This window comes from Carettochelys insculpta, chromosome 32 (assembly GCF_033958435.1).
Source record: "Carettochelys insculpta isolate YL-2023 chromosome 32, ASM3395843v1, whole genome shotgun sequence".
Classification (NCBI taxonomy): Eukaryota; Metazoa; Chordata; order Testudines; family Carettochelyidae; genus Carettochelys; species Carettochelys insculpta.
The window spans coordinates 1,650,383-1,721,573 of NC_134168.1; the positions used below are offsets into that span (position 1 = coordinate 1,650,383).

The following is a 71,191-nucleotide window of genomic DNA, read 5'->3' on the forward strand; positions in this document are numbered from 1 at the left end:
AAATTCACCAGGAAGAAATACATGGGGGTGTGGAGGGAGGGGTTCAGCTTTATCAGGAGGATAACGAGCAGGTTCCCAGTCAGGGTGATCAGGTAGGCGAGAAGAAGCACCAGAAACAGGAGGATTTGCAGCTTGTTAAGGTAGGAAAACCCCACCAAGATGAACACATTGGAGGTGGTCTGGTTCTCTCCAGAGTAGCGCTCAGAGCTGGTCATCTGTAGGGTGGAGAAAGAAACACTGGAGGTGTATCTGGGGAATAACCAAGTACATAGATGTCAATTAAGCAGAGCTGAAATAAACATGAGTGGTAATGCATACACAGGTGGAACATCTCAAGAGCTGACCTGTGCTGGACGAGAAAATTTGCTGGACCACAGGAAGTCAGTATTGTCTGGCAGCGTTACCAACACTCCCACTGCTTACTGGCCTCTTAGAAGACACTTAGCGGTAAATTAAAGCTAAATACCAGCACAGAACACTGAGAGCCAGGACTGGTGGCTGGAAGCAAACTTTATGGGACCGCTGGAAACTTGGCCACACCCATGATAAGGGGTCGTCTAGCTAACTAAAACCATGCAGGATTATGGAGGCTGCCAGAAAACAAAGTGCTGGATTAGAGAGGTTCAACCTGTGGCATTCTTCATATCCTGGGCATCTTTGATCTGTGGGTCGCAAAGCAATGCCATCAAATAATACCGAGCCCCTAAGGGCAGTGGTAATGAAAGTAGGAGCAGAAGCAGTTCTGCCATGGGTCTGAACCCCCAGAAATGGCATTGAAGTCCCCAGATGCCTGAAACAGCCATAGTCACCGTGTTGTTCCACTAGACATGCAAAGCTCACAAGCACATGCACATTCTCACGGAGGGGAGAGCTCATCCCCTCCGAGGGGGGCAAACAACACACACTCGTGCGCATGCACATCCAAAGGGAACGAAAGAGAAGCCAGCAAGCGGAGGAAACGCTGGCAGCTCATGATGCAAAGTGCACGGCATGGACCAATTTCAGACCAAAAGGAACGGTTTTTCTCTAAGTCCAGGGACCAGGAGAAGTCATGAGACATGTTTCTGCGGGACTTATAAACTACTTGCAGGCATTGGTAGAGAGGTCTGTGAAATGTTTCCACAGCACAACCACGGCAGTAAATGCAGAGCTGGCTGGGAAACGGAATTTCCATCTCTTGCAAAACACCAATATTCTGAAACCTCTTTCACTCACAACTGATGCTAAGAGTTGAAAGAGGAAAAACCCCTAATTTTGATTCAGAAGAGTCAATATGCTATCAAATGGAAAACTGAAAAGCTAATATCGACATTTCCCCATGGAAAACACTGATCTTTACAAAACCATTTTTTCAGAGGGGATTTAGATTTCTATCTTTCTTTATTGTCCAACATTTGAACCGTCACTAAACAAATGGAGAAATTTGCTCACCATCGTGAATACGGTCTGTAGAGCTTTTTGTCACTGTGCAGCCATGCTAGTCCATAGCTTCGCAAAAAGAAGACAAAAAAAACCCATGTCCTGTAGCACGGTAAAGGCTAACAACTTTATTAAGCAATGAGCTTTCATGGTTAAAATTGATGAAGTGGGTCTTACACACAAAAGCTGATTACCTAATAAATCCAATTTTTAGTCTTTAAGGTGCTACAGTAATGCTGTCTTTCTTGAGATAGATAGATATGGTGTAGATAGATGAGTAGATAGATATGGTATAGATAGATAGATAGATAGATAGATAGATGTGGTGCATGGGGATAGATAGATAGATAGATAGATAGATAGATAGATAGACAGATAGATAGACCCTGTGCTCAGACTCACACGAAGGTTCTCTGCCAATGAAGGAGAAACTCGAATGAAGAAACCAGTGACATAGTCTTGCTGGAGCAGATGAACGCAAAGTAGCATCACCTTCAGCAAGAGAACGACTGGGGCTAAAGTCCTCTATCAAAGCACACCATGCATAAGAAAAGACATCTTGCCTGCTTGCCGAAGGGACTAAATGTGCCGAAGGAAACGCAGGGCTTTTTATCTCACTCACTGGCTCCTGGTACCAGGTCCTGGAAGGAAACATCTAGTAATAACTCCTCTAGGGATGACCGACCTGGCCTGAAACGGCAACGAAACAAAATGCTCCAGGTCGCTCAGTTCAGAGGAGGTGGTACCACCCTCATCACACTGGGTGTTTTCTAAATACTCCACGTGGGATTTACTAACTGGGGCTCATTGTCACACTCGTTTGTCAAGCAGGAGGAATGATTGGTCACAGACAAAGCACAGCACAGACTCAGGAACAGTGCCCCAGGCTCACGACTCCTTGACGCTCAACCTCTGGGCCCCACTCTTGTCTAAGAGTTACCGTGAGAACCCAGGAGCTCTGATTCACTCCCTACCAGAGCTGGGAACAGACCCCAGGAGTTCTCAGCACATGACTCCATTACCCTTCCTGTAGGGCTCCTTTCTCTCTTTGAGGACCAGACCCACAGAGAACAGCCCGACCGAGCTAGGGTCAGGGCAGGGGCTGAACCGACAGCATGATAGTCTAGCTCTAGTCTTAGGCAACCATCTGTCCTGTTTTGGCCAGGACTGTCGTGTATTTACAGCAACTTTCCGGAATTTTTTTTGTCCCGTATTTTCAGCTCCAGTGCGCCCCCTGCTGGGGAGGCGCAGTCAGTGCAGCTGCGGCCGCCTCCTGTTGCGGCTGGCGGGAGAAGCCCGGGCAAGGCGCCGACAGCGGGTGGCACTCTGAGGCAGGGCTCAGAGGCAGACGGGCACGCAGCCAGTCGGAGGAGAGGCAGCCTGTGTGTGATGGAGGGTTAGGGTGTGTGGGAGGGGGAGAGGTAGATACGCTGGAGGGCAGGGACAGGGTCCGGACTGGCTGAGACAAATTGGAAGACTGGGCTGCAAGAAATCTGATGAGGTTCGAAAAGGAGAAGTGCAGAGTCCTGCACTTGGGGTGGAAGAATCCCAAGCGTTGTTACCGTCTGGGGTCCGACTCACTCGCTAGTAGTTTTGCAGAAAAGGACCTGGGAGTTGTACTGGATGAGGAGCTGGACAAGAGTCAACAGGGTGCTGTTGTAGCCAATAAGGCTAACGGCACATTTGGTTGCATCAAGATGAGCGTTGCCAGTAGATCCAGAGAAGTGATTGTTCCTCTTTATTCGGCTTTGGTGAGGCTGCATCTGGAGTACTCTGTCCAGTTCTGGGCCCCCATTTATAGGAAGGATGTGGATACACTGGAGAGGGTCCAGCGGAGGGCGACCAAAATAATTAGGGGGCTGGAGCATATGACCTCTGAAGAAAGGTTGAGGGAATTGGGACTGTTTAGTCTGCAGAAGAGAAGAGTGAGGGGGGACTTGATAACAGCCTTCAACTTACTGAAGGGAGGCTGCAAAGAGGCTGGAGAGAGGCTGTTCACAGTGATCACAGATGGCAGAACACGGAACAATGGTCTCAAGTTGTGGTTGGGAAGGTCCAGGTTGAACATTAGGAAAAACTTTTTCATTGGGAGGGTGGTGAAGCATTGGAATGGTCTACCCAGGGTAGTAGTGGAGTCTCCATCCCTAGAGGTGTTTAAGTCTCACCTTGACAAAGCCCTGGCGGGGCTGATCTGATGGGTTTGGTCCTGCTCAGAGCAGGGGGCTGGACTCGATGGCTTTGTAGGTCTCTTCCGGCTCTATTGTTCTGTGATTCTATGACCCACCCCATGTGCATGTCTCCATGGAGGAGGGGAGTCTTCCAGCCCATTCAGGCTGTGTGGCTGAAGCCCCGATCTCTGGCCTCCCCACCTTCCACCCTTGAAGCTGGAAGCTGCAGAGCTGAGGGCCCAAGTTGCTGACCCCACAGGGCTGAGGACAGACACTGAGAGCTGAAGCCCTGATCCCTGGTGTACCCATCCCCACAGGCTGAAGACCTGCTCCCCAGTACACCATTCCTCCCCACCCGCAGGCTGGACCCCCAATCCCCAGCGTGCTGAAGAGCAGATCCCTGCTGTTCCCCGCTGTCCAGGAGCTGGTATTCATGCAGGTATGCGGGTCTCAAGCCACCAGGCATCAACGGACATCAACGAGAAGGGATATTTTTTCTCTGGTCCTGCAGGCCATGACCTGTTCCTGTGGCTGTACTCTGGGACCCTCTTCTCCAGCTCCACCTTCAACACTGGGGATATGGACATGCTCATCTGTCTGGTGGGGGATGAGGCCTATCCTCAGCTGCCATGGTTCATGAAAACCTACATCAGCAACCTTGATCCCCCACGGGAGGTATTCAATGCCAGGCTGGCCAGGGCACACATGATGGTTGAGGATGCCTTTGGCCACCTGAAGGGGTATTTCAGATGCTTCCTCAACTACCTGGACCTCTGGGAGAGCCGCATCCCACATGTGGTGGCTCTGTGCTGCGCGCTGCACAATGTGTGTGAGAGAAGTGGAGGAGGGCCCTGCCCTGCCCACCCCCTTGCACCGGCCCCTCTTCTGCAGCCCTGGGCAGCTACCTGGCTTTGCACCCTCTCCCAGGCGCTCTTCGATTTCCATTCCCCTGTCTGTGCAGGTGAACAGACAGATTGTAGGGTAATTAATGAAGGGAAAATGCCTTGTTAGGTTGTGTTATGAGAACTAATGTTAACTCTTGAAGTAACTGTCTTCATTTTAATGGAATTTGGTGTTGGTTTAGCATAAATGGATGTAAATTTTGGGGCTCAGGAACACACAAAATTTATCCCATTGAAATTAATGGTAATTACATTTACGACTTACAGGAATTTGCCGTAACAGGAGTTTCTCTGGAACGGATTCCCCTCATAAGGCGGGGGAAGACTGTAATGGAGTCTTGGTGTCAGGACTCCTGGGTTATGCTCCCAACTGTGGGACAAAAGTGGGGTGTAATGGTTATAGCAGGTGGGACTGGGAGTCAGAGCTCCTGGTTTCACGTTGTGGATTTGAGGCAAGAGTGGGACCCAGAGCCTGAACATCTGGGAACTGGAGTCATGAGCCTTGAGGGGTGTGCCTGCGTCTGTCACAGAGTTCTTGTGTGGTGTTGCCTTGGGGAAAAAACATTCCTCCTGCTCAGAAAAATACATCACTAATTTCATGGAGAAGACACACAATATGTTGATGTTGAAGGTACAGTGTCCTGTGTGATGACTGGCAAAGTGACTTTTGTTTTGTTGCCATTTCAAGCAGCGTTCCAATTAATGTCTACCATGGACTCAGGTGGGATAGACCAGAAATTTCCCTTAGAGAATTGGTTCCAGAAGCCAGTGAATGAAATAAAAACCCCTCTGCTTTCTCCTCCACAGATAGCACCTGCAGCCAGGAGATGGCTTTGTTCTTCCTACACAAGGTGGGTAAAAAATCCATGGCTTAAACCCCTCAGCTGCTCTCCCGTTCAAGTCCAGGGATGTTGTGTCACTGAATTTTATATACATGGATAAAGAACCTTATTTGGTGCTTGAGCACTTGCATTGTGTGTTTCTTCACATCTATCTATCTTTCTATGCCCACACACCATACCTACCTATCTATCTATCTATCTATCCCCATACACCACATCTTTCTATCTTTCTATCTATCTATCCCCATACACCACATCTTTCTATCTATCTATCTATCTATCTATCTATCCCCATACACCACATCTTTCTATCTATCTACCTATCTATCTATCTATCTATCCCCATACACCACATCTTTCTATCTATCTATCTATCTATCTATCTATCTATCCCCATACACCACATCTTTCTATCTATCTATCTATCTATCTATCTATCTGTCAATCTATCTACTCCCATACACGGTATCTACCTATCTATCTATCTGTCTGTCTATCCCCCTGCACCTTATCTCTCTATCTCTCTATCTATCTGTCTGTCCGTTCTGGCAGTCTGTCAATTAGTGTATCAATTAACCTGTGGCTCTCTGATGCTCCCAGTCTGAATTCCACCAATTTCGCCACCACAGGCCGGGTGCGGTGCCCGACTCCAGGGCTTTAGTGTATAATATTTGATATATTAGGTGAGGCTCTTGCCCCATAATTCCATGCTGCCCACCAGAGTGAGAGATGTGGCCCCAGACAGGTCCATCGCTGTGCCACGGTGCTATTCATTCTTTGTCGTGTTGTCCCTGTGTGAGAGTTGTTGCGTCGTGTTCCCCCATTCTCTCGTCTTCACTCTGCTCAGTCCTCCAACCCTCCTCGTCACCAACTGAATCTGGGTGGAAATGTTGTTTCTCAAGGCTTCTCCTGTAACCGGACCTGAGGCATTCTACGGCTGGGCTCAGTCTGATCCTTTTTGGTAAGAGAATCCACTCCCAAGTGCCCAAGAGTTAAGCAGTGGAGTATTGCAGGTGACTTTACCTCAGCTCTCTTGCTTCATAATATGGGCTCCCTTAATTGAGTCACATCCTCCTGTTTATAAATGGAGTGTCTAAATACCCCGCAGAGCTGTGAAATGTCACTCAGCTGCCACAGACAAGAAAATGCATAGACCTCAGTCCCAGCGGTGAGTCAACCTCTCCTTCTATTTAGGGCCAGTCCAACTGTCAGCCAAGAAATACAGGAATAAAGCAAAATTCCTTTTGGAAAAAAAAAAATACAGATCCCTCCCTATTGATGTTCTTGTGAGAAAAAAATTTATAGGCAATATAACACTTTCAGAAAGAGATTCCTAACTCCCTTGCGGTTATTAATCTAACTTCCGTAAGTGATTGGCTGGAAATTCCCGAAGGATAAAGGAATGAGAGGCACAGCAAATGTTAACATAAATCTGCAAAGGACTTTTTGAAAATGAAGGATGAGCAGCAAAGAAAATGAACTGCATTAGCGTAGGTATGGGAATTAAGGAACCAGGACGCTGACAAGAGGTCCCATTTGGAAAGGGCCAATCCCCTTTAAGATCTTGTGCCAGGGTTGCTACATTTTTTAAAAAAAATCGGTAAATTATGCAATATTTTCTGTGTCTCCGCTCCCACCATTACTGCCGGTTAGACCCTTGCTCACCCATTTGCCAGCAGCGAAGGGGAATCCTGTGGCTGACGATGGTGGTGGGTGTGTGAGGCCCACGTCAACAGCAACAGAAGGTGGAGCCGGCTCTTTCCGCTGCTGAGCCATGAGTGCGGTCCCTGCTTCATGCCAAACCTTGATCAGCTGACCCCCACCTGCCCACTCCCCACCCTGCTTCCATTTCCAGCCAGCCCTAGCTGCTTGTCCTGGTGGCCTGTTACATGTCACCTCTGCGGTCTGCCCATTGGTCCTTCAACACATTTCTCCTCTCCCTGCTGTGCCAGTCCCCACCCCACCCAAAAGTGTATCTGCCCTTTCACATCCATTCCAGCACCAGCCTGAAAACCAGCCCCTGGCTGGATCATTCAGCTCACCTGCAGCCTGTCTGATAGGCTTCTTCCTTTCCCCCACTGCCTCTGACTGGGCTGGCACCCAGGGAAAAGCTCGAGCCCTCTGGCCCAGGACACTGGCCAGGAGGAGCCAATCCCTACTTCTGCCAAAGCTACACACAGTGCGGGAAGGGACCTTCAGAGGTCATTTAGTCCAGTTCCCTGCCCTCTGGTCAGGAGCTACCACAAACCCTGACAGATTTTATTTTTCATCTATTTGCCCCAGGTCCCTAAATGGACCCCAGAAGGATAGAACTCCCAACTCTGGGTTTAGAAGGCCAATACGCAAACCACGGAGCTATCCTTCCCGCAAAAAGAACAGCCCTTGCCCCAGGACCCTAAATGGTCCCCATGAAGATTAAGCTCACTACCCTGTGCTTAAAAGACTATCATTGAACCCCCCTAAGCCACCCCTGCTTTCATGGAGTCTGACCCTGCACTGCGGACAGTCCTAGGCAAGGTTCTTCAAGTGTCAACATCGATGCTGCACTTTTCGGTGTGTGCCTTCAGCATGTCCTTCTATTGCTTCCTCCAGCCCCCAAAACTCCTCCGGCCTTTCTCCAACTCGGACAACAGAATCTGCCCTGGCAGGTTCTGATCAGACATCTGAACCATGCGACCAGTCCCATGAAGTTATTGGTGCATGATAACAGGCTCAAGAACACCAGCGTCAGGAAAGAGTCGAACAACACCATCATCCTCCCAAGAGAAGTTTCGTGTTCTCCTGAAGCAGTGATGATGATATGGTTCAAGTGCTTTCAGATGATGCTTGTGTGTTCTCCAGGTTTCACATGCGTGCAGTAGCATTGGAATAACCACTGTGTGGTATGCAAGGAGCTTTATCTTGGCATCAGCATTCTGGTTTTTGAAAACTCATCTCAGACAGGCGACAGGAGAGCTTCCACAACTCGGACGAGGCTGGAGTTCTGCGTCAATGTCAACCTTAGAGGAAGATGACTTCCAAGGCTTGGGAAACGCTCCACAATTTGAAGCAGTTCTCCATTAATTTCAATAGATGGTGCACAAGAATGTCCCTTAAAGTGAGGATTGGTGGAGCGTCTTGGTCTTTTTGATGTTCAGTATGAGGCCGAGATTCTTGTCCGCTTTTTGGTGAAGGTGCTTGAGATGGTCTGAATGGATCTGGGAGAATGAGCAGCAACCATGCAGTCATCCACATATTGGAGATCCTGCATGGTGCCCCTGGGGGTCTTGCTTTTAATTCTCAGTCTCATGAGACTGAAAAGCTTCCCCTTCATTCACCAGACAATCCTCACACCATCTGGAAGATTGCTACCAATGAGGTGAAGGGTCATGGCCGTGAAGATGCAGAAAAGTGATGGGGCAATGACGCAGCCTTGCTTGACTCCCCCGTTTAACCTCAAATGAGTCCCTTTGGAATCCATTATCACTCAATACTTTGGTAAATATGGTCGGTTTTCTCATATGGTTGCTTATGTTTAATAAATTGCAATTCAAAACCTCCATTCCTGGCTCAGTATTTTCATAACTGAATCCATGTATGATATCAAATGACCCAGGTCATCAGCAAAGAGGATTGAACTTCATGCATTAGATAAATGGACGGTAAGATGGATAGAAAGCTGGCTAGAAGGTCGGGCACAGCAGGTAGTGGTCAACGGCTCGATGTCGGGATGGCGGTCGGTTTCTAGTGGAGTGCCCCAAGGTTCCGTTCTGGGTCCTGTTCTGTTCGACATATTTATCAGTGACCTGGATGAGGGGTTGGATTGCGTCCTCAGCAAGTTTGCGGATGACACTAAGCTAGGGGGAGAGGTAGATGCGCTGGAGGGTAGGGACAGGGTCCAGAGTGACTTAGACAAATTGGAAGACTGGGCTGCAAGAAATCTGATGAGGTTCAATAAGGGCAAGTGCGGAGTCCTGCACTTGGGCCAGAAGAATCCCAAGTATTGTTACAGGCTGGGGTCCGACTGGCTCAGTAGCAGTTTTGCAGAAAAGGATCTGGGAGTTGTACTTGACGAGAAGCTGGACATGAGCCAACAGGGTGCCGTTGTAGCCAAGAAAGCTAATGGCATATTAGGTTGCATCAAGAGGAGCGCTGCCAGTAGATGCAGAGGAGTGATTGTTCCTTTTTATTCAGCTTTGGTGAGGCCGCATCTGGAGTACTGTGTCCAGTTCTGGGCCCCCAATTATAGGAAGCATGTGGACACACTGGAGAGGGTCCAGCGGAGGGCAACCAAAACAATTAGGGGGCTGGAGCATATGACCTATGAAAAAAGATTGAGGGAATTTGGGTTGTTTAGTCTGCAGAAGAGAAGAGTGAGGGGGGACTTGATAACAGCCTGCAACTTACTGAAGGGAGGCTGCAAAGAGGCTGGAGGGAGGCTGTTCACAGTGGTCACGGATGGCAGAACACGGAACAATGGTCTCAAGTTGCGGTTGGGAAGGTCCAGGGTGAACATTAGGAAAAACTTTTTCACTTGGAGGATGATGAAGCCTTGGAATGGTCTCCCCAGGGAAGTAGTGGAGTCTCCATCCCTGGAGGTGTTTAAATCTCTGCTTGAGAAAGCCCTGGCAGGGCTGATCTGATGGGTTTGGTCCTGCCTAGGGCAGGGGGCTGGACTGGATGGCTTTTTTAGGTCTCTTCCAGCTCTATTGTTCTATGATTCTATGTATTAAGAGAAAAAACCATGACACTTCACTGCATGTTCGAAGAGCCAAGCTGCTTGTAAAGCAGACTGAACCCTTCCTCTTGGGGGTCTCCGTGCTTCTGCATTACATATCGATAAAACCCCTTTCCTTAGGTCTCCCTGCAATTAACTCCTAGGAAGCTGCAATACATGAAGACACTGTGATGCCCTGGCTGGCAGCAAGTCCTGGATTTTATTATTTTGCTTTGTTATAGGGGCTGATTAGTTTAAAATTATATTGTTGGCAAGATCAGTGACATGTCATGAAGGAAGAGGTTCAGAATTTCCAGGTCTGAAGAAGTGGGTCTGTCCCAGTATGAAATAACCTAATGAATAAGCTAATCAATTAGTTTGTTAGTCTTTAAAGTGCTACAGGACTGCTTGTTTTGGTTTGTGAAGACACAGAGTAACAAGGTTCGCTGTCGGTGATGGAATATGTGAGAGAGAGGTAAACAAAATAAGTATTTCCTTTCTTTGAGAACCTTAGCAATAGAGAACCCCTGGGGACAAAACACCAGGAATTCAGAAAGCAGCAAGAAAACTGTAGGCCTGAGGTTATAAGCTCTGGAGCATGGGCAAGGTGCAGGCTATGGAAAATACCGTGGACGATGCATTGGCTAAAAACTGTGGGTGGGGACTTGGAACTGAGACTAGCTTTCTACGTATATCGGCTCAGAGCTGGAGAACCGCTCAACCAGAAAATGGCCAATGTGACGGAAGGGCCAGCTGAGGAGATCTGGGGATGCGATGACCATCGTGGAAGAAGGAATCAGTTACAGGTGCCTCGGAATGTGCCCGACAGCACCCCGCCTCCCGCCGTCCCTCCTTCTGGCTCACATTGGGTTTGGGCCCAAGGCTGTGGCCCAGTCCCAGACCCCCATAGCTTCTGCGCCCTCAAGCTCACCCCGAGTCTGGACCCTGTTCTGTAGCATGGCCCTGGCCCCAACGGTGCCATTGCCCCACCAGAGCTGGGGCCTGGGGGTACCCGTCCAAGAGGCAGGCCATCAGCCTCCCACTGTGGGGCCAGGGCCAGGGTTGGACCCATTTGCTCATCCTAGGGCTGGGCCCAGCACCGCAACCCAACCACAGGCCCACCACCCCAAATCTGGGGCTGGGTCCCTGACTTTCTCTGGGGCTGGGCCTTGCCCCCTTTCCCTGGGTCTGGGGCCAGGCTCAGCCCGCACAGAATCCCCTCACGCTTGCCCCCTGGAGCTCGAGCCAGCCCCAATGGACATGGGCACCCACGGTGAGCTGCAGCTCCAGCCATCCCCCGCAGGACTGGGGCCAGGGTGCCTGCTCACTCCCAGGCTGGGCCCCACACTGCCGCCCTGCCACGGCCCCCACAGCAACACCCACTAGAGGGCTTGGGCCAGAACCATGGATAGCGGTGCTGATGGCACCCTCTGGCTCACCCCGGGGCCAGAACCCGCGCCTTAGCCTGCGCCTCTGCCCCCACCAAGGAGCACAGCCTTGCTCTGTGAAAAGGCGCCTCCCCTCCAGGAGCTAAAGATGGACCTGCAGAAGCCATCCTGGCCCAGCCCTCCTCCCTTGGGATGCTGGGGCCAGGAAATGGCCCGGACCCCCGCTGAGGAGATGCTCTGTCACCCTTATCCCTGGATGGACCCCCCGACACAAACCAAACCCGAGCCCTCCACTCACAACTCACCACCCCTGGCCTGAGGCCCCCCTCACCAAAACCTGCTGTGACATCTCCACTCCCGTCACCCACCAGAATCTGGAGACAAAGGACACAAATCACGCATTTGCAGGAGCAGAACCCTCCCCTCCTGTGCTCCTGAAGTGACGTTGCATCCCGAACTCCATGCCTGCATCAGGCTAAGAAGGTGTGCCCAAGACTAGGGACTTGACCCAGTCGGTAGCATGAGATCCGTCCCGGCCTCCAAGGCTGGACACAGGCAAATCCACAGGGGCACATTTTTATAACTAGACGCAAACAAGTTATGCATCACCCGGAGGTATCTGGTTGCCGCCCTCAGATATTACCTATGTGCCTGTCTTTATCGTACACCCAGGCTGTTAGTAACTATCTGTCATGCTACCCGTTCAGCCCCTGCCCTGATGCTGGGTTGCTCGGTCTGTTCTCTGTGGGGAGTATCTATCTATCTATCTCCATACACCGTATCTATCTATCTACCTATCTATTCCCATACACCATTTCTATCTATCCCTATACACCGTATCTATCTATCTGTCTATCTATTCCCATACACTGTATCTATCTATCTATCCATCCCCATACACTGTATCTATCTATCTATCCATCTATCCCCATACACCATATCTATCTATCTAACTATCCCTGTACACCGTACCTATCTATCTATCTATCTACCTACCTGTCCCCATACACCGTATCTATCTATCTAACTATCCCTATACACCGTACCTATCTGTCTATCTATCCCCATACACCATATCTATCTATCTATCCATCCCCATACACAGTATCTATCTATCTATCCATCTATCCCCATACACCGTATCTATCTATCTAACTATCCCTATACACCGTACCTATCTGTCTATCTATCTATCCCCATACACCATATCTATCTATCTAACTATCCCTGTACACCGTACCTATCTATCTATCTATCCATCCCCATGCACCGTGTCTCTCTATCTATCGATCTCCCTATCTATCTGAACTGGCAGTCTGTCTATTAGTGTATGAATTAATCTGCAGCTCTCTGATCCCTCCCTCTGAATTCTGCTAATTGAGCAGCTATGGCCTGGCTCCTGAGCTTGGCTTGGGGGATGTTGCGTTAAATATCTTCGGTGAGGTTCTGGTCCCATCATTCGGTAGTGCCCACCGCAGTGACAGGTGCGCCCCGACAGGCCCTTCACCCTGCCATGATGCCAGTCGTTATTTGTGGTGGGGGTGTTTTGCTGGAGTTGCTGCTCCCCAGTTCTCTTGTCTTCACTCAGCTCTGTTCCCCAACCCTCTTCTTCGCCCACTGAATCTGAGCAGAAATGCTGTTTCTTAAGGGTTGCCCTGAAATTCAACCACAAGCAATCTTCAGCTTGGCTCAGTCTGGTGTTTTTTGGTAAGACAATGTACTCTCATGACCCCTTCATGGCTCATTCTTTGCACCTCGTGCTCATGAGTTAAGCGAGGCGGTCTTTCAGCTGACTTTACCTCAGCTCTCTTGCAGCATAACACAACGGTGTCTTAATCATTTCGCGTTCTCCTGCTTATAAACGCAGGAACACCATGGTCCAATTTACTGCGCAATGGCCAGAGGGAAGAATGTGATCTTGAGTTTGCTTGTGCTGGTCCTTTTCATTAGGGGCCCTTTTGTACTTATAATTCTGTCCTACAGCCGCGTTCTCGGCACCTTCCTCAACTTGCTGTCAGCAGAGGAAAGGCGTAAATCCTTCTCCACCTGCTCCTCCCACCTCACAGTGGTGACTTTACTCTACGGAACGGCCCTTTTGAGTTACGTGAAACCCACATCCAACTCTGCACCAGACAGCGACCGACTGATTTCCCTCATGTGCACAGCTGTGACACCTGTGTTAAACCCCAACATGGACACTCTGAGGAACAAGGAGGTGAAGGGAGCCTTTAGAAATACCGTAGGAAAAGTAACCTTTTCACACAACCAGAGACATTTGAGAATGAAACTGGAGTTAATTAAAATGCAGCTGAAGAAGAAACCACTAAATTTGATGGGAAACATTGATTACCAAAAAAGTCTAAATAGAAGAGAAATTTCCATCACTCTGTTATTAGATTCTCCCTAATAGTAGCTCAGTTAAATAATTTTAGAGGACTTCATGGGTGCAAAATTTATGTATGAATCTGTTTCCTCAGCAATGAATCGTTGTTATCCACGTCCATGACAGTAGACGACGTATAACAACAAATGTATAATCAAGGTTTATAATCAGCTTTGCAACCGGGGTGCGTGCTAACAGGAGGGAGTTTGGAGAGGCTCTCCTGGAGGAGGAGAAGGAAGGAGCAAACTAAAGCACCTTGGGGTAAGTGGCTGCTTATATTTGGAGGTTTTGGGCTTGTGTGTTTGTTTGGAGTTTGGAGTTTGTTTGTTTGGAGTGCTGAGCTGAGTGTTTGTTTGTTTGTTTGAAAGGCCGTGTACTCAGGCAGGCAGGCAGTTGGAAGCTGATTAGGTTTGAATTGAAACACCGTGTGCTGATTGGCTGAGCTGTAGGCAGAGGGAGGAGCTATCAGGGAGGCCCAGCACTTAAACCCTGCTAGTAAGCAACCAGGGAGCTTTGCAACCGGGGTGCGTGCTAACAGGAGGGAGTTTGGAGAGGCTCTCCTGGAGGAGGAGAAGGAAGGAGCAAACTAAAGCACCTTGGGGTAAGTGGCTGCTTATATTTGGAGGTTTTGGGCTTGTGTGTTTGTTTGGAGTTTGGAGTTTGTTTGTTTGGAGTGCTGAGCTGAGTGTTTGTTTGTTTGTTTGAAAGGCCGTGTGCTCAGGCAGGCAGGCAGTTGGAAGCTGATTAGGTTTGAATTGAAACACCGTGTGCTGATTGGCTGAGCTGTAGGCAGAGGGAGGAGCTATCAGGGAGGCCCAGCACTTAAACCCTGCTAGTAAGCAACCAGGGAGCTTTGCAACCGGGGTGTGTGCTAACAGGAGGGAGTTTGGAGAGGCTCTCCTGGAGGAGGAGAAGGAAGGAGCAAACTAAAGCACCTTGGGGTAAGTGGCTGCTTATATTTGGAGGTTTTGGGCTTGTGTGTTTGTTTGGAGTTTGGAGTTTGTTTGTTTGGAGTGCTGAGCTGAGTGTTTGTTTGTTTGTTTGAAAGGCCGTGTACTCAGGCAGGCAGGCAGTTGGAAGCTGATTAGGTTTGAATTGAAACACCGTGTGCTGATTGGCTGAGCTGTAGGCAGAGGGAGGAGCTATCAGGGAGGCCGAGCACTTAAAACCTGCTAGTAAGCGACCAGGGAGCTTTGCGACCGGGTGCTGGCAACCAGGGTGCGTGCTAACAGGAGGGAGTTTGGAGAGGGGAGTTTAGAGGGGGAGCTTGGAGGGAGCCAGTGACTTACTTCTGTTGCCCTTAAACTAAATCCTTTATAACAACCTCTATCTGAAACATTTAATTAACCCTCATATATAACTAGAGTAGGAAATGGAGGCAGAAGCCCAGCAGCAGAGTGGGGGCTATCCTGTTTATTGTGTCGAGTGCAGTATGTATGACTACCTACCCTGTGGGCGGGTGGCGTATGTGTGCGCTCGATGCAAGGAGCTCCTGGCCCTCAGAGACCGAGTGCGTGCTTTGGAGGCCAGGGTGGCTGAACTGGAGGAGCTAAGGAAGGCGGAGGTGTTTGTGGATGAGACTTTCCGGGACATAGTAGGGCTGTCCCACCTCCAATCTGACAGTCCTGAGGCTGTTACGGAGGATGAAAGGCTCAGGGAAGGAGAGCAGTCAAGGGGAGCAGAGGGAAACCATCCCATAGTTGGGACCCTCCTTCCAGAGGGTGATGTTGTATCCTCTCGTGCCGAGGATACTTCTCCGGGGGAGGGAGCGCCAGCTGTTAGGAAGAAGCAGGTTTTAGTAGTGGGGGATTCGATCATTAGAAATATAGATAGTTGGGTTTGTGATGACCGGGAGAACCGTATGGTGACTTGCCTGCCTGGTGCGAAGGTTGCGGATCTCTCGAGGCATCTAGACAGACTTATGGGCAGTGCTGGGGAGGAGCCGGTCGTCGTGGTACATGTTGGTACCAATGACATAGGGAAGGGTAGAAGAGATGTTCTGGAGGCCAAATTTAGGTTACTAGGAAAGAGACTGAAATCCAGAACATCTTTGGTGGCATTCTCTGAAATGCTTCCAGTTCCACGCGCAGGGCCAGATAGACAGGCAGAACTTCAGAGTCTCAATGCGTGGATGAGACGATGGTGTAGGGAAGAGGGGTTTAGATTTATTAGGAACTGGGGACACTTTTGGGGTAGGGGGAGCCTATACAGGAAGGATGGGCTCCACCTAAATCAAGGTGGATCCAGACTGCTGGCATTAAACATTAAAAAGGACATAGAGCAGTTTTTAAACTAAGAGGTGGGGGAAAGCCGATTGGTGCGGGGGAGCACCTGGATCGGACGGAGACTTCTCTTACACGAGGCTCCATAGACAGGGATTCCCTAGAAGTTAGTCAGATAGGGAACGTGGGAAATAATATATGGGCAAGATCAGATGTGAAACAATCGTGCATAAAAAAATCCACCACGTCTGTGAAAGGCGGACATATAAATAGTGGTAGTTTTCTAACATGCTTTTACACTAATGCTAGGAGTCTGTCTAATAAGATGGGTGAACTGGAGTACCTCATATCAAAGGAGGAAGTTGACATAATAGGCATCTCAGAAACATGGTGGAATGAGGACAATCAGTGGGACACTATCATACCGGGATATAAATTATATCGGAAAGACAGAACAGGTCGTGCGGGTGGCGGAGTGGTACTATATGTGAAGGATAATATAGAATCAAATGAAGTAAAAATCCTAAAGGAATCAAAATGTTCCATAGAATCATTATGGATAACAATTCATTCCTCTAATATGAATATGGCATTAGGAATATATTACCGACCACCTAACCAGGACAGTGATAGTGATGCTGAAATGTTAAGGGAGATTAGAGAGGCTATCAAAATAAAAAACACAGTAATAATAGGAGATTTCAATTATCCCCATATTGATTGGGTGCATGTCACCTCAGGACGGGATTCAGAGATTAAATTTCTTGATGCCTTAAATGACTGCTTCTTGGAGCAGCTAGTACAGGAACCTACAAGGGGAGAGTCGATTCTCGATCTAGTCTTGACTGGAACGCAGGATCTGGTCCAAGAGGTAACTGTTACTGGACCGCTTGGAAATAGTGACCACAATATAATAACTTTTAATATTCCTGTGTTGGGAAGAACACCGCAGCGGTCAAACACTCTGGCATTTAATTTCAAAAAGGGGAATTACACTAAAATGAGGAAGCTAGTTAAACAGAAACTAAAAGGTAGAGTAATTAAACTAAAATCCCTGGAAGCTGCATGGAAACTGTTTAAAGACACCATACTAGAGGCCCAACTTAAATGTATACCCCAAATAAAAAAACACAGTAAGAGACCTAACAAAGAACCACCATGGCTAAACAGCCATGTTAAAAAGGCAGTGAGAGAGAAAAGGGCAGCTTTTAAAAAGTGGAAGTCAAATCCTAGTGAGGAAAATAGAAAGGAACATAAACACTCCCAAATTAACTGTCATAATGTAGTAAGAAAAGCCAAAAAAGAGTTTGAGGAACAGCTAGCCAAAAATTCAAAAAACGATAGTAAAATGTTTTTTAAATACATTAGAAGCAGGAAGCCCGCTAAAAAAGCAGTGGGGCCCTTGGATGATAAAGATATAAAAGGAGCGATCAAGGAAGACAGTGCCATTGCGGAGCGATTAAATGATTTCTTTGCTTCAGTCTTCACGGCTGAAGATGATACAGAGGTTCCTAAATCTGAGCCAGCCTTTTTAGGCGACAAATCTGAGGAACTCACTCAGATTGAAGTGACATTAGAGGAGGTTTTGGAATTAATTGATAAGCTGAATAGTAACAAGTCTCCAGGACCAGATGGCATTCACCCAAGGGTTCTGAAAGAACTCAAATGTGAAATTGCGGAGTTATTAACAGTGGTTTGTAACCTATCCTTTAAATCCACTTTGGTACCAAATGACTGGAAGACGGCCAATATAACACCAATATTTAAAAAAGGCTCTAGAGGAGATCCTGGCAATTATAGACCGATAAGTTTAACATCAGTACCAGGTAAATTAGTAGAAACACTAGTAAAGAGTAAAATTGCAAGGCACATAGAAGAGCACGAATTGTTGGGCAAAAGTCAGCATGGTTTCTGCAGAGGGAAGTCGTGTCTGTCTAATCTATTAGAATTCTTTGAAGGGGTTAATAAACATGCGGACAAGGGGCACCCAGTGGACATAATATACCTAGATTTCCAGAAAGCCTTTGACACGGTCCCACACCAAAGGCTTTTATGTAAATTAGGTGGTCATGGGATAGGAGGAAAGGTCCTTTCATGGATCGGGAATTGGTTAAAAGACAGAAAACAAAGGGTTGGAATAAATGGTAAATTTTCACAATGGAGGGGGGTAACTAGTGGTGTTCCCCAGGGCTCAGTCCTGGGACCGATCCTGTTCAACTTGTTCATCAATGATCTAGAAAATGAGGTAAGCAGTGAGGTGGCAAAGTTTGCAGATGACACCAAGTTGTTCAGGACAGTCAAAAGCAAAAGGGATTGTGAAGAACTACAAAAAGATCTCAGCAAACTGAGTGATTGGGCAGCAAAATGGCAAATGAAATTTAATGTGGGTAAGTGTAAGGTAATGCATGTTGGAAAAAATAACCCAAATTACACGTACTACATGATGGGGTCAAATTTAGCTACGACAGATCAGGAAAGGGATCTTGGAGTTATAGTGGATAGTTCTCTGAAGACATCCACGCAGTGTGCAGCGGCAGTTAGTAAGGCAAATAGGATGTTAGGAATTATTAAAAAAGGGATCGATAATAAGACAAAAGATATCATACTTCCCCTATATAAAACTATGGTACGCCCACATCTCGAGTACTGCGTGCAGATGTGGTCTCCTCACCTCAAAAAAGATATATTGGCATTAGAAAAGGTTCAGAAAAGGGCGACTAAGATGATTAGGGGCTTGGAAAGGGTCCCATATGGGGAGAGGCTAGAGAGACTGGGACTTTTCAGTTTGGAAAAGAGGCGATTGAGGGGCGATATGATAGAGGTATATAAAATCATGAATGGTGTGGAGAAAGTGAATATAGAAAAATTATTTACCTTTTCCCATAATACAAGAACTAGGGGACACCAAATGAAATTGATGGGTAGTAGGTTCAAAACTAATAAAAGGAAATTTTTCTTCACACAGCGCACAGTCAACCTGTGGAACTCCTTGCCCGAGGAGGCTGTGAAGGCCAGGACTCTATTAGGGTTTAAAAAAGAGCTTGATAAATTTTTGCAGGTCAGGTCCATAAATGGCTATTAGCCAGGGATAAAGTATGGTGCCCTAGCCTTCATAACAAGGGCAGGAGATGGATGGCAGGAGATAAATCACTTGTCTTCTGTTCTCCTCTCTGGGGCACTTGGCATTGGCCACCGTCGGCAGATGGGATGCTGGGCTTGATGGACCTTTGGTCTGACCCAGTATGGCCATTCTTATGTTCTTATGTTCTTATGTTCTTATGTTCAAGGTTCTCTCTGTCTTCATCTTTTGAAATTCCTAAGGAAAAACATGCCTCAAAATGGGAAACATTTCATAAAGGGCAAATTACCCCGTTTTCACCTGGATTTTCAGACTGGAAAGATTTCAAGCTTCTCCACAGCAAAATCCATTTGCTCTTCTCCTTTCCTGCTGCGCCAGAGGGTGCAGCGTTTTCGGTCCTGGGAGGATTTGGCTGGGACTTTTTTCTTTTGTTTTGGTTGTCTGGTGCATTTCTCAAGGCCTCCCTGTCACCTAATGCTAAATAGAATTTCTCAGCACCAATGAACAGCTTCTGCTAGATCTTTCAATGCCTCACCAGACCGGGTCACATAACCTCTTTGGGAGACGGCTCTTCACTTCCTTAACCCTTCGAATTAGTTCAGAGGTCTCTGCTGGCAGATTGCATTAGAACGTCCGGGTGCATGGCAGAGTTTCATTGATTACAAGGCACTTAGGAACTGTTTGGATTGTCTAGACTGACGTTCTGCGTAAGTAAGGCCAGAGAAGGTCATGTGGATAGTCCGGAGTCACATAGCCCCTATGTTTATTTTATATTAGATACATAAACGATAGCTGTGATAAAAGTTCCGATATTTATAAGAGGTGCAATTGATGTCTAACACCCCACCCAAAGCCCATGTCCATGGCATGAATATCTCTAACTAGATGATAAAAATAGCTCATTCCAGTCCCTTTTGGTTAAGTACAGTTTGGTTTTCCCGTGTGGCTGCTTAAGTATAATAAATTGTGATTCAAAGCCTCCAACCCTAGCTCAGGGTTTTCATGACTATATCTATGTGTGATAGCGAATGAACCTGGCACATTAAGAGCGAAACCCACGAGTCTCTACTCTACATTCAAGGACCCAAGCTGCTCCTAGAACAGTCTGAATTCTTCCCCTTCCCCCTCACTGGAGCTGCAGATGCCAGCACGGCCTGGCACGGCACGGCCCAGCTCTCTTCCCCGGAGATGCAGGCACCAGGAACCACGACATGGACCCCCCACCCCCACAGAGATGCCAGGACCAAGCAGCACAGACCTGAACCCCCCACGGATCAGCTCCACCTTCTCCCGTGTAACCACTCCGGAACCCCCCTGAGACCTCCAACCTTGTCCTACGCCCCCTACCCTGCCATCCCCATCCTCTGGCTGGGCTTCCTCCCCCTACACACAGTGAACCCTCTGCCACGAGCCCTCCACCCCTTCCCCTCACTCCGCTGCCCCCCCACTCCTGGTCTGAGATCCCCTCACCAAAACCCCGCTGTGACGTCCCCAAGCCCGTCCTCTACCGCACCCTCCCCCATACACACACAGAGCCCCATGCCCACGTTTCAAGCAAACAAGCAGGAGGAACTCAGCGGATTCCTTTCCAGTGTTTATTACTGCAAACTTCTTTTCTCCGTCATTTCCCACAACCCCCTTCATTTACATAAGCCATCAACATTGACCAAACACAGGGGAAAAAAAAACACCCTACTTGACTTCCATGCACCAGCAATGCCAGGAACATTTGCTAGGAATAACTAGAAACGGGTTATAAATAGCTTCTCACCTAGTTATTGTCGGTGCAAGAATCCTGCCCAGGCCACGTAAACCTTAAGCCTGGGACGTGCTGTTCTTCTCCCTTTCAGCTACAGCCCTTTTATTTCCACATGTTTTCAAGTATCTCTTTGGGGTAGAGCGGCAGAAGTGAAGGCAGCTAAAGAAGGTCATTGCTTTCCTCCCTCCCCACATGTGGGATTTCCAGGTTAGGTAGGCCTCTATCCCCATACCCTGTGGAACAGGCCAGCTTTCCAGGATGGGGTAGCATTATGGACCATCCTCAGGAAGTCCAAGCCACGTCACAGTCCATTGTACTCGCTAACGGGCCATCAGCCCTGCCTGGTTTTCCCATCACTGAGCTGGTAGTCCCTGAAGACTCAGCAGTGTGAAGGTATGTCCACACAGCACAGTCATTCCAGAATATTTTATTCTGGAGCTATTATCCCAAAATAAGCTGTTCCTGAATGATGTATCTACTCTAGAGGGAAGCCCCGGAATACACAAAACTTACTCCAAATTAGACTCCATTATGTGTAGACACACTATGTGGGAGTAGGGCCCCTGAAAGCAGTGCAAATACTATATGTATATGTTGAATTATTTGGGGGCAGCCCCTGTCCTACACAGTCTCTGTTCTGAAATATGTATTTTGACGTAGGTGCTGTTCCTCATACAGTGAGGTTTACCGATCTCAAAATAAGGCTGCCACTATTTCAAAATTACTTCAAAACAGCGGTTGTGTTGTGTGGAGGCTCACAAAATTATTTTGAAATAACAGCCTTTATTCTGAAATAACTTCACTGCGTAGGCCTACCCTGAGTGACGCAGGGCAAGAAAAATGGACTGCACAAACCCAGGTCAATATTCTGAACTTCAGGTATGAAAATGATCCATGTGTATGAATGGGATAATCATAGCACGTCACCGCCTTCCCCATAACACCTCACACGAGCCACCTTGCCAACTGCATGCCTGAGTCATGACATATTCATGCCCTAAACATATTTTCATAAAGCCCATGGAACCACCCCGTCAAAATCACAACTTGAGAAATTTGAGTTTGCGTAGTAATTCTCCGATAGCGCTCTTCACCTCCTTGTTTTGCAGGCTGTAGATGATGGGGTTCAGCATGGGGGTCAAGATACTGTACTGGACAGAGAACATTTCTTCCAACACGCCTGAAGAGGAGACAGACCTGGGTTTTGCGTACTGGCTAAAAGCAGCCAGGTACAACAGACCAACCACAGTCAGGTGGGAGCTGCAGGTGGAGAAGGCTTTACGCCTGCCTGCCGTAGACCATATCTTCAGGATGGTGGAGCTGATGAGAATATAGGAGACCAGAGTGAGGAGGAAGGAGGTCGCTCCAAGTATGACAGCGGAAATCAGCAGAACCATTTCATTGGTGAAGGTGTCCATGCAGGACAGCTGTAATATTTGAGGGAGCTCACAGCTGAAATGGTGGACTTGATTGGGCCCACAGAAGTGCAACTTAAGGGTGAAAACTGTGTTGAGCAGGGCATAGAAGAATCCAATGGCCCAAGCCCCACTCACCAGCTGAACACAGACCCCTTTGCTCATGATCTGCACGTAACGCAATGGCTCACAGATGGCCACGTAGCGGTCGTATGCCATGGCTGAGACAATGAAAACCTCCGTGCCTGCTGTGAGGATGAAGAAGAACATCTGGGCAATGCAGCCATGGACCGAGATAGTGCTGTGCTCTGCTAGGAAGTTTACCAGCATTTTGGGCACTGTGATGGAGCAATAGCAGATATCAGTGAAGGATAAATAGAAGAGAAAGAAATATACGGGGTTGTGAAGGTGAGAATCAGCTTTTATCACTAGCATTATCGTCATGTTTCCAACCAGAGTCGTTACATAAATAATTAAAAATACCAGGAAGAGGAACAGCTGCATCTGTGGGTCACTGGAAAACCCCAGGAGAATAAATTCAGTGATTGTGGTTTGGTTTTTCATTGGTGTTTATCCAGAACCTGGAAAAAGGGAAAAACAGAACAGATAACGTTAAAGTCACGTTGAAATGGCATGTGAATGTTGTAGGGTGAATGCAATGAAAGTCCTTGTCCAGTCTGCAAAAATGATGTTTTAATAAACTAAATTTTGAGGTGGGGAGAGAGAGAGAGGGAGAGAAAGAGAGAGAGAAGAAGAAGGGAATCCGTAAGTTTTAAATACAGGTTGAACGACTCTCATCTAGTACCCTCAGGACCTGAATTTGCTGGACCATAGGAAGTCAATATTGTCGAGCACATTACCAACTCTTCCCCTGCTTACTGGGCTTTTAAAAGACACGCAGGGGTGTGATGGGATTCAAGGGTCCCCAAGCTCTGCACCCCGGCCGCAGGCAGGAGTGGTTCTCACTCGGCAGGAGAACAGCGGGTTTATGAGCCGTCAGGACACAGCGTCGTACAGAGGAGTCAGTGCAGCCGGCAGAGACAGCCAGTCCCATCCATGTTGGGGAGAGGAGGCCCCCAGGGGCCCCCGGAGCTGGGAATTTGCCCCCTTCTTTGTCTCTCTCTCCCCCAGCCCAGACTCACTGCTTCCCACTCCCAGTTCCAATTCAAACCCCTCGGGCTCCACATCCCCCTTTGTCTGCAGCCCAGAGGTGTCACCTGGTCACCTCGGTTACCCTCAGCAGCAGCCCCCCACCCTCTGTGAGACACACACCTATCCCCCACTCCATCACAAGGGGCAAATTACAGCTAAATAACAGCACAGAACACTGAGAGCCAGGGCTGATGACTGTAAACAACATTTATGGGACTGCAGGAAACTTGGCCATCATGCTGGATTGCAGATGTTGCTGGACTAGAGAGCTCCGGGTCAGAGAGGTTGATCGACTAGGCTGGACGTCCAAAAGGACTTGGGTACCAAATGATCATTTTATACATCTAAATCCCAGAATCAGGCCCCCTGATATTTACAGGTCTGTGTGACAGACTGAAGTTGGGCTCCTTGGTCTCTTCCCTTGAAGCAGTTCCGCTCCGGCCGAAGAACGAAAGAGGAAATGAAGCTGGCACAGTGGGTCTTCTCCCTCTGGGACGAGACTCGGAAGTCATTCACTCTGCGCCAGCAGGGATCTGGCCCATTGATGCCAACAGAACAATGGACGATTTACACCGGCAGAGGACATGGTCAATGATCTCTTTGCTTATCCTTGACTGCCTGCTCTTGGAGGCGATCCCTGGCGAAAATGATATTTAATATTTGTCTTGTCCAGTTTTGGGCCCCCCAGTATAAAAAGGAGGTGGATTTGCTGGAGCAGGTTCAGCGAAGGGCAGCAAAAATGATTCAGGGGCTGGAGCACAAGACCTATGAGGAGAGACTGAGGGATTTGGGCTTGTTTAGTTTACAGAAGAGAAGACTGAGGGGTGATTTAATAGCAGCCTTCAACTTCCCGAAGAAGAGCTCTAAAGAGGAGGGTGAGAAACTGTTCTCAGTGGTGTCAGATGGCAGAACAAAGAGCAATGGTCAGAAGTTGAAGACGGAAAGGTGCAGGTTACATATTAGGAAAAACTACTTCCCCAGGAGAGTGGTGAAGCACTGGGATGTGTTGCCTAGAGAGGTGGTGGATTCTCCATCTCTCGAGGTTTTTAAGTCCCGGCTGGACAAGGTCCTGGCTGGGATGACTTAGTGGGGGTTGATCCTGCTTGAAGAAGGGGCTGGACTAGATGACCTCTTGAGGCCCTTTCCGGCCCTGGGAGTCTGTGATTCTGTGTCTTTAAGAATTCACCCTTACAGAAGTTGCTAGGATATTTTAAGAATTAATGTGCCCAGAAACATACCCTATTCAGAGTGACATTAGAGGCGGATAGAAAACTGGGGAGAGTTTTGTTCCTAAGTCACTTAAGCGCCTGTGAAAATCTGACTCTGGGACTTTGAGTCACTCTTTTGTGCATCTGAATGTCTGGTGGAACCTACACCAGAGGTTCTGTCCTGCAGGGTTACCAGGGCTGGACTTTCAAAAGAGAGAGCTTCTCTGAGGAGCATGCCTGTACTTATCTACCAAGTCCCTTTGAATGAATGTGCTATACGCAGTGTAACAGTCATACAGCGGGAGCTGGTAGATACTGGTACAGATACACTCCCTCGCAGGGGTGTCCTCTGTTTTGAAAGTTCAGACATGGTAACCCTACTGTCCTATCTTCATGAAACCCAGTGGCTCTTCAGCCCGCTTTATCAAGAGAAATGAGAACGACGCTATTGTTCTCTCCAATGTCCAATCTTTCTTTGTCCCCTTATGAACCTGGAGAGAAACTGAATATTTTCTTATCCACTCATGAGGCAAATATCTAGGCAAAGAGAAGGACCTTGTACAACAGCCTGAGTGTTAAGAAAGGCAGCTTCTGTTCCAAAGGAGGGTAGCCAAGAAGAGAGAGGGGACCAGCCAAGCCTCTCATTTATCTCTACTAGTCCAGTGCGGTTTAAAATATTCATAAATGATGCAGGAAAAAGAAATGAACAGAAGTGGCAAAGCTGAGCGATGGTACAACATTACTCAGGGTAATTCCTTTTAAAGCAAACGACAAAGAGTTAGTAGGGGGATCTCCAAAACCTGACTGATGGGGCAGGAAAATGAAGCTGAATGTGGAAACATGCAAAGAAAACCACATCGAACAACTTGCACACAAAACAATGGACTATATACAAGCTGCTAACACCCGAGAAAAAGACCTTGGAGGCACTGTTCTCTGAGAACATCCGCTTACCATACAGCAGCCATCAAGAGAGCTCACAGAGCATCGGGCACCTTTAGGGAAGGGATAGATAAGTCGACAGACATGTCACAATGCCTCTGTATAAATCCACAATATACCCACATCTCAAATACTATGTTCAGCTCTTGTCACACCATCTAAAATAAATCAATCTCTCTGTCTCGCTCGCTCTCTATTAGAATTTGGAAAAGTCCAGAAAAGGTCTTGAGGTCTCTTCCAGCCTTCATGAGTCCATGAAGGACAACAAAAATGATTATGGGTTGAGAATGGCTTCCTTATGGGGAGAAATTGAGAAGACGGCACTGTTCAGAGGCAAAGTGTTTCTTCAGGCAACACATAGATCCATCTGCAGGTCTCAAACCCCAGGGATGCCGTCGACGGCAAAAGGAGAACTGGGTTAAAAAAGGAATGGGAAGAGTTAATGGAGGATCGGCAGCCATTCGTCCAGATGGGCGGGGACACAGCTCCATTCCCTAAACCTCTGACTGCAGGATGGTGGAAGTGGCTGGTCTGGGATGGATCACTGAGCGAATTGCTCTGTTCTGCTCACTCCTTCTAAAGCAGCTGACATGGCCAAGGGCGGAAGATGGGATTCTGGGCTAGATGGATCTGACCCTGTATGGCCGGTCTGATGTTCTGAATGAAGTCAAGAGTCTTCTTCAAAAAACGACTTGCCTCATTCTCCCCATGCCTGTAAAACACACGCACGCACGCGCACGCACACACACACACTCCAAAGAAATTATGGTTAATATGCATCAAATGAACCCACTTGTCTCAGTGCCACCTTAGGCTGAGGTCCCATCTTCAGCCCTTAGGGTGCAGCTGACTGTCCCAGCCCTGCAGTTCTACCTGTCTCTGTCCAACAGTGTTAGAGAGGAAAGACGGGAGAGGTAGTTGTGATGTACGGCTCCAGAAATCCAGAATAACAACTCTGTAGTTCTGCCTCCAGTTCTGGGTCCCCCAGTATGGAAAGGGTGCGGATGCATTGGAAAGGGTCCAGCCGAGGGCAATGAAAATGATTAAGGGCTTACAGCACATGTCCTATGAGGAGAGGCTGAGGGATTCGGGCTGATTTAGTTTGCAGAAGAGAAGGGTGAGGGGTGATTTGACAGCAGCCTTCAACTTCCTGAAGGGGAGCTCTAAAGAGGCTGGAGAGAGGCTGTTCTCAGGGGTGACAGATGGCAGAACAAGGAGCAATGGTCTGAAGTTGCAGAAGGAAAAGTGTCAGTTGTATATTAGGAAAAACTACTTCACCAGGAGAGTGGTGGAGCACTGGGATCTGTTAATGAAAGAGGTGGTGGAATCTCCATCTCTGGAGGTCTTCGTGTCATGGGATGAGAAAGTCCTGGCTGGGATGATTTAGTTGGAGCTGGTCCTGCTTTAGGCAGGGGACTGGACTTGATGACTTCCTGAGGTCCCACCTAGCCCTGGGATTCTATGAGCTCTTTTCACTCGCCAATAGATGCTGACCCAATAAGAGAGTGCACCTCTCACATCTTGTCTCTGCACGCATGCATGGCTGCTTACAGGCAGGAGAAAATGGGGCACCCAGGAAGACCCATCCTTAGACACCAGGAGACGGACTCTGGCCCTGGGCAATGGAAGGGATAAAATCAGATTGAAAGGGAAGGAAAAATATCAGGCAACTCACCTTCCTTTTAAACGTGGCTCATGAAGCAGAAAGATCATTCTGACCTGTGTGTTCCTCTGTCTCTTCTTACTCTGCTCACCTACCTACTTATCAATTTGCCTGGTTAATCTCTAACCACTGTGCCATGCAGCCTCTCCAGGCATCAATCCCTCTTTGCTCTGGAAAGAGAGGTGGGTTGGGGTAGACAGTGTGGCTGGGTACCCCGGCGGCTTGCCAGGGTCCCACACCTCTCCCTTCCGTCGGACGGTTTAGACTGCACCCGTCTCTGCCCGTCTGGGCCAGCTGACCAGTCCTGTCCCCCTGTGCCTCGCTCAGGGCTTCTGTCTCACTTGGGGAGGGGAGCCCAGGCAATCTCCGGTTCAGCTACTCCCTCTCCCCGCCTGCCACCTCGCTGCTTCTTGGGTTGTTCCTTCTCCTTGTCTGTCTTCTCACCGCCTCCCGCACTTCCCTGCCTCCTCCACCTCCTCTCTGCTTCTCTCCCCCGCCCTTGGCCGCGACGGCTTTTTAAGCTCTGCCAGCCCTCCCGTAGTGAGGTCAGTGGACACCCTGCTGCCGCACCCAATTGCCTCCACCCGGGAGCATAACTACCTCTTTCTGTTCTCCCCCTAGCCCAGGCTGCGTCCTGAGCTGCCTTTCACCCTTCCACCTGGGTTCTGCTGGTCTGACCCTGTTACGGCACAAGAGACAGATACGGTGCATGAGGATAGACAGATAAATTTTAAAGCCGTTAGATATCGTATGTCTGATCTCCTGCATCACACAGGCTGGACAATTCCACTTATCAAAGCCCAGTCCTAGTAGTTGAACCAGATCTTACCTCTTAGGAAAATCAGACTCTGTCCTCACTACACAGCCCATCTCCTGTGAGAGATCTGCTTCCCACGGGGTGCTGGGCACCACCTGTATGGTGGCATGCGCCTGCGGGTCTCAGGAGCTGTGACTACGTAGGGATAAGACTTTGAACGGCAGATTGCTTCCTAACTCCCCCAGGCTCCTTGGAAAGTCCCAAGCTTAGATTCTGCTGCACTCACAGAGCCAGGAGACATGGGATGTGTAACAGATCACTGGGATGTGTCACTGAAAGAGGTGGTGGAATCTCCATTCCTAGAGGTCTTCATGTCCTGGCTTGAGAAAGTCCTGGCTGGGATGATTTAGTTGAAGCTGGTCCCGCTTTAGGCAGGGGACTGGACTCGATGACCTCCTATCTATCTATCTATCTATCCCCACACACCGTACCTATCTATCTACCTATCTATCTATCCCCACACACCGTATCTGTCTATCTGTCTATCTATCCCCACACACTGTATCTATCTATCTGTCTATCTATCTATCCCCACACACCATACATATCTCTCTATCTATCTCTCTATCTATCTATCCCCACACACCGTACCTATCTATGTATCTATCTCTCTATCTATCTATGCCCATACACCGTATCTATCTACCCTCATACGCCTTACCTATCTCTCTCTCTCTCTCTCTCTCTCTCTCGCTCTCTCTCTCTATCCCCATACACCGTATCTCTCTCTCTCTCTCTCTATCTATCCCCACACACCGTATCTCTCTCTCTCTCTCTCTCTCTATCTATCTATCTAACCGTCTATCTCTCTACCTATCTATCCCCACACGCCCTAACTCACCCCCAAAAGCCATCCAGAGAATCTGGGATAACTTATTAGAACTCCAGGATCTCCCGCACCAGACCCCAGTTCCCTCTGAGAGCTGGAAGGGAACCCAGGAGCCCCAGAGCCTCTCCCTCCAACCCCAGGCCCTCGCCTTGCTCCCAAGGCTGGACACAGAACTCCGAGCTACAGACCCGTGCTCCCTTCACAGCTGCAGAGCATGAGAGCACCCTTCTGAATGGCCACACCGGGTGAGACCAAAGGTCCATCTAGGCCAGTGTCCTATCTGCCGACAGCAGCCAATGCCAAACTCCCCGAGGGAGTGTACGAAACGGGGAATCATCAGGTAATCCATCCCCCATCACTCATTCCCAGGACCTACGACTTCCTTCCTGTATTTTCAAAAGATGCTGTTTATTGGGTGTCCCAGCTTTTGTGGTGCCCCTCGGGACCGTGGGGGTGCACAGGAGAGCACACACACCCCACCATCTGCCCCCCATACACTCACTATTAGATCTGAGTATGGTGGTGGTCTGTCCCCTCCCCTTGAGCTGTGCAAGCTTCCTCGGGCCATGCTGCTCAAAGGGAAAGGGACACCAGCCCCACCTCCCCAGAAGCAATGGGGCAGTTCTAGAGGAAGAGACAGATGGGGGCAGAGGATGTGGGGGGCAGAGAAGGGCAGGGCAGAAGTGGGGAGGAGGGGGGCCATGTGGCTGGTGCCCACCCTGGGACTTCCTTCACCAGTCACCAGTGCCCAAGACAACTTAAAGGGTCTGTTCTCTCATGAACATCTTGGGCTGTGACTGTAGTAACTAAATTACAATCCACTGATGCTGTTGTTGTTGTTGTTGAAGAAGAAGAAGAAGAAGAAGAAGAAGAAGAAGAAGATGGTGCCACATGTTTGACTTATCTTTCTCTGAACCACTCGTATCCAGGATAGCGCCCCAGACCTCATTGTGGGCATGCTCTAAGGTTCCATCAAGAAGTACCTTGAAAAGGGTTAATGATTGAAGTGTTCATAGTTGCTTCACCAATTGGCATTCAGGCCGACCACTCCAGATAGGTGGCTTGTCAACCTGATCTATAGCCATCTCCTCAACTTCCTGTGGATGTGCTTATGAGCCCCAGGAATATGTAAATCTTTAATATGCTTAAAACTGCTTTGACACACTGACCCACACACAAATACAAGCCAAAGAATTTCTTCTGGAAATTGGACTGAATCATGTTTTTTACAAAGAGATCTAACCCTACCCTACACTCTCCAAGTTAAAGAGGAATCCACATCTCCCTGGTACACCATGCCAAAATGTGATGACCTTCGCTGCTAAGAAACTGCTAGGGTTGTCGGATTCCTCATTTTCTTGCACTCTTTTGAACAATCCCAGCATAAAAAAGTCAAAAGCTTTCCGGAAGATTGGAGGGTGGAGAGTTACAAAACAAACTTCCTGTTTATTCTGGTGTTATGAAGGGGCTGTAAGGCAACGTACAATAACAGACCTCACTGTTTCACACGCATAACAAATTTCTCGTGACAATTGCATTGAACAAGAAGGGACATGTATTTCCATACTGGAAAACAAAGGAATGTTTTCTTGCATCTGAGCACTACAAAATCTTCCTGTAATGTAAATATTAATTCCAAATAAGGACAAAGTACACGGACTGGAGAGTAGATCCTTCAACCCTTTCTGGGCACTCATTACATGAGCCTGGGATGCCACTTAAATTGAGGGTTACACTTAATTCTGTGAGATATATTATGGGCATTTTTTTGGTGGCAAGAGGATACAGTTCTAGCACTTCTAAGTGTAACACCAACAGACCCAGGTTGCTGGCACTGAGGATAGAACCTCTGAGCATAGGGTTTAAAGCCCTGCACTCTACCATGTGAGCTGGAGGCCAGCTAGCTCTCAGCCAAGGTTGTAGAACAGAGACTTCACTCCCCCTAGGTGAGGTCTCAGTGCCTCTGGGTACCACGTAAGTAAGCCAGGCAGCCAGGGCTGACTGACTTTCAATGGAAGTCATTCTCCTTCTGCCTTCAGCTCATTTGAAATTCCTAAGTCAAAATCCAACAGTGGCTACCGGTGCAGCACAGAGAAGTAATATCTCTTCTTTCATCTAGCTGGTATTCCCTTGCCTCTGGTCTACAAAAGTCCTCTGGGCCTATCTTTGCCATAACAACATGCTCTTCAGATGTCAAGTATCGGAGGGGTAGCCATGTTAGTCTGGTCCTGTGGCACCTTATAGACTAACAGAAATGTATGAGCATGAGCTTTCGTGGGCAAAGACCCACTTCCTCAGATGCAGGTAATGGAAATTTGCAGAGGCAGGTATGAATAGGCAGGCCAGAGCAAGGCTGGAGATTAGGAGGTTAACTCTGTCAGGGAGGGTGAGGCCTACAGATGGTTATTCACAGTAGCTGCGTCTACACGTGCACGCTACTTCGAAGTAGCGGCACTAACTTCGAAATAGAGCCCGTCGCGGCTACACGCGTCGGGCGCTATTTCGAAGTTAACTTCGACATTAGGCGGTGAGACGTCGAAGTCGCTAACCTCATGAGGGGATCGGAATAGCGCCCTACTTCGACGTTCAACGTCGAAGTAGGGACCGTGTAGACGATCCGCGTCCCGCAACGTCGAAATAGTGGGGTCCTCCATGGCAGCCATCAGCTGGGGGGTTGAGAGACGCTGTCTCTCCAGCCCGTGCGGGGCTCTATGGTCACCGTGTGCAGCAGCCCTTAGCCCAGGGCTTCTGGCTGCTGCTGCTGCAGCGGGGGATTCATGCTGCATGCACAGGGTCTGCAACTCGTTGTCGGCTCTGTGTATCTTGTGCTGTTTAGTGCAAGTGTGTCTGGGAGGGGCCCTTTAAGGGAGCGGCTGGCTGTTGAGTCCTCCCTGTGACCCTGTCTGCAGCTGTGCCTGGCACCCTTATTTCAATGTGTGCTACTGTGGCGTTTAGACGTTCCCTCGCTGCGCCTATTTCGATGTGGTGCTGCGCAACGTTGATGTTGAACATCGACGTTGCCAGCCCTGGAGGACGTGTAGACGTTATTCATCGAAATAACCTATTTCGATGTCGCCACATCGAAATAGGCTACTTCGAAGTAGGCTTCACGTGTAGACGTAGCCAGTGACCCATAAGTCATGGCCAGGGACTTTGCTTCCCAGGATGGAATCTCCTCATCTTTTACAGTCTGGTAAAGTTATTCTGTAGCCCAATCTCTTCCACATGGAGGGCTTTGTTCCAGATCTCATGTGCTTTGTCCTGGACTTAGTGATCCACACATTCCCAGAGGAGAGCGGGTGTTGTAAGGTTTCAAGGAGGAACAGACATACTTTGAGGTACCAAACCCTTGAGCCCTGAGCGCAGCCCAGTTCATTTTACAATGTTTGACCTCCCGCGGAGTGTATTTCGCATGGCTTCCTTCATGTCTTTGTTCCTCAGACCATAGATGAAAGGGTTCAGCAGAGGCGTGACCACAGTGTTGAGGATGTTGACTGTCTTGGTCAGTTCCAATGAATGGCGTGCAGACGGCTTGACAAAGAGTAAGATGGTGGAGCCATACCAGAGGAGCACAACAGCGAGATGGGAAGAGCAAGTGGAAAAGGCCCTTTGCCGGCCTGTGGCCGACGGGATTCTCAGGATTGTGGAGATGATATAGAGGTAGGACAGGAGGGTTATCACACATGAGCCCAGGATGACAATGACTGAGATGATCAAACCCAACAACTCAATGAGGGATATGTCTGTGCAAGACAGGACAATCAAGGAATCTATCTCACAGGTGAAGTGATCGATAACATTTGGTCCACAGAAAGACAATCCAGGTATTAGAGAGGCCAGCAGAGCAATAACCAGGAAACCAGACACCCAAGAGCCGAGAGCCAGCCCAGCTGACAAGGAGCTGTTCATAATGGTGCTGTAGCGCAATGGGTAACAGATGGCCAGATAGCGATCGTAGGCCATGACAGACAGGAGGAAATATTCTGTGCTGGCCAAGGAGAACATGAAGTACATCTGCAGGAGGCAGCCAGTGAAGGAGATGGTTTTGCTCACTCCCAGGAAGACGGCAAGGGCTTTAGGAACAGAGGCGGAGGTGTACCAGACCTCCAGGAAGGAGAGATTGGAGAGGAAGAAGTACATGGGGGTGTGGAGGCGGCGGTGCATCACCACTAGCATTGTAATGGCCACGTTTCCCGGGACAGTCAGAATGTACATCAACAGGAAGAGCACAAAAAGGGAGATCTGCAAATGCAGGCTTCCTGGGAACCCCAGGAGGATGAACTCCGTCACGACCGTTTGGTTCTCCTGCTCCATTCAGTCAGCATGACCTGCAAAAACCGATGAAACAAGGACAGTGAGATACACAGGGGCCTCAGCCAGATAGCGATGTCAGGGGATGAGTGCTGGTCAGTGAATGCACCCATGGACTGGGTCAGGGTTGCACAGAGGGTCAAGGACAACAGAACTGAGCCTAGGACCTGGGAATCCTGACATCCAATTTCTACATCTAGACCCTGGACCTCACTGCCTGTGGAGGGCTAAGAGTGGAACCCAGGAGTCCTAGACTCAGATTCTTAAAGGAACCTGATGGACTTTGGTGCCCAGCGTCCATTTTATTTTATTTTATTTTATTTTATTTTTGGTAGGTGCTGGACAGCGACTTTCCTTAAGCTCCTTTCAAACCCCAGCCCTGCTTTGCAGTGACATACTCTGCTGACCTGTGCAAAAGCCCCTCCCAGGGCTGAGAATGGGACCTAAGAGCCCCAGCTTCCAGTGCCCCTACTCTGAACCCAGGGCCTGAAGCAGACGAGGAGTAGGGGACAAATTAGGTTGCCAGATCCCGTGTCTGGAGCAGAAGGTGGCTGTTCCATTCGGAAGACAACAGACTGGGTTTTGTCCTACACCAATGAAGAGTAAGGAAGGTTAGTGTTGTGGACATTGGAATGAGCATCTTGGCAAAACCTTTCAGTGGCTAAGATGCACATCTGCACTTCAACATCTTCCCAGCCCCTTCTGCAGCCTAACAGTCGGAAGAGCAGCCCACACCCCACCTGGGCCGCAGCATTGGAGTCATGCAATACCAGTCACCTCTGCCTCGAACAATCTCCAGGGGTTGGTGTGATGGAGTGGGGGGAGTGCATGTGTGAGTCAGGCTGGATGTCTGAGGCAAGCAGAGCAGTTCCCGGTGGCTAAGGATGACCCTGGGGCTACAACTGGCAGGTAACACCTCTGCCTGAACAAAGAGGAGGGAGGAGCCGAGCTGGGTTTTGAATCGGGGAGGGCGGCAGTGAGGAAGCTGGGGAAAGAGAGAGCTGGAAGGCAGCCAGCCTGAGGAGGGGGAAGCTACACCCCAGAGGGGCACCCCTCGGGGTCTTCTCCCCAGGACGGGTTGGAAGGACTGTCTCTGACTGCTGTACTGTCGCTTCTGTGAGAAACTGGGCATCTGTTGCCTAATAAACCTCCTGTTGTACCTGCTGAGTGAGTGTCACTCCTGCCAGCGGACGGGGTGCAGTGCAGGGGGACCCCTGAACCCCATCACAGTTGGGTCTCTAAGGAGTCTCTTGGGCCCTGCTATGGGGCTTATTCCACCCCGGAACTGGTGGTAACCATGAAGGCAGCCGAGAGCTCCAGACTCCTGCACCTCTCAGTCGGGGCATTCCCTGTAGGAATTGAGAAATGCCTTGTAAAGGATTGATCCCTGACCTTCCAGTAAATCCTGCACCGATTGTTCTGGGGGCTCCCACTGCAAACACAAAGCGTTTAATCCTGATCTGGAACCATTGCTAGAGGTGTCTGTAGACGTGTTTCTGACCCCTGGCAACAGATCCTACTTTTGTCTTTAACAAGCTTAAGAACGACTTCCTTTCCCCCGTAATTTTACCGACTACTTTCAGGATTTGGTGTGATCCTCGTTTTTCTGTTTCTAAGGCCCGGCATAGTCATCCTTCTGCAAAATGAGAACATGAGAACAGTCAAAGCGTCCTGTCTTCCGACAGGATCTAATGCCAGGGGAACGAACAGCACAGGCAGTTAGGAAATGATCTATCCATTCCCAGCGTCTGCCAAACAGAGGGTGAGGACACGGACCCTGCCTAGCCTGGCTAACAGCTGTTCAGGGACCGATTCTCCATGAATTGATTGAGTTCTTTTTTAAACTCTCTTCCAGTCTCTACGCTCTGCTGTGGCTTTTATGCATTTACTTCTGTTTTTATCAATTAAATGTTCACACTCAGGGTCAGACATTGGGTGTGGTTCAGCCAGTAATTGTCCAATCCCAGTAGATGTTAAGATACAAAATGTTTAAGGGCTAGAACCAACACACGGTGAACAGCACATGTCAAAGGGAACATAGCCAGGCCCCTGAAACCCAACTCTCACACGGTCTCGGGCATCATTTGCCGTATGTTGGCTTCCTCTCCATTTAGATTATTAACGTCAATATTTTGTCATCCTCTCGGTGAAAAGGGAGATCAAATTTTATCTTCGTTTGACAGACAAATGTAACCTTCCCAAGTCGGTTTCTAAAGGCTGGTATATGGTGATACATATCTCATGGAGCAGGAATGGATCTGCTGAGGTCACCAAGTCCAGGACCCTGCCCTGCTGACAAGGCAGGGCAAACCATCCCCCCCAAATATATATATATATATATATATATATATTTTAAATGTATTTATCTGAGACACCTGAATGGCCTCCTCAGGGCCTGAGCACACAACCCTGGCTTTAAGAGGTCAATACTTCAAATCACTGATCTAACCCTCACAGGTAGAAAGCAACTTTCAAGCGATCCCTAATATGAAATGTAACATGGTTTTCTTCAGTTTAATGAGTCCCCCTGCAACGTCCGCTGTCTTCAGGATGTTGTCACGAGTCACTGGTGCAAATGCACCAAACACGTCTGTGGGTGCTGCCCTCACTGGAGGAGAGCTGAGCAAGCTCTTTCTCTGTCTGCGTTGCATCACTTTCCCCTCTAAGTCAGCAAGCGTGACTCGGAGTAAACAGGGGGGAAGATTATTTGTGTCCCCGCACAGTTTGCAAAGCCACAAATGTTCTGCATCACAGCAAGAGAGGGAAACTGACTCGACACTGGCTGGGAAACACAAGTGAAATTGTCTAACCTGGTTTTCTCTTGGATGGTGACCCCCCCCCACTGAAATACAAAGAAACGTTAGGGAATTTGGAATTCAAATCCATTGAGCTTGCATGGGTTTGGTGCATCTCGCCCCTTCAAAATCCCTTCAAAATCCAGGTCCACACAACCCCATCAGAATCATACAAAGTAAATCAGATGGAAACCTTTTCTGTCTGAACCAGGAATCTAAACTGCTGGTCATGTGAGTGCTGGGAATGCCCACCCCACCGCCATGTCCTGATTGCACTGAGAGAGGCGTTAACTCCCATGTGCGCTGGGTGGATTTACTCACCGTGCAGATGACATGTCTGTGGGTGCATCCCGAATTGGAAAGATAATGGTTATCGCATCAAGTGTAACACCAAAGTGGTCTGCTAGGCCTGGAGAGAAAAGCCAACAGTTTGTACTCGTGGAAACCAGACAGGAACGCTGCTTCTCCAGCACCCACTTTTCCAACATTGCCAAAGCATTCAAGCCCTCAAGCTGTCAGACACCAGCCGTCCAACCAGCCTCACTAAACGCTTAGTACTTGCTCATAAATGAAAAGGACCTAAAACTAATCTGTGACTGTTGTCTTCTCAGCCACTGGCTCCTATTTATCTCTCTTTCTCTGATGTACTCCTCTCCTCATTAGAGCCGTCAGCCCAGGAGGGATTCTTTCCTCCCCTCAGGACTCACCTGGAGAGATGCTTCTCAGAGAAGTTCACAGCTTTTCTTGGATGGACAGAGCGAATTGCCTGAGGGACCATTAACCCAACAACTCAAGAGCCAGTCCCCAGAGAAGCTGGCTGAAATTCCCGCTTACCGGCCTGGGTTTTGTAAACTCACACACCTGCCTTCCTGGATTCCATCTGTAATAAATTCTGAGCAACTCCTACACACTGTTACCACATGTCAAACCCCCATCCACTGTCCTGGATCTAGGCCTGATCAGACCAGGCTGAATACCAGGTGCAGTGGGACAGAGTCTTTTGCCCGCTGAGCAAAGACAATAACACTGAACTCTTATGCTGAGTTGCATGTGGTAATGCCGCCCCAGATGTTTATGAAAATATGTTTTGAATATGAATATGCAGAACTTGAATATCATAATGGAAATTGGGGCAGGTAACCTGCCATTAGAAAGCCTTTAATCCCCTGAACATGAATATTCTGTGTCCATCTATCAGTCTTGTGAGGTTAGAAATATACAGCATAAGCACATTTATACATCTAGATGTGCAAGGGAAAGCCATTCGCACCACTCAAGGAACTCAAGAGCCCACTACTCAGGACAACGATCTGCGAATAGTTTCATTTTTCCTGCTAACCTAGCCTGTGGGTGTTCCTGCCAAGACATGTAGCCAGGCCGTGTGATGCTGGAACCTATTTTAAATGTGATACTTTGCCATGAAGGTGGGAGGATGGGTTGAAGATGAAGACAAAAGATTTATCCCTGGACAGACTCTCTTTATAGATACGAAACCAAACAAGAGGAGAGTTGGCAGTTGAGAGACACCAAGACGGTATCTCCTTACCACCATGATAACTTCAGGGAACAGCTGAGACTGAAGTGTTAGCCTACACTGTTCCTAAACCTTGGTGCCTGTCTAGCATTTGAGAAAAAATCATTACAACTACTGCTCGGACAGGCATTGCATTTAAGGGGGTTCTTAGAGCACTAAGCTTAGCTGGTGTGTTTTGTTTTATTTTGCTAACTTTGATCTCTCTATTCTCACTTGTAACCACTTCAGTCTGATTTTTTATTCTTAACAACATCACCTTTGTTTATTAATAAATCCAGTGCAAGGAATTGGTATCTGGGAGGACAACAGCTGTGCATCTCGGTCTTTCATTAATAAAGGGGGTGGAGAACTCATGTGTTTGCTCTGCATTAAACTTTTACGCAGAGCAAGATGGAGATACCTGTGGTTTTGACCCTGTTGGGACTGTGGATTTGGGTACAGTTTGAAGTCGCTTTGACTGGGCCTTCCCAGGAATGAGCTGCTTTCAATGTCTGTGTTTCCTTGTGGGCTCAGACCCCAACACTGTGTCATTGCTGGGGGGACCACAGCTGCTGGCTCAGTGGGACAGCATGGTGGGGTGCCCCAGAGAGGCAGTACATGGGCTCAGCCATATGATCACCCCGTCAGGTGACAGTCTGTAGGGTGCAAATGCAGGTGGGGAGGAATCCCTCCTTGCACCCTGGGAAATGGAGTTTAGCTCCGCTCCCTTACCTGCCCAGAAGACAATGGGGTGGGGGGAACTACCAGTATAAAAGCCCCAACCCTGAGCTCAGTAGGTGCTCAGTCTCCAGGGAGGCCAGATGGTAGCTCTGAGTTCTTGGGCTGGGAGGAGGCACGTTTGCTCCAGGAGGCTGAGGTCTGGCCTGGGCCACTGGGACCACTGCTAGATGACCCCGAGGGGGTGCTCCCCATTGTGGCTAAGGCACTTTGGCCCCAAGAACCTGGAGGAGCCCAACTAGTCTTTGACCATGGGCCTGAGGATTGGTCTGGATCACCAGGACCCCAGCTAGATGACCCTGAGGAGGACCTCTCCATTGTGGCCGAGGTACTGCAGCCTCCAGAACCCAGAGGAGCCCAACCAGTCTTTGACCATGAGGCTGGGGATTGGCCTGGGCTACCGGGATCCCTGCCGGGAGATCTGGAGAAGCAACTACTTGCCGTGGTGCCTTACCCAACCTAGAGAAGCCGACCAGCATTACACCAGGTAGGAGAGGGGGAGAGATGGAGGTGGCCTGGGGTAACAGGGTCAGCATGGTTCGGTATGGAGCCCTTGGTGGCAGACCACTGCTGCAGTAGGGCCCTGGGCTGAGATGCAGTGAAGTGGGCAGGTCTGTGTCCTCCCCTGACCTCTAACCTGTGGGTGGCAGTCTCCCCCCTCAAGGCAGATCAGACGGGGGATGTGAGCCTTTGTCAGAGTCTAATGGGGAGACATTAGCACCCAGAGCAGAGAAACTGCCTTTGGAAGCTGCAAGCCACTCCCAGTCTCTCTTTAATCCTTGCTGAATGGAGTCAACTTTGCATATAAATTGCAGCTCAGAGATTTCTCTCTCCATTTGATTTTTAAAATTTTATCCCCCTGTCTGATCTGACTTGTTTTTTCCTCTTTTGATAAGTGCTGTTGATACTGGGCCATTTCCACCTTGCTGAATAGACCTTGTCAGCTCTGGCCCTCCCTCTTACTGGGACCCCACATTTTAAATACCCCTCTGAAACTGCCCCCCACTCATGCATCTGACGAAGCAGGTCTTTGCCCATGAAAGCTTATGCTCCAAAATGTCTGTTAGTCTATAAGGTGCCACAAGACTTCTTGTTGTTCTCAAAGCCACGGACTAACACAGCTACCTCTCTAATATTGGTTTTGACAAATATCTCCATTTCTGGTTGGAAAATTAAAATGATATATTGAACAAGGTGGGGCATGGGAATTGAACCTCCCAAACAAAGGAGTTTTGTGTCTTCCCTAATCAAATGAAAACATAACATTTATTTTTAAATAACCGTCTGATTTTTTGCGGACATATTGAAAAACTGACACTCCAATGGCTCATTTCAATGTTGGTTTAGGTGAAAACGTCCCTTCGCCTTCTACAATATATTTTAGAGTCTGTCTACTGGTGCAACATTTGCTCAAGATTTCCTTGGAAACAATAAGAGCTATTGTCATGAAATTTGCTACGCTGCTTCATCCGACCCTCACTTAAAGCAAGCTTAGAGCCTGGCTGTGCCTGGACAGTGGGAGGTGCCTAGAATCCCAGGGTTTTCCAGACCATGGGAAGGGAGGGGCCCTGAGAGGAGGGCCAATACACATCAGGCTCAGCACTGGGGCAGTGAGCACAGGGACCGGCCGTTCTGCAGAGTGAGCTCTGGGGGCAGCCGCAGCAGGAACACAGAGGTCAGCTGGGGCCAGGGCTCCCCGCCCTGCCAGGAAAGGTAATTTCCAAGCTCCCCGCCCTCCCCATCCCCGGTGCCAGTGGGCCAGGGCCAGGGGAAACAGCTTTGGCTCAGATGCCAGCCCCCCCCACACACACCACCACACACACACACACCAGGGCCACAAAAAACAGTCACCTGCCCCCTTCCCCACGGCTGCTAGCCAGGGACTAGGGCTCGGGGATGATGTTGTGCCCCCCCGTCCCCCAGTGCTGCTGTGGGAGGAGGCAGAAAAAAGCCCTGGTCCCAGCTCCCCCACACTTCACCCCCTCAGCCCCAGCCTCCCCCAGGGTGTGGGAAGGTATCTCCTGCCTAGTAGCTACACCTGGGGCTGCAGAAGCTGGCCCTGACCAGTCCAGCCGTCCAGCATGTAGCCGGCCCAGCCTTGCCTTCCCCAGCAGAGCTGGCCCTCTCCAGGCCCCCTTCACTCACCCCAAACTGAGTCCCCACCATTTGCCATCAGCCCCCACTCTGTCCCAAATCACCCTCTCCCAAGCCTTGCTGACCCAACAGTTTCTCAGGATCACACGAATGCCGTAAGGACGTGTCACCTCAACCCTGAGCTTCCCAGACCAAGAGACTCCTACCCCCGAAAGGATGGACCGTGGTGACCTTCTAGTCTGATCTCCCACGGAACATGGGCAGAGAACTGCCCCAAAACACTTCCAAGAGCAGAAGTGTTAGAATCACACCAAACCGTGATTTAAACGTGTTGCTCCAATGGCTAATAACACACATGGTTGTAAAACTACACGCCTTATTTCTAGGCTGCATTTCATAGCATGCTAGACTCCTAGGGCTGCAAGGGACCTCAGGTGGTCATGGAGGCCAGCCCCCTGCCCAAAGCAGGACTATCTAAACCATCTTGCCCAGGACTTAGTCAAGCTGGGACTTAAAAACCCCTGGGGTGAAGAGTCCACCACCTCTCTGGGTAACCCCTTTTCCAGAGAAATGAATGCAGTAGTTTTTCCTAATATCCAACCTACACCCCGCAAACTTTAACTTGAGCCCATTGCTCCTGGTTCTGCCGTCCGTCACTCCTGAGAACAGCCTCTCTCCACCCTCTTTAGAGCTCCCTTCCAGAAGCTGAAGGCTGCTAGAGGTTTTCAAGTCCAGGCTTGACAAAGCCCAGGCGGGGATGATTAATTGGTCCCATCCAGCTCTGGGATTCTATGATTCTCTCCTACCCTGACTCTGTGGGCAGAGTGCTGAGATGCACTGCTCACCCTGTGGGGAATTCTGCAGCCCAGGGGACCCACAGGCTTTTTATTGATGCATTTGCCCCATAGAAAATAAACTCTGCCCCAGAAATGAGGCATTTTCCCCTTTTGCCCACTAAAGGCCAATGTTGCACTTCATAGCCAGCTGCGTGGCGGGAATCGTTCTGCGGCATACATGAATTCTCCATGTTAGCAGTGCCTCAGGGCAACGTGTATATATATATATTGCTGATACGGGCTTAATTCTGGTGTCCATTATAAATGGAAGCAAATCGTAATCACCAATACCAGTGTTACCGTTCACTGTTCAGGTCTCCGATCAGTTCTTCTTCATCTGTCAGGACCGTGTCTAATACAGAACTCTCCCATGCAGGATCCAACATTTACTGAGTTACGAAATTGTCATCTAGGATGTTTAGAAATTGCGATGATGGTTGAAGACTCAGAGCGGGGAACCTGCGGCATGTGTCATTTCGGTTGAAATCCCTCAAATGCTTGTAACTTTCCACCCCACCCCATAACATTACAGGTGGGCAGGTAAACACGTGGTCATCTGGTTCTCCAGTGTGATTTTTGGAGGTCTGTAGCAGAAGAAAATTATATTCCGTCTTTATCTGTTATGACATTTCTCCAAGAGCATTTGCGACCATTTTCTGTGAAGCTCACAGTGACCCAGAAACAGATAAATGCCCCCTTGGAGTACAAAGTCACTCCCCATTCCCCTTTGCCTGCCCAGTTGTTGATAAGTTGCTTACAACCATTGAGTTTAACATTGCATTTGTATGACTTCATCCCATTAATTTTCATCAGAGTCTTTGCTTGCAAGGATAAATGCCCCTTATTTTCCACGGCTGATGAAAAACTGTTCCAAAGTCAGATTTCCCCAGCAGAGAGACCTTAAGGGGCTGGAGAACAAGACCTAAGAGGAGAGGCCAAGGGATTTGGGCTTATTAATTGGCAGATGGGATGAGTGAGGGGTGGTTTGATAGCAGCCTTCAACTTCCTGAAGTGGGGGCTCTAAGGAGGCTGGAGAGAGGTTGTGCTCAGTGGTGACAGATGGCAAAACAAGGAGCAATGGTCTGAAGTTACAGAGGCGGAGGTATAGGATAAATACTAAGAAAAACTATTTTCCCAGGAGGGTGGTGAAGCACTGGAATGTGTTTCCGAAAGAGGTGGTGGAATCTCCATCCCCAGAGGTTTTTAAGTCTTGGCATGACAAAGCCCTGGCTGGGATGATCTAGTTGGGGTTGATCCTGCTTTAGGCAGGCGGCCGGACTCAAAGACCTCCTGAGGTCCCTTCCAGCCCAAGGATTCTTTGTCCCAGATCTCACGTTCTTCGTCTTGGGCTTGGTGATCACCACTGTCCCAGAGGGGAGCGTCTGTGGTGATATTTCACAGAGGGATATGCCCATGCTGAGGTACCAAGGCTTGATTCCCTTGATGCAGCAGTTTTGATCTTACAGGGGTTAGCTTTTCAGAAAGAAATTCATCTTCTGTGGAGCATGCTCTGCCTGGCTTCCTTCACCTCGGCCTTGCTCAGAACACCGATGAAAGGACTCAGCGGAGGCGTGGCCACGGTGTTGAGGATGTTGACTCTTTGGGTCCGTTCCAATGAATTGCTCACAAATCCTTTGGCACAGAGGAAAATGGTGAAGCCATACCAGAGGAGCGCTGTGGCGAGATGGGGTGAGAAAGTGGAAAAAGTCCTTTGCCAGCCTGTGGCTGACGGGATTCTCAGGACCATGGAGATGATATAGATTCAGGACAGGAGAGTTATCACGCATGAGCCCAGGGTAACAATGACTGATACTGAAAGTTGGCCACACTATGATGGATTTGTCTGTGCAAGAGAGGATCATCCAGGAATCTACCTCACAAAAGAAATTATTGATGACATAAGGGCCACAGAAAAATGACCTGGATGTTATAATGGCCAACAGAGAGACAACCAGGAAAGAGAGAACACGCCCAGGAGCCAGCCGAGCTGACGAGGAGCTGTTCACGATGGAGCTGTAATGCAATGGGTAACACACAGCAATCGTAGGCCGTGATGGACAGGAGGAGATATTCTATGCAGCCCAAGGAGAACAGGGAGTAAATCTGCAGGAGGCAGCCAGTGATGGAGATGGTTTTGCTCTTCCCCAGGAAGGCGGCTGGGGCTTTAGGAACAGAGGCAGAGGTGTACCAGATCTCCAGGAAGGAGAGATTGAAGAGGAGGAAATACCTGGGGGTGTGGAGGTGGTGGTGCGTCATTGCGTCCAGCCCCCTGCCCAAAGCAGGACCAACCCCAACTAAGTCATCCCAGCCAGGGCTTTGTTCCTGGACTTAAAAATGTTTGACGGACTCCACCACCTCTGTTGGTAACACATTCCAGTGCTTCACCACCCTCCTGGGGAAAGAGTATTTCCTAATATCCAACCTACACCTCCCCCTCTGTAACTTCAGACCATTGCTCCTTGTTCTGCCATCTGTCACCACTGAGAACAGCCTCCCTCCATCCTCATCCACATCCTTTCGATATTGTGGGGCCCAGAACTGAACGCAATACTCCAGATGTGGCCTCACCAGTGCTGAGCAGAGGGGACTAATAACTTCTCTAGGTCTGCTGGAAATACTTCTCCTAATGCACCCCAATATGCTGTTAGCCTTCTTGGCTACAAGGACACACTGTTGACTCATATCCAGCATCTCGTCCACTGTAACCCCCAAGTCCCTTTCTGCTGCACTGCTACTTAGCCGGTCGGTCCCAGCCTGTAACAGTGCTTGGACTTCTTCCGTCCCAAGTGCAGGAATTGATCTGGTCCATTTTTGAACTCTGTCCCAGTCTGTATGCCCCGCTGTGGCTTTTTAGCATTTACTTCCGTTATTATCAATTAAATGGCCCCAGTTGCTCTCAGGGTCAGACAAGGACGTGTTTCAAATAAGAATTTTGTAATGGCTGTAGAAGTTGCTATAAAATGGTTAAGGATTATAACCACGGTGTTTTAATGAACATCGCATGTGCCAGTGAACAATTTAAACGCCCTTAAAGTAAACTGTAAACGTCTCTCTGGTACCGCTAGCCTTACACTAGCTCCCTATCAGTTTGGATTATTGATGGAAATATTTTTATATCCTTCTCTGGGTGTGCAGTGAATTGAGACTTTATCATCATTCACTGCTTAAAGTATAACCTCCCAAGCCTGTCACTAAAGGATGTGTAAAGGCAATCCTGATATACAGGGTGCCACCTTTTTCCTCAGCTGAATGAATCCCTTTGCAATCTACACTGCTTGCAGGAAGCTCTCCCAGGTGTAACTGATGCAAAAATAGTTAATAATTCCATCTGTGGTGTGCTGGCAGGAGCAGAGCTGAGCTGGGCTGTCTGCGGTGTCTTTCCTTGAGTGCAAACTCCAGCTTCTCCTCTACCGTCACCAGCTACGACTTCCACTAAATGCACGAGAGGAAGTTCTCGAGTGCCCCTGAAGAGTCTGCAAAACCACAACTATTCCGCAAGACAGCCAGAAGCAGGAAATGCCCTGAAACGGATTCTGAACCGCAAGGGAAATCATTGCCAGGTTTTTGCAACGGACAGGCAGCCCACGGCAGAAGCAGAGGACTGCCGAGGGAAAGCAACGTATGGGAAATAAGGACCCAAATCCACTGAGTTTTTTCAGTGGGAGTTATGTGTCTAATGCCTCTAACTGCCATTCAAACTGCAAGCCTTTGAAAGCCATTGCAGCTGCTGGAAGGCAAATCGGACTGCACAAGTTGCACTCTATAAGGAATCTAAATGAGTAATAAGTTGAATCCTGGGAATAATAACCCCACCTCCGTGTTCTGAGCTCCTGCTCGGGTGTATTTCTGGGCCCATATACTCACCACCTAGGTAACGGCTCGGTGCACGCATCCTGAACTGGACCCATAATTGCTATCACCACACGTGTAAAACCAAAGTGTGGAGAGAAAAGCCGACGCCGGTCTTATGTGGAAAAACCAGACAGTGATACCACTTCTCTAACTCCCGCTTCTGAGTATTTCCAGCACCTCCAGGCACACAACCTGTGCTAATGAAGTCAGCCATGGACCAGCCTGAAGAAATGGTTCTCGTAACACGGTGTATGCCAATCAGTGAAAACGAACGGTCTGTCTTCTACGCTGCTTTCGACTTTCTCTCTTCTCTGGCCTAGTCTTCCCTAGCACGGTCGTCTCACATGCGCTAGTCTGGCAGAATAAGACCGTTCGATGTGGGAGCGCATATTTCCTCAGCTGAAAGACCACCAGCTGATGTTTTCTTCAGGGATAGTCACAGCCCTCCTTGGAGAACGTCGGCTGGAATTCCCGCGGGCTGGCCTGGGATTAGTAAACTCACACGCCTGCCGTCCTGGAGTTCACCAGCCCTCGGTGTGTGTCTACGTTACATGGAATATTGATCAGGTCGGGGTCGATCTTGCAGGGCTTGATTTCAGGCAGCTGGTAAGGATACACGAAATCGATCTATCTGGGGTCGTCTGTTAACCCCTGTGCTCCTCCTTCTCGCCAGGAGTGAGGGAGGTCGATGGGAGAATTTCTCCCCTCGAACTCCCTCGGTGTGGACAGCCAGGTAAGTCGATTGCAGAGAAATCAATTCTACCTATGCAATTGCTGTAGCTACAATTGTCTATCTGCAGGTGACTTTAATGCCCAGCGTAGACCTGGCTTAAGTTCTGTGCCGCTTTTACTTCTTGATGTCACATCTCCAGTCTCCACCCATCACCCTTGGATCTGGGCTTGGGAAGAATCGGCTGAAAAACAGGGTTCTTTTACCATCTAAGCAGTGGCAGACGCAATTAGGCCTTAACCTGAGCTTTAAGGCGGTAGCTCTCAAAGTACTGTCCCCATTTCACAGGTGGGGAAACTGAGGCAAGGGCAAGGCAGACTCATGCCGGAATGAAGGACAGGTGAATGACTGGAAGTGGACCAGGCTTTCTCTGCAGGAGACACAGCATCTGGACCACGTGGGCCCACTCGCACAGGATTTCCCAGGGTATTCAGGCACAGAAAGAATCTGGGCTTACTTAATTTGCAGAAGAGAAGAGTGAGGGGCGATTTGATAGCAGCCTTCGGCTTCCTGAAGGGGGGCTGTAAAGAGGACGGAGAGAGGCTGTTCTCAGTGGTGACGGATGGCAGAACAAGGAGCAATGTTCTGAAGTGACAGAGGGGGAGGTGTAGGTTGGATATTAGGAAAAACTCTTTCCCCAGGAGGGTGGTGAAGCACTGGGATGCGTTGCCTACAGAGGTGGTGGAATCTCAGTCCCTTGAGGTTTTTAAATCCCGGCTTGACAAGGTCATGGCTGGGATGATTTAGTTGGGGTTGATCCTGCTTTAGGCAGGGGGCTGCACTCGATGACCTCTGAGGTCCCTTCCAGCCCTGGGAGTCTGGTACTATGTTACAGGGGCAGACAGGCACTTTGTGGGGCTTTCCAGGACACCTGAATCGCTGAGTGCCATGTCTCCAGGCACATTGTGCAGCGTTCCTCACTCCCACTCTGTTCAAATTAAGCCCCTAATTTCCAATCTGCCAGGCAAAATGCAATGGAGCAGGCTGAGCCCTCTAGCCGAAATGGCGTTACCGGCTTCCGAGGTGCTGAGAAAGGAGCAGGAAATGATCGAAAGTGCTCATGGACAATGCCCTCAAAGCTAAAGCAGCAGTTAGAGGGTTAGTCGGCCTCTGCTATGCAGCACCGTGGTCTAAGTGGGAGCAAGACGGAGTCCCTGTTGCGCCCTTTTGCACAGCATGTTGCAAGAAAGGCTGCGTGGTGACGGGAGACAGCAAGGTGTGTGCCCAGCTGGAGGTTACTCCCTGTCAGGCCTACAGCATCCTCAGAATGTTCCAACCTCCCTGAAGAAAATTTCCTGACTCACTGAATGCTGAATCCTGCCTGGGGGAGTTTTCCCTCACACCCTGCCCTGACGGCGAAGGAAGGAGGCATAGAATCCTAGAACCCTAGGGCTGGAAGGACCTCAGGAGGTCACCCCACGAAATCGGGGACTTGAAAACCTAAGTGATCAAGGACTTATAGGCTACGTCTAAATGTGAAGCCTACATCGAAGTAGCCTATTTCGATGTGGCGACATCGAAATAGGCTATTTCGATGAATAACGTCTACACGTCCTCCAGGGCTGGCAACGTCGATGTTCAACATCAACGTTGCGCAGCACCACATCGAAATAGGCGCTGCGAGGGAACGTCTACACGCCAAAGTAGCACACATCGAAATAAGGGTGCCAGGCACAGCTGCAGACAGGGTTCACAGGGCGGACTCAACAGCAAGCCGCTCCCTTAAAGGGCCCCTCCCAGACGCACTTGCACTAAACAGCACAAGATACACAGAGCCAACAACGAGTTGCAGACCCTGTGCCTGCAGCATGAATCCCCAGCTGCAGCAGCAGCAGCCAGAAGCCCTGGGCTAAGGGCTGCTGCCCACGGTGACCATAGAGCCCCACAGGGGCTGGAGAGACAGCGTCTCTCAACCCCCCAGCTGATGGCTGCCATGGAGGACCCCACAATTTCGACGTTGCGGGACGCGGATCGTCTACACGGCCCCTACTGTAGGGCGCTATTCGGATCCCCTCATGAGGTTAGCGACTTCGACATCTCGCCGCCTAACGTTGAAGTTAACTTCGAAATAGCGCCCGACGCGTGTAGCCGCGACGGGCGCTATTTCGATGTTAGTGCCGCTACTTCGAAGTCGCGTGCACGTGTAGACACAGCTATAAACTCTCAGGAGGAGAGGCACTAGTGATTATGACTTGAGTATGCTGGTAATGTGAATCCGGAATCAAGTCCCTACCAGGAACGAGTAGGACATTGTGTGTTGTGAACAAGACACGAGAAGTCGTTCTTCTGCTCTCCTCTGCGCTGGTTAGGCCTCAGCTGGAGGATTGTGTCCGGTTCTGGGCGCCGCAGTTCAAGAAAGATGTGGAGACATTGGAGAAGGTCCGGCAAAGAGCAACAAGAATGATCAAAGGTCTAGAGAATGTGACTTATGAAGAAAGGCTGAAAGAATTGGGCTTGTTTAGTTTGGAAAAGAGAAGATTGAGGGGCGACATGATAGCAGTTTTCAGGTATCTAAAAGGGAGTCATAAGAAGGAGGGAGAAAACTTGTTCTTCTTGGCCTCTGAGGAGAGAACAAGTGGCAATGGACTTAAACTGCAGCAAGGGAGGTTTAGGTTGGACATTAGGAAAAAGTTCCTAACTGTCAAGGTGGTCAAATTACTGGAGTAAATTGCCAAGGGAGGTTGTGGAATCTCCATCTCTGGAGAGATTTAAGAGCAGGTTCGATAACAGTCTAGCAGGGATGGTTTAAACAGGACTTAGTCCTGCCATGAGGGCAGGGGGCTGGACTTAATGTCCCTTCCAGTCCTAGTGTTCTATGATTACGCCGAGGGGGAATTCTGTGCCGCTGCGAACATGCAATCCTTATGGGTCCTGCAGAATTTTCTTCTGGTGCAACAGCCGCCTCTGGTGGGCACAAGGCAGAAGTGCAGCCCTTCCAGGGCGGAAATGTGGCAGAAAATGCCTCCATGTCGTCAGGACTGCAGAATCCTTGACTAGTACCACCAGGTCGTCCCAGCGGTGTGCTGGAAGGGGACTTCAGAATGGCCAGTGTGAGGCACGGGGTGCGGGTTGGGCTCAGCAGCGAGTGGCAGAGTGGGAAGGGGAGTGGAAGACCAAATATCGATAATAAGACAAAAGATATCATACTTCCCCTATATAAAACTATGGTATGCCCACATCTCGAGTACTGCGTGCAGATGTGGTCTCCTCACCTCAAAAAAGATATATTGGCATTAGAAAAGGTTCAGAAAAGGGCGACTAAGATGATTAGGGGCTTGGAAAGGGTCCCATATGGGGAGAGGCTAGAGAGACTGGGACTTTTCAGTCTGGAAAAGAGGCGATTGAGGGGCAATATGATAGAAGTATATAAAATCATGAATGGTGTGGAGAAAGTGAATATAGAAAAATGATTTACCTTTTCCCATAATACAAGAACTAGGGGACACCAAATGAAATTGATGGGTAGTAGGTTCAAAACTAATAAAAGGAAATTTTTCTTCACACAGCGCACGGTCAACCTGTGGAACTCCTTGCCTGAGGAGGCTGTGAAGGCCAGGACTCTATTAGGGTTTAAAAAAGAGCTTGATAAATTTTTGCAGGTTAGGTCCATAAATGGCTATTAGCCAGGGATAAAGTATGGTGCCCTAGCCTTCATAACAAGGGCAGGAGATGGATGGCAGGAGATAAATCACTTGATCATTGTCTTCTGTTCTCCTTCTCTGGGGCACCTGGCATTGGCCACCGTCGGCAGATGGGATGCTGGGCTTGATGGACCTTTGGTCTGACCCAGTATGGCCGTTCTTATGTTCTTATGTTCTTATGTAAATAGTACAGGGAAGGTTGGCTGCAGGAACACAGATGTGTTCACAGATAGGTGGAACTATATTACCAAGGTAATTGAAACAGCCGTGAGTAAGTTGCATTATTCTGAGACATCAAATCTGCGGAGCTGGCAGGACTTTCGGATATTGTCTGCAGGCTTCCCAAGTCTTTTGTCACGGCGTTTTTCATCTTGCGAGCAGAATTTCCAGAAACGAGGGGGCTGAACTGGATGGCCTCCAGAGGTCCCTTCCAGCCCTAGGAGGCTGTGATCCCCCAGGAGGAGTATATATCCTGGGTGCTTCTGTGGGACCAAATGCACAAAGCAAAGGATAGTAATAGACAGATCGCCATGCTGGTCTATAGTCTATCAAAACAAAACAGCAGCCCAGGAGCACTTTAAAGACTAACAAAATAATTTATTAGGCGATGAGCTTTCGTGGGACAGACCCACTTCTTCAGCCCAGAGCCAGACCAGAACAGACTCAATATTTAAGGCACAGAGAACCAAAAATAATAATCAAGGTTGACAAATCAGAAAAATATTATCAAGGTGAGCAAATCAGAGAGCAGAGGGGCAGGATGACAATTTTCTAGCTCATTATAGGGGCTCTTCTACATACTTTGCTTTACCTAATTCTTGACCCCCCCCGCCCGCCTGCCTTCTGCCTCTCTGCTTTGCTCACCTTGATAATAATTGTTCTGATTTGTTAACCTTGATTACTATGTATGGCTCTCTGTGCCTTAAATATTGAGTCTGGTCTGGTCTGGCTCTGGGCTGAAGAAGTGGGTCTGTCCCACGAAAGCCCATCACCTAATAAATTATTTTGTTAGTCTTTAAAACGCTCCTGGGCTGCTGTTTTTGTTACAAAGCAAAGAGCAATTATAAGGTGTTTAATGATAACGTAAATGGTGCTTGGGAATCGCTCACAATACAGCACACCTGGTCCAGGAGAGAGGAACAATAGATACACTGTGCTCTGTTTGCTTGTCCTGCGTTTCCAGATAGCAAACTGCTTCCCAGGCTCATAGAGTGAAGGCCAAACCCGTCTAAGGAGAAGGGGTTTCTCGGAATGAAATGCAGCCCGTGCAGGGCAATCGCATGAAACATGGCCACGGCTGGTCTCCTAAGATCTCCTCTCCCCCTCTGAAATTCAGGCTCATGCCACACGGACACAGGGCAAGGGGCTGATCCAATTCCTATATGAATCCAGAGTGAATCCCATGGAGGAAGGGGAGTTTTATACTATTGTACCGCCAGGGTCTGGGTGAAGGTAAGAGAAGAAAATCTGTTTGGGGCCCAGTCAAGGCTCATGGTCTCATTCTGCTTCTTATTCACCCCAGTGTGAAGCTGGAGCACGTACAAAGGAGGTGAAGGAAAGTAGCTTTCCAGCACCCTCCAGCAAAAATGGCCACAGATCACCAAATTCCTTCAGGCTTCTTTAAGAATCTGCATCAAGGACCCCTGGCTTCCCTTGTTAGCTCTCAAAGCAGAGTGCGGTCGAGAGTCTAGATGTAGAAATTGGATGTCAGGACTCCCAGGATCTAAGCTCAGCTAATCTGTGCTTGACCCTCTGTGCAACCCTGACCCAGTCCGTGGGTGCCTTCACTGTCCGGCACTCATCCCCTGACATCGCTATCTGGCTAAGGCCCCCGTGTATCTCACCGGCCTTGTTTCATCGGTTTCGGCAGGTCACACTGACTGAAGGGAGCAGGAGAACCAAACGGTCGTGGTGGAGTTCATCCTCCTGGGATTGCCAGGGAGCCTGTATTTGCAGAGCTCCCTCTTTGTGCTCTCCCCCTTGATGTACATCCCGACCGTCCTGGCAAACATGGCCATCATAACGCTAGTGGTGATGCACCGCCGCCTCCACACCCCTATGTCTTCTTCCTTTGCAATCTCTCTTTCTCGGAGGTCTGGTACACCTCCGCCTCAGTTCCTAAAGCCCTTGCCGTCTTCCTGGGAGAGAGCAAAACCATCTCCTTCACTGGCTGCCTCCTGCAGATGTACTTTCTTCTTCTTGGGCTGCACAGAATATTTCCTCCTGTGCATCATGACCTACATTCGCTATCTGGCCATCTGTTACCCATTGTCGCTACAGCGCCATTATGAACAGCACCTTGTCAGGTCATCGGGCTCTTGGCTCTTGGGTGTCTGGTTTCCTGGTTATTGCTCTGCTGGCTTCTTTTATTCCCAAGTTGTCTTTCTGTGGCCCAAACGTTATTGCTCGCTTTGCTTGGGAGATAGACTCCTTGATTGTCTGGTCTTGCACGGACATATACCTCACGGAGATGCTGGGTTTGACCATCTTGGCCATTGTCATTCTGAGTTCATGTGTGATAACCCTCCTTTCCTACCTCTATATGATTGCCCCTAACCTGAGAATCCCATCAGCCACAAGCCAGCAAAGGCTTTTTCCACTTGCTCGTCCCATCTCACTCTCATGGCTCTCCGGTACGGCTCCACCATTTTAGTCTTTGTCAAGCCATCTGCTCAGAATTCACTGGAACTGACCAAGACAGTCAACATCCACCACATTGTTATCACACCTCTGCTGAACCCTTTCATCTACGGTTTGAGAAACACCGAGGTGAAGGAAGCCATGAGAAATGCTCTCAGCTGGAAATAACAGTATTTCTGGAATGTCAACATTGTAAAAACTAGCATGATCAAGTTATGGACACCTCCAAGTGTGGATATCGAGCCATGAACCATCCTGACAGCTACGTATCTCTGGGACAATCACTGAGATCTGAAGACAAAGCACCCTAGTTTGAAGGGATCTGTCCATGGAACAATTTTCCACACCCTGTAAAAGATAAGAGGATGGCACCCTGGAATGCAAAGACCCTGACAATGACATAGAGGTCATTGTGGATAGCCAGCTTGGGCACGTGATGTTACAGGGCAAAGAAAAGCTTAGATGACTTTTTGGAGATCATAGACAGTGGACTACAAAGTACCTGAAAGAAGGAAATACTACTTCTGTGAGGTGCATTGACAGCCACTGTTGGAAGAGTGGATGGGGATTTCAGATAAGGCAGCGGTAACTAGGTGACTGACTTCCAATAAATTTGCTTGTGTGCTTGTTACACCTTCCTCTGAAACATGAGATTGGAAATAGCAGAAGGCAGAACCCCTGGGCAGGTTGGAAATCTGGAATGGTGTAAAATGTTCTTGCTTGACAGCTCTGCCGCACAAAGTCAGCTGAAAAGGATTTTGGGTGAGGAAGGAATTGCCCCACCCTGAGTCAATTGGCAGGGATTTGGGGGGTTTCCCCTCTTTCCTCTTTGTAGGGCATGGGTCACCTGGTGAGACCTTAGCTTACGTGGCCGTCCTTTCTGAACAAGGTCAGCAGGAGAGTTTCTCCTGTTCATCTCCCTTAGTCTAAATCTACACTAGGGTTCTAAGTCGATTTCCAATGCACAATGCTAGCTATGCCATTAGTGCAGCTAGAATCAGTGTATCAGAATTGACTTTCTTACCCTGTGTAGACCGGGGTTCTTCAGGCTTGCACCAACGTCCCTTACTCCCCACGATAGTGTGGAGTACCAGGGTTGGCGGCTGAGCCCAGAGAGGTCTATTTTGCAACCTCTTAACACACAAGGCAAAATCAAACTCCAGGAAAGTCGACCATCATGTGGTCAATCGGCCAGTAAGTATAGATAAACCTTTACTCCTCTCATCTCACGAGGAGTACAGGGTTGACCATAACCCCTGAGAGGTCAATTTCGTGTGTCCATACCAGATGTGCAAAATCAAACCCCAGGAGATCGACCCTCAGTGGGTCAATCTTCCAGGCTAGTGAGACATAGCCTTCATTTCCTAAGGCCTGAAAGTCTAGCCCAAGTTGACTTAGTTGGGGTTGATCCTGCTTGAAACAGGGGGCTGGAAAAGATGATATCCTGAGGTCCCTACCAGCCCTATGATACTATGACCTCAGTGTGTGTGTAACGGGAAGAAAATTCAATGGTCTGTGACATACAGAAAGTCAACTAGATCACATAAGGAGCTCTTCTGGGCTTACTCTACAACTTTTGACTGGAAGAGGCTGCTTAACCCTTTTACATCCCATAGATGAAATCCATTTCACAAGCACTAAAACCAGCCACATGTGTTTAATTTTTCACTTCAAGTTTCATCAGTGTCAAAATGTTTCGTGAACACCAAATATTGATAATTTGTTTGGCACCTACACTGAAAGTAAAAGGAGCTCAAATGCTAGTTTTGTTTCTTTTTAAACTAACCATTTTTACGGAATAATCAATTTTTTCACAAAGTAGTTCAAAAAAAGACAAAATAAGAATCTATGGCCAAAAATCCAAACAATTGTATTAGTTAATTAACAGGTGGAAATGACAGAATTATCAATGATAACATAACAATGGTGCTACAGGTCAGGCAGTGGTCTGTTTAACCCTTCATCCTATCTTCTCACTGTGGCCAAGGCCAAAGTCTTCAGATGGAATAAATAACAGGTAGTCATCCATCAGTGACTTACAACCCATCCTGGACAATGATCCCCACTTTCACAGGCCTTGGGAGGCAGACCAGTCCTTGCCCACAGACAACCTGCCAACCTGAAACAAATCCTCACCAGCAACTTTACACCTCACCACAGTCACTCTAACTCAGGAACCTACCCATGCAGCAAACCTCGTTGCCAGCTCTGCCCACATATCCACACCAGCAACTCCATCACAGGACCTAACCAGGTCAGTCACACCATCACAGGTTCATTCAGCTGCACATCTACCAACGTAATATCTGCCATCATGTGCCAGCAATGCCCCTCTGCTATACGCATCGGAGAAACTGGACAGTCCCTACGGAAAAGAATAAACACACACAAGTCGGATATCAGAAATGGCAATGTACAAAAGCCTGTAAGAGAGTGCTTCAGTCTCCCAGGCCACACAGTAACAGATTTAAAAGTAGCTATCCTACAGCAAAGAAATTGTAAAACCAGACTCCAAAGAGAAACTGCTGAGCTGCATTTCATTTGCAAATTTGACACCCTCAGCTCAGGCTTAAACAAAGACTGCGAATGGCTGGCTAAATACAAAAGCAGCTTCCCCTCCTTTGCTGTTCACACCTCCAGATCAACTGCTGGTAGTAGGCCTCACCCTCTCTTACTGAGTTAACCTCGTTATCTCCAACCTTGCTCTGGCCTGCCTATTCATACCTGCCTCTGCAAATTTCCACTACCTGCATCTGATGAAGTGGCTCTTTGCCCATGAAAGCTGATGCTCATATATTTCTGTTAGTTTCTCGTTGCTTGTGCAGGTAGTTATCCAGTGATCCGTTCCTTGCCCTCCCCCGCCCCAGCTTCCGGCAAGAAGGCAGAAGTATTTGATAAGTATTTCTGTTCTGAATCGGGGAAAACAGATGACTTAGTACTGACACATGGTGATTACACGCTTTCTGTTCCACTGGTATCTCTGGGGCACGTTGAACAGAAGCTGCTAAAGTTCGATGTTAGTAAACGCGTAGGTCCAGATAACCTGCATCCAAAGCTATGGCTACACTAGCCCCCCACTTTTGAAAGGGGGATGCTAATAAGACACTTTGAGATATGCTAATGAGGCGCTGCAATGAATATGCAGCACCTCATTAGCATAATGGCGGCCACCATGCTTCAAAAGTGCCTTTTTCGATCGCACACGGCTTGTCTACAAGGGGCCCGTTTTGAAAGGACCCTGCATACTTCAAAATCCCCTTATTCCTATAACCAAACAGGAATCAAGGGATTTAAAACTGTGCGGGGTCCTTTTGAAAAGGACCCCGTGTAGATGAGCCGCACCATCGAAAGCTGCACTTTTGAAGTGCTGCAGCTACCATTATGTTAAAGAGGTACTGCATATTTATTGCAGCACCTCATTGGCATATCCCAAAGTGTCTCGTTAGCATCCCCCTTAAGAGCGGGGGGCTAGTGTAGACAAAGCCCAAGGGTTGTAAAAGACCTGTCTGAGGAGCTTCCTGAACTGTTAATGCTTTTTTCAACGAGTCTTAGAATACTGGAGATGTCCCCAAAGACAGAAACAAAGATAATATGGGAAATTCTATTTTTTTTAAAAAAAAAGGTCAATGTGTACTTATAGACTTGTCATCCTAATATAGTACCCTGGCAACACAGTAAAATATCTAATACAGGCCACATTTAATCAATAATTAAAGCCGTGTAATTTAATTAAAGCAAATCAGTATGGGCTTGTGGACAATAGTTACCATCAAAGTAATATAACGATACACAGAGGTATAACAAGAGTACACAGTCGACAGCTAAAGGTAACTGAGTTAACAATACACACAGAAATCTGTAAGGCATTTAACTTGGAACCCTGGCACGTTTTCACGAAGGAATTAGAATGATCTAAAATGAAAGTGGGATACATATTGTGGATTAAAAACTGGCTACGTGATGGGCTTGAAAACATCATTACAAATGAAGAATTGTCATGGAGGAGATGCGTTTCCACTCCATGCACCTGATGAAGTGGGCTCCAGCCCACCAAAGGTGATGCCCAAATAAATGTGGTAGTCTTCAAGGCGACCAAAAACCCCATGTTGGTTTTGATGCTGTATTGTGATAGACTGAAGGCGTTGCATGCAACTCAATGAAGGCAGGGCAAAGGGGTGACATGGTCACCGTCTTTAAGGGGGCCAAAAACCCCTATACTATAATACGCTCAAGGCGTTGCATGCAACTCAACGAAGAGAAGACAAGTCCCTGACTTGCTCGCAGTTGGTCAGTATCAATACAAGGGACAAGTGTGTAAAAACAGGCTCGTCCGTCTCGCGGAGAAAAGTACTAACCCAGTGATCAGATTGGGAATGAGATGTAAAATGTTGCCACACTGAAGGTAATTAACCCTTTGATCTCCTTACCAGAGCTGCAGTGGGCTCTGCATCACCGATAACGTTTAAATCCCCTTCCGCTGGCGGAACTCTCTGGGGGCTGTTCGACACCCTGCGTCACATGATAATTTTGATGGTGGGGGGCGCCACACCAAGATTTCAGCAAGTGGCCAAGGGCTGCACTTTTTCATGGAGGGGGAGCAGGGCCTGGGCTGGAGGGTGGGTGCTGAAGGGGAGCGGATGGGGGTGCAGGAGGAGGTTGGCATCTCAGAAGGAATTTGGCTGAAGACGGGGGATTGTGAAGCAGGGGTTGGGGTGCAGGAGAGAATTCTGGCCTGGGGGAAGAGTTGTAGAGGGTGTGGGGCCTGGAAGCACAACATGACTTGGGGAGGGGGGTGCACACCAATCACCGAAGCCTGAGCGTCCCCCCTCAGCCCTGCTGTCCCCTTATCTCCTGTGGGGCCTTGACTCCTGCTGGGCTCACGCCAGCCCAGCCACAGGCTATAATGGCTGGTTCCGGCCCTTTGGCCACCTCTACGCTAGCAAGTTTCGGAAGATCCCGCTGAGCGTCTACATACTAAAACCATTCTTTCAACACTCAGTCGAGAGCCTCTCGAAAGCGCCCTTCCGCTCCTGTTTCAGGAAGAGCGCCTTCTTTTGAACAAAGGCGTGTGTAGATGAACCGGCCCTCAGATGGACCCAAACAGAGAACCTCTACAGCTTCAGCAGAAGTCAAGCTGGTGCTCAGCTTAGGCTGCAGAGGACACTTGTTCTTCCTCTGTGACATGGTCTAGGGGACAGTTAACTACACATAGATGCGTGGTTTTTTTTACAAAAGAGCGGCCCTCCTGGCACCTGATTTTTCGATCCCTGGCCCGTTCTTTTGAAAGCGCGGGGGCTGTGTGGACGCTTTCTTTCGAAGGAGCAGATCTCGCTTTTGATCCGCTTCCTCGTGTGGGGATGCGCTCTTTCCAAAGAGATCTTCCGGAAGGACTTCTTCGAAAGATCGCTGAGGCGGAGACGGAGCCTTTGAGGGTCACCAAGTCCAGAACAGCTCACCCACTAGTTTAAAATGATTTCAAATTAACGTGGGCCGAGCCTCGAGGACAGCACAGTTATTTCGAAGTACCTGAGCTGTCGTCTAGCTGTTCCTTCGGACTAACTCGGCCGTGTAGCCGTAGCCTAATTTTGTAAGATTTTTTCTAATGAAACTAAAATGGACCAGCTTTATTAATTGACTGTACAGAGCAGGGGGATGGGTCGTGTGGGGAGGAGGGTGCAGGAGTCTGGGTAGAGGGTTGGGAAGTGGGGGGAGGCTCAGAGAAGTGGGGTGCAGGATTCAGGCAGCGGCTGGTGGTTCAGGACAGGGTGGGGGTGCAGGAGTTCAGACAGTAGTTTGGAGGCTCAGGATAGTGAGTGGGATGGGGGACTTAGGTCTGGGGGTGCAGCAGTCAGGGTGGGGGTTGGGTGAGGGGGGGCCATGCAGGGGCTGGGGTGCAGATGTCAGAGCCGGGGTTACGGGGTGGGGCTGAGGAGAGAGGGTTCAGTGGGGGGCTCAGGGCAGGTGGTTAGGTGAGGGGGCAGGCTCTGGAGGGTGGCAAGGTGAAGAAGTGACCAGAGGGGCTGAGAGTTGAGGGGCAGGGAATGGAAGGCACCAGGCTGCGGGCAGGTGGTGGGTGGCTCAGGGCAGGTGGTTAGGTGAGGGGGCAGGCTCTGGAGGGTGGCAGGGTGAAGAAGTGACCAGAGGGGCTGAGAGTTGGGGGGCAGGGAATGGGGGGCACCGGGCTGAGGGCAGGTGGTGGGGGGCTAAGGGCAGGGTCATGGAATCTGAGGGGATGGTCAGGTCTCAGGGCGGGAGCACAGGTGGGAGGGTTGGGGGGCTGAGGACAGATGGGGGAAGTGCCAGACCAAGGCCAGAGGGAGGGGGTCAGGGCAGAGGGTTCAGTGTCAGGGAGGTCAGGGCCAGAGGGGGTGTGGATGAGTCGGGGCCAGCTTGGGGTGGGGATGCAGGGCACTGGGATGTCTTGGGTGGGGTTGCCATGTCCAGCAAGAGCAGCAGCAGTGGAGCTGGTCTCTGAGGGGGGCAGGGACGTGCTGTCCGGCCCTGGCATAGACTCGTAGGGCACTAGAACTGGGAGGGACCTCGAGAGGTCCTCAAGTCCAGTCCCCTGCCCTCACGACAGGACCAAGCACTGTCTAGTACGTCCCTGACAGGTGTGTGTCTAACCTGCTCTGAAATATCTGCAGGGATGGAGATCCCACAACCCCCCTCAGCAATTTATCCCAATGTTTAACCACCTGGACAGGTGGGAAGTTTTCCCTTATGTCCAGCCTAAACCTCCCTTGCTGCAACTTAAGCCCGTTGCTCCTTGTCCTGTTCTCAGAGGCCCAGGAGAACAAGTTGTCTCCCTCCTCCTTGTAACCCTCCTTGAGGTTCTTGAAATCTGCTGCCATGTCCCCTCTAAGTCTTCTCTCCTCTAAACTAAACAAGCTCGGTTCTTGCAGTCTCCCCTCATAGCTCCTGTTCTCTGGACCTTCTCTGATTTCTCCCAGGCGGGTCATGGGACTTGTCACCCACCTCTCCAGGTGGGGAACAGGCTGCAGTTCCTTGGTCATGGCCATCATCCTCGGCCCTGGCCTGAGCGCCAGGTGTGTGTGGAGGGAGGTCAGGCTGACTTTGGCAACCCCAGGCAGAACGGCTGGGGTGGGAGCGCTCTCCCTTGCACCTTTGTGAAGCCCTCAACACATCTCCAGGCTGTCATGTGCAACAACGGAGCAAGAGCCGTATTTTCACGTGGCTCAGGTCTGCAAAATTCAGGCGGGAATTGGTAAAAAAGCCCCATACCCGCCACTTCCAGCTATGCTGGGAAATTTGCAGTTCAGACTGGTAACAACTGAAAAAGACAGGCCTGGCTGTGTGGCAATATGTGTGTGTGCTGATGTATTCGGGGGGTGCAGCTTTCCACGTGTGGAATGTATGGAATCTGGGTATTTTCATGTGTCTCTATCGACACTGTCGAAGGCTTTTTCGAGGTCTGGGGAGGTTATGTACGGGGAGAGATCCACTCAAGCGACTGTTCGATGAACATGCTGAGAGTTGTTATTTGGTCCCTGCGAGATCTCCCGCGTTCAAGTCAAGAGAAGAAAGTGGGGGTGGCGAGGCCACACTCTCAGGAAACCAGCCTCCCACATCGGCCGTCAAGCTGTCGCGTGGAACCCGCAAGGAAAATGCAAACAAGGAAGACCTCAGGCAACATGAAGAAAATCTGCTGAGACTGAAGGACAACAGCTGGGGTACTCCTGGAGCCAGTGAGAAGTCTTGTCTCCAGACAGAGTGAAATGGTGGAGACTTGTAGATTACCTGTGCTCTACCCAGAGTACAAGGGTTTAAGTCAAAGTATATTGCAGGGAACCTCTCCCTGCACCTGGCAGTGTTACAGGGTATATCCACGAGGCCATCTGCATCTCTGGAAGTGACTGGATATGGCCCCGGTCTTACAGTTCTGTTCTGGTCCCTCTCTGAGGCACTTGATGACCTCAGGTTAGCCCTTCACAGCAATCGGTCTGAACAAAGCTCAGGGTCTGAGGCCAAAACCCCCTCAGTTCCGGACACCCCAAAAAAATCGAGTGAGGTTGGGCTGAAGTGGACGAGGAGAGGATTTTATTCCCTTGGTTAGGCTGCAGTAACCCAAGGTGGGTGCCTCAGTTTCCCTAGGCCCAGTGTCAGTGAGTGGTGCTTAGGGGAGTTTCACTGTGAGAACTTCTCGGATGCAGGCAATGGGCCTTCATGGCCATTTGTAAGCTAGACAACCAGGTGACACCTTTCTTATCCAGGAAGCAGGACAAAAAGCGGGAGGAGGGGCCTGGCTGGTTGGAATGTGAACTGTGCTGTTGAGTGGGGCAGTCTGGTCTGTCTGGAGAAGGAGGAAGGGGCCAGGGCCTGGCTGGGGGACCCCTCCGGGCCCCTCTTCCCGAGATGGATGGTAGGGATGGGTTCTGGTTTCTCTGCTGACAAGTCTGCTCTGTCAAAGAATCATAGAACAATAGAGCTGGAAGAGACCTAAAAAAGCCATCGAGTCCAGCCCCCTGCCCTAGGCAGGACCAAACCCATCAGATCAGCCCCGCCAGGGCTCTGTCGAGGCAAGACTTAAACACCTCCAGGGATGGAAACTCCACTGCTTCCCTGGGGAGACCATTCCAGTGCTTCATCACCCTCCTAGTGAAAAAGTTTTTCCTAGTGTTCAACCTGGACATTCCCAACTGCAACTTGAGACCATTGTTCCGTGTTCTGCCATCTGTGACCACTGTGAACAGCCTCTCTCCAGCCTCTCTCCAGCCTCCCTTCAGTAAGCTGAAGGCTGTTATCAAGTTCCCCCTCAGTCTTCTCTTCTGCAGACTAAACAGTCCCAATTCCCTCAATCTTTCTCCAGAGGTCATATGCTCCAGCCCCCTAATTATTTTGGTTGCCCTCCACTGGACCCTCTCCAGTGTATCCACATCCTTCCTATAACTGGGGGCCCAGAACTGGACACAGTACTCCAGATGCGGCCTCACCAAAGCCTAATAAACAGGAATAATCACTCCTCTGGATCTACTGGCAACGCTCATCTTGATGCAACTTAATATGCCATTAGCCTTCTTGGCTACAATGGCACCCTGTTGACTCTTGTCCAGCTTCTCGTCCACTACAACTCCCAGGTCCTTTTCTGCAGAACTACTACTGAGCCAGTTGGACCCCAGCCTGCTACAATGCTTGTCCCTGTCTTATCACAACCCTCCTGTCCTCCCTGCTGAATGAGAGTCACGTCTGTCTGCAGGTGGGGGCAGGGCCTGGGGACCCCCCACTCCATGATAGAAGGTTCACAGACTCCAGAAATGTATTTCACAACTGGGGTATTCACCAGTTCTTAGCTGGGTGAGCAGACAGCCGAGAACCACCATCATGTGGGCCAGGCTGACTCAGAAACCACATGGAGAAGCAGTGGAAAGGGAGCGTGAATTAACTTCTGGGGTGAGCCCCGGAGAAATGAACACATAGCCCCCGATCTACCTAAACACCTAATTATCCAACTGTCTCTCCATCCACCTGTCCACCTCTGCAACCATCCTCAAGAGGTCCATACTTGTTTCCCCCTTTGTCCACCCAATTATCTACCCCTAAGTCTGGCTAATTGCCCATCTCCGTGTCTGTGACTCTCCCTGTCAGGCTGTTCGTCTGTCTCGCTATCCGCCTGGCTAAAGGTGGACACACCCCCATGACCTGTCCATTGCAAATGCCCCAGGACAGAGGACATCAGGGTCAGGGGAATGGTCACAAGCACACAGGCATTTAACAGTATAGCCTTAAAGAGACCTCAGAAACAAGGACAGCTGTAGCAAACATCATCATGGTCCCTGGAGGCTGATCAGAGACGTGGCAAAGAATGATCGTCCAAGGTGTTGGACGAGTCTCTGTATATGGCTCCAGTCAGGGAGCATGGACAGAACCCTTAAGAATTTCATTTGAAACATGTTAACTGCAAGGATGTTTTGTTGAAATAAATACAGTTAAAAACCCTCTTTTTCTTCTGCCCTTGTTAAAGCCATCCCCACGAGCAACATACTTATTAAAAAGAAACCTTCCCTCGCAGCCAGGCAGCAGCTGAGCCACTCGAGAGACTTAACGGCGGACACCCAGCTCATTAAAACTTCACCCGTCTCACTCAGCACTGCCGGGAACGTCAGCCCCGGTGGAGAGCTGAGCAAGGCCTGGTGCTCGAACAAATGAACCTCTGGAGGACTTCGCAGCCAGCGGCGCAAATTAAGTTTCGACTTCCACTAATGGGTCCCCGAAGGGTCATGCACGTGAAAAAGAGGCTCCCAGGCTGTGCCTTGGGGCTCATTACCTGAGAAAGTAACAGAGACTGACAAAAGTTAATCGTAGAAAGGGACAGGCCTTTTCCTCTGTCAAGCAGCTAGGATTGAAGGACCACAGCCCGGCCGCAGGGGTCAAACCAAAACCCACTGAAGGGAGCTCCCTTCCCATGTGATGTGCACCACAGCTGGGCAGCAGGGAGCTGACCACAATGAATGACACATGTCAACACAACTCAGATACCCTCTGGGCTAGCCCAGGAAGCATGGTCGAGAAGTGGGGAGCAGGCGGAAGACCTAGGGTAACAGGTCTCAGCTACAGAGCTCAGCCCCAGGGCCTGGCTGAAGGGAGGTTTGCTGGCATCCTTATGAGGTACCAAACCCTCGGACTGGGCGACCCCACAACAAAGTTCAGCTGACACCCAGTTACCCAGCCTGGGCTCCCCTCACCTCACAGCTCTCCACAGACCCTCTTACCCCAGCCTGGGCTCCCCTCACCTCAAAGCTCTGCACAGCCCCTCTTACCCCAGCCTGGGCTCCCCTCACCTCACAGCTCTGCACAGCCCCTCTTACCCCAGCCTGGGCTCCCCTCACCTCACAGCTCTGCACAGCCCCTCTTACCCCAGCCTGGGCTACCCACACCTCACAGCTCTGCACAGCCCCTCTTACCCCAGCCTGGGCTCCCCACACCTCACAGCTCTGCACAGCCCCTCTTACCCCAGCCTGGGCTACCCACACCTCACAGCTCTGCACAGCCCCTCTTACCCCAGCCTGGGCTCCCCACACCTCACAGCTCTGCACAGCCCCTCTTACCCCAGCCTGAGCTCCCCACACCTCACAGCTCTGCACAGCCCCTCTTACCCCAGCCTGGGCTCCCCTCACCTCACAGCTCTGCACAGCCCCTCTTACCCCAGCCTGGGCTCCCCTCACCTCACAGCTCTGCACAGCCCCTCTTACCCCAGCCTGGGCTCTCCACACCTCACAGCTCTGCACAGCCCCTCTTACCCCAGCCTGGGCTCCCCTCACCTCACAGCTCTGCACAGCCCCTCTTACCCCAGCCTGGGCTCCCCTCACCTCACAGCTCTGCACAGCCCCTGTTACCCCAGCCTGAGCTTCCCTCACCTCACAGCACTGCACAGCCCCTCTTACCCCAGCCTGAGCTCCCCACACCTCACAGCTCTGCACAGCCCCTCTTACCCCAGCCTGAGCTCCCCACACCTCACAGCTCTGCACAGCCCCTCTTACCCCAGCCTGGGCTCCCCCCAACCTCACAGCTCTGCACAGCCCCTGTTACCCCAGGCTGAGCTCCCCTCACCTCACAGCTCTGCACAGCCCCTCTTACCCCAGCCTGGGCTCCCCTCACCTCACAGCTCTGCACAGCCCCTCTTACCCCAGCCTGAGCTCCCCTCACCTCACAGCTCTGCACAGCCCCTCTAACCCGAGCCTGGGCTCCCCTCACCTCATAGCTCTGCACAGCCCCTCTAACCCCAGCCTGGGCTCCCTCACCTCAAAGCTCTGCACAGCCCCTCTAATCCCAGCCTGGGCTCCCCACACCTAACAGCTCTGCACAGCCCCTCTTATCCCAGCCTGGGCTCCCCTCACCTCACAGCTCTGCACAGCCCCTCTAACCCCAGCCTGGGCTCCCCTCACCTCACAACTCTGCACAGCCCCTCTAACCCCAGCCTGGGCTCCCCTCACCTCACAGCTCTGCACAGCCCCTCTTATCCCAGCCTGGGCTCCCCTCACCTCACAGCTCTGCACAGCCCCTCTAACCCCAGCCTGGGCTCCCCACACCTCACAGCTCTGCACAGCCCCTCTAACCCCAGCCTGGGCTCCCCTCACCTCACAGCTCTGCACAGCCCCTCTTATCCCAGCCTGGGCTCCCCTCACCTCACAGCTCTGCACAGCCCCTCTTACCCCAGCCTGGGCTCCCCACACCTCACAGCTCTGACCAGCCCCTGTTACCCCAGCCTGGGCTCCCCTCACCTCACAGCTCTGCACAGCCCCTCTAACCCCAGCCTGGGCTCCCCTCACCTCACAGCTCTGCACAGCCCCTGTTACCCAAGCCTGGGCTCCACTCACCTCACAGCTCTGCACAGCCCCTCTTACCCCAGCCTGGGCTCCCCACACCTCACAGCTCTGCGCAGCCCCTCTAACCCCAGCCTGGGCTCCCCTCACCTCACAGCTCTGCACAGCCCCTCTTACCCCAGCCTGAGCTCCCCTCACCTCACAGCTCTGCACAGCCCCTCTTACCCCAGCCTGGGCTCCCCTCACCTCACAGCTCTGCACAGCCCCTCTTACCCCAGCCTGGGCTCCCCTCACCTCACAGCTCTGCACAGCCCCTCTTACCCCAGCCTGGGCTCCCCTCACCTCACAGCTCTGCACAGCCCCTCTAACCCCAGCCTGGGCTCCCCTCACCTCACAGCTCTGCACAGCCCCTCTAACCCCAGCCTGGGCTCCCCTCACCTCACAGCTCTGCACAGCCCCTCTTACCCCAGCCTGGGATCTCCACACCTCACAGCTCTTCACAGCCCCTGTTACCCCAGCCTGGGCTCCCCTCACCTCACAGCTCTGCACAGCCCCTCTTACCCCAGCCTGGGATCTCCACACCTCACAGCTCTTCACAGCCCCTCTTACCCCAGCCTGGGATCTCCACACCTCACAGCTCTTCACAGCCCCTGTTACCCCAGCCTGGGCTCCCCTCACCTCACAGCTCTGCACAGCCCCTCTAAACCCAGCCTGGGCTCCCCTCACCTCACAGCTCTGCACAGCCCCTCTAACCCCAGCCTGGGCTCCCCTCACCTCACAGCTCTGCACAGCCCCTCTTACCCCAGCCTGGGATCTCCACACCTCACAGCTCTTCACAGCCCCTGTTACCCCAGCCTGGGCTCCCCTCACCTCACAGCTCTGCACAGCCCCTCTAACCCCAGCCTGGGCTCCCCTCACCTCACAGCTCTGCACAGCCCCTCTAACCCCAGCCTGGGCTCCCCTCACCTCACAGCTCTGCACAGCCCCTCTTACCCCAGCCTGGGATCTCCACACCTCACAGCTCTTCACAGCCCCTGTTACCCCAGCCTGGGCTCCCCTCACCTCACAGCTCTGCACAGCCCCTCTAACCCCAGCCTGGGCTCCCCTCACCTCACAGCTCTGCACAGCCCCTCTTACCCCAGCCTGGGATCTCCACACCTCACAGCTCTGCACAGCCCCTGTTACCCCAGCCTGAGCTCCCCTCACCTCACAGCTCTGCACAGCCCCTCTTAACCCAGCCTGAGCTCCCCTCACCTCACAGCTCTGCACAGCCCCTCTTACCCCAGCCTGGGCTCCCCTCACCTCACAGCTCTGCACAGCCCCTCTTACCCCAGCCTGGGCTCCCCTCACCTCACAGCTCTGCACAACCCCTCTTACCCCAGCCTGGGCTCCCCTCACCTCACAGCTCTGCACAGCCCCTCTTACCCCAGCCTGGGCTCCCCTCACCTAACAGCTCTGCACAGCCCCTCTTACCCCAGCCTGGGATCCCCTCACCTCACAGCTCTGCACAGCCCCTCTAACCCCAGCCTGGGCTCCGCTCACCTCACAGCTCTGCACAGCCCCTCTTACCCCAGGCTGGGCTCCCCTCACCTCACAGCTCTGCACAGCCCCTCTTACCCCAGCCTGGGCTCCCCACACCTCACAGCTCTGCACAGCCCCGCTTACCCCAGCCTGGGCTCCCCTCACCTCACAGCTCTGCACAGCCCCTCTTACCCCAGCCTGGGCTCCCCTCACCTCACAGCTCTGCACAGCCCCTCTTACCCCAGCCTGGGCTCCCCTCACCTCACAGCTCTGCACAGCCCCTCTTACCCCAGCCTGAGCTCCCCTCACCTCACAGCTCTGCACAGCCCCTCTAACCCCAGCCTGGGCTCCCCTCACCTCACAGCTCTGTACAGCCCCTCTAACCCCAGCCTGGGCTCCCCTCACCTCACAGCTGTGCACAGCCCCTCTTACCCCAGCCTGAGCTACCCACACCTCACAGCTCTGCACAGCACCTCTTACCCCAGCCTGGGCTCCCCTCACCTCACAGCTCTGCACAGCCCCTCTTACCCCAGCCTGGGCTATCCACACCTCACAGCTCTGCACATCCCCTCTTACCCCAGCCTGGGCTCCCCTCACCTAACAGCTCTGCACAGCCCATCTAACCCCAGCCTGGGCTCCCCTCACCTCACAGCTCTGCACAGCCCCTCTTACCCCAGCCTGGGCTCCCCTCACCTCACAGCTCTGCACAGCCCCTCTAACCCCAGCCTGAGCTCCCCTCACCTCACAGCTCTGCACAGCCCCTCTTACCCCAGCCTGGGCTCTCCACACCTCACAGCTCTGCACAGCCCCTCTAACCCCAGCCTGAGCTCCCCTCACCTCACAGCTCTGCACAGCCCCTCTTACCCCAGCCTGGGCTCCCCACACCTCACAGCTCTGCACAGCCCCTCTTACCCCAGCCTGGGCTCCCCTCACCTCACAGCTCTGCACAGCCCCTGTTACCCCAGCCTGAGCTTCCCTCACCTCACAGCACTGCACAGCCCCTCTTACCCCAGCCTGAGCTTCCCTCACCTCACAGCACTGCACAGCCCCTCTTACCCCAGCCTGGGCTCCCCCCAACCTCACAGCTCTGCACAGCCCCTGTTACCCCAGGCTGAGCTCCCCTCACCTCACAGCTCTGCACAGCCCCTCTTACCCCAGCCTGGGCTCCCCCCAACCTCACAGCTCTGCACAGCCCCTGTTACCCCAGGCTGAGCTCCCCTCACCTCACAGCTCTGCACAGCCCCTCTTACCCCAGCCTGAGCTCCCCTCACCTCACAGCTCTGCACAGCCCCTCTAACCCGAGCCTGGGCTCCCCTCACCTCATAGCTCTGCACAGCCCCTCTAACCCCAGCCTGGGCTCCCTCACCTCAAAGCTCTGCACAGCCCCTCTAATCCCAGCCTGGGCTCCCCACACCTAACAGCTCTGCACAGCCCCTCTTATCCCAGCCTGGGCTCCCCTCACCTCACAGCTCTGCACAGCCCCTCTTACCCCAGCCTGGGCTCCCCACACCTCACAGCTCTGACCAGCCCCTGTTACCCCAGCCTGGGCTCCCCTCACCTCACAGCTCTGCACAGCCCCTCTAACCCCAGCCTGGGCTCCCCTCACCTCACAGCTCTGCACAGCCCCTGTTACCCAAGCCTGGGCTCCACTCACCTCACAGCTCTGCACAGCCCCTCTTACCCCAGCCTGGGCTCCCCACACCTCACAGCTCTGCGCAGCCCCTCTAACCCCAGCCTGGGCTCCCCTCACCTCACAGCTCTGCACAGCCCCTCTTACCCCAGCCTGAGCTCCCCTCACCTCACAGCTCTGCACAGCCCCTCTTACCCCAGCCTGGGCTCCCCTCACCTCACAGCTCTGCACAGCCCCTCTTACCCCAGCCTGGGCTCCCCTCACCTCACAGCTCTGCACAGCCCCTCTTACCCCAGCCTGGGCTCCCCTCACCTCACAGCTCTGCACAGCCCCTCTAACCCCAGCCTGGGCTCCCCTCACCTCACAGCTCTGCACAGCCCCTCTAACCCCAGCCTGGGCTCCCCTCACCTCACAGCTCTGCACAGCCCCTCTTACCCCAGCCTGGGATCTCCACACCTCACAGCTCTTCACAGCCCCTGTTACCCCAGCCTGGGCTCCCCTCACCTCACAGCTCTGCACAGCCCCTGTTACCCCAGCCTGAGCTCCCCTCACCTCACAGCTCTGCACAGCCCCTCTTAACCCAGCCTGAGCTCCCCTCACCTCACAGCTCTGCACAGCCCCTCTTACCCCAGCCTGGGCTCCCCTCACCTCACAGCTCTGCACAGCCCCTCTTACCCCAGCCTGGGCTCCCCTCACCTCACAGCTCTGCACAGACCCTCTTACCCCAGCCTGGGCTCCCCACACCTCACAGCTCTGCACAGCCCCTCTTACCCCAGCCTGGGCTCCCCTCACCTAACAGCTCTGCACAGCCCCTCTTACCCCAGCCTGGGCTCCCCTCACCTCACAGCTCTGCACAGCCCCTCTTACCCCAGCCTGAGCTCCCCTCACCTCACAGCTCTGCACAGCCCCTCTAACCCCAGCCTGGGCTCCCCTCACCTCACAGCTCTGTACAGCCCCTCTAACCCCAGCCTGGGCTCCCCTCACCTCACAGCTGTGCACAGCCCCTCTTACCCCAGCCTGAGCTACCCACACCTCACAGCTCTGCACAGCACCTCTTACCCCAGCCTGGGCTCCCCTCACCTCACAGCTCTGCACAGCCCCTCTTACCCCAGCCTGGGCTATCCACACCTCACAGCTCTGCACATCCCCTCTTACCCCAGCCTGGGCTCCCCTCACCTAACAGCTCTGCACAGCCCATCTAACCCCAGCCTGGGCTCCCCTCACCTCACAGCTCTGCACAGCCCCTCTTACCCCAGCCTGGGCTCCCCTCACCTCACAGCTCTGCACAGCCCCTCTAACCCCAGCCTGAGCTCCCCTCACCTCACAGCTCTGCACAGCCCCTCTTACCCCAGCCTGGGCTCTCCACACCTCACAGCTCTGTGCAGCCCCTCTTACCCCAGCCTGGGCTCTCCACACCTCACAGCTCTGCACAGCCCCTCTTACCCCAGCCTGGGCTCCCCTCACCTCACAGCTCTGCACAGCCCCTGTTACCCCAGCCTGAGCTTCCCTCACCTCACAGCACTGCACAGCCCCTCTTACCCCAGCCTGAGCTCCCCACACCTCACAGCTCTGCACAGCCCCTCTTACCCCAGCCTGGGCTCCCCCCAACCTCACAGCTCTGCACAGCCCCTGTTACCCCAGGCTGAGCTCCCCTCACCTCACAGCTCTGCACAGCCCCTCTTACCCCAGCCTGAGCTCCCCTCACCTCACAGCTCTGCACAGCCCCTCTAACCCGAGCCTGGGCTCCCCTCACCTCATAGCTCTGCACAGCCCCTCTAACCCCAGCCTGGGCTCCCTCACCTCAAAGCTCTGCACAGCCCCTCTAATCCCAGCCTGGGCTCCCCACACCTAACAGCTCTGCACAGCCCCTCTTATCCCAGCCTGGGCTCCCCTCACCTCACAGCTCTGCACAGCCCCTCTTACCCCAGCCTGGGCTCCCCACACCTCACAGCTCTGACCAGCCCCTGTTACCCCAGCCTGGGCTCCCCTCACCTCACAGCTCTGCACAGCCCCTCTTACCCCAGCCTGGGCTCCCCTCACCTCACAGCTCTGCACAGCCCCTCTAACCCCAGCCTGAGCTCCCCTCACCTCACAGCTCTGCACAGCCCCTCTAACCCCAGCCTGGGCTCCCCTCACCTCACAGCTCTGCACAGCCCCTCTTACCCCAGCCTGGGATCTCCACACCTCACAGCTCTTCACAGCCCCTGTTACCCCAGCCTGGGCTCCCCTCACCTCACAGCTCTGCACAGCCCCTGTTACCCCAGCCTGAGCTCCCCTCACCTCACAGCTCTGCACAGCCCCTCTTAACCCAGCCTGAGCTCCCCTCACCTCACAGCTCTGCACAGCCCCTCTTACCCCAGCCTGGGCTCCCCTCACCTCACAGCTCTGCACAGCCCCTCTTACCCCAGCCTGGGCTCCCCTCACCTCACAGCTCTGCACAACCCCTCTTACCCCAGCCTGGGCTCCCCTCACCTCACAGCTCTGCACAGACCCTCTTACCCCAGCCTGGGCTCCCCACACCTCACAGCTCTGCACAGCCCCTCTTACCCCAGCCTGGGCTCCCCTCACCTAACAGCTCTGCACAGCCCCTCTTACCCCAGCCTGGGATCCCCTCACCTCACAGCTCTGCACAGCCCCTCTAACCCCAGCCTGGGCTCCGCTCACCTCACAGCTCTGCACAGCCCCTCTTACCCCAGGCTGGGCTCCCCTCACCTCACAGCTCTGCACAGCCCCTCTTACCCCAGCCTGGGCTCCCCACACCTCACAGCTCTGCACAGCCCCGCTTACCCCAGCCTGGGCTCCCCTCACCTCACAGCTCTGCACAGCCCCTCTTACCCCAGCCTGGGCTCCCCTCACCTCACAGCTCTGCACAGCCCCTCTAACCCCAGCCTGAGCTCCCCTCACCTCACAGCTCTGCACAGCCCCTCTAACCCCAGCCTGGGCTCCCCTCACCTCACAGCTCTGTACAGCCCCTCTAACCCCAGCCTGGGCTCCCCTCACCTCACAGCTGTGCACAGCCCCTCTTACCCCAGCCTGAGCTACCCACACCTCACAGCTCTGCACAGCACCTCTTACCCCAGCCTGGGCTCCCCTCACCTCACAGCTCTGCACAGCCCCTCTTACCCCAGCCTGGGCTATCCACACCTCACAGCTCTGCACATCCCCTCTTACCCCAGCCTGGGCTCCCCTCACCTAACAGCTCTGCACAGCCCATCTAACCCCAGCCTGGGCTCCCCTCACCTCACAGCTCTGCACAGCCCCTCTTACCCCAGCCTGGGCTCCCCTCACCTCACAGCTCTGCACAGCCCCTCTTACCCCAGCCTGGGATCCCCACACCTCACAGCTCTGTGCAGCCCCTCTAACCCCAGCCTGGGCTCCCCTCACCTCACAGCTCTGTGCAGCCCCTCTTACCCCAGCCTGGGCTCCCCACACCTCACAGCTCTGCACAGCCCCTCTAACCCCAGCCTGGGCTCCCCTCACCTCACAGCTCTGCACAGCCCCTCTAACCCCAGCCTGGGCTCCGCTCACCTCACAGCTCTGCACAGCCCCTCTTACCCCAGGCTGGGCTCCCCTCACCTCACAGCTCTGCACAGCCCCTCTTACCCCAGCCTGGGCTCCCCACACCTCACAGCTCTGCACAGCCCCGCTTACCCCAGCCTGGGCTCCCCTCACCTCACAGCTCTGCACAGCCCCTCTTACCCCAGCCTGGGCTCCCCTCACCTCACAGC

General features: G+C 51.2%; 3 protein-coding genes and 2 pseudogenes across 3 annotated transcripts in view; 1 reads left to right on the forward strand and 4 right to left on the reverse strand.

The window, feature by feature from the left end:
• LOC142004512 (olfactory receptor 10A4-like) overlaps positions 1–215 on the reverse strand; it is a 978-nt gene extending 763 nt beyond the window's left edge. Inside the window, exon 1 of the mRNA XM_074982158.1 lies at positions 1–215. This exon is cut by the window's left edge and continues 763 nt beyond it. Within this exon, the coding sequence (XP_074838259.1) occupies positions 1–215 (215 nt within the window).
• Positions 216–21,898: 21,683 nt separating this feature from the next.
• Positions 21,899–22,837, reverse strand: LOC142004513 (olfactory receptor 5V1-like). Its single transcript, XM_074982159.1, has one exon. It carries the CDS (start codon positions 22,835–22,837, stop codon positions 21,899–21,901), a length of 939 nt encoding a protein of 312 aa, XP_074838260.1.
• Positions 22,838–32,256: 9,419 nt separating this feature from the next.
• On the reverse strand, positions 32,257–33,198 carry LOC142004514 (olfactory receptor 6F1-like). The gene has a single exon (XM_074982160.1). The coding sequence runs from the start codon at positions 33,196–33,198 to the stop codon at positions 32,257–32,259; it is 942 nt and encodes a 313-aa protein (XP_074838261.1).
• A 9,462-nt stretch (positions 33,199–42,660) lies between these two features.
• On the reverse strand, positions 42,661–43,427 carry LOC142004515 (olfactory receptor 6F1-like; annotated as a pseudogene).
• Positions 43,428–45,235: 1,808 nt separating this feature from the next.
• Positions 45,236–52,202, forward strand: LOC142004516 (olfactory receptor 6F1-like; annotated as a pseudogene).
• The last annotated feature ends 18,989 nt before the right edge of the window (positions 52,203–71,191 follow it).

Coding starts and splice junctions, on each gene's coding strand:
- LOC142004513 (XM_074982159.1), bottom strand. CDS start 22,837: ATGAAAAACCAAACCACAATCACTGAATTTATTCTCCTGGGGTTTTCC.
- LOC142004514 (XM_074982160.1), bottom strand. CDS start 33,198: ATGGAGCAGGAGAACCAAACGGTCGTGACGGAGTTCATCCTCCTGGGG.